At 42.7% G+C, this 72,089-nt stretch overlaps 1 long non-coding RNA gene across 1 annotated transcript; it reads left to right on the top strand.

Annotated features, from left to right (window-relative positions):
- Positions 1 to 8,076: 8,076 nt before the first annotated feature.
- On the top strand, positions 8,077 to 52,367 carry LOC140913938 (uncharacterized). The gene is made up of 3 exons (XR_012159705.1): positions 8,077 to 8,118; positions 51,904 to 52,093; positions 52,268 to 52,367. It is a non-coding gene; the product is annotated as an uncharacterized LOC140913938 (long non-coding RNA).
- Positions 52,368 to 72,089: the final 19,722 nt, after the last annotated feature.

Raw genomic sequence — 72,089 nt, forward strand, 5'->3', positions numbered from 1 at the left:
AATGGCTGAACTGTCAAGTAAATAAGACCTGGCACTATGTTGGCTTAAAAGAAGTTTTCAGCATGGCCTATCACTATGCACCTGATTGTACCGCGCATCATTCCCTTTTCTGCGCTACCCCTAACTGAGAGCCAGTTGGGTGAAGGAGAACACAGACTGATCTTATCCCGAGTTACTTCTAAGAAATGCAAATGCACGCAGAGGCTATTCATTTATATATGGCTGTTTTCAAAATTAGGGATATTTTGTGTCATAAATATTGTCCATCCGGCTTTGGATACAAGGAAAAACCAATCGCGCCATTTGCTATTGTCCTTAAAATGGAGCTCAAAGTGGAGCTTCTTATTGTATTGTGTTGTTCCTTATTTGGCAAGTGCTGACAATGGACCCTGTGCAGTACAAGACAAAATACAGAGAATCCTTGCAAGATATAATAGGATTTTATGGGTTTACTATGAGAAAAACGGACTTTCCAGCCGTAGCGATGGCAGTTCTTCCTGAAAACTAATATTTTTGCTTCTGGGCAGAGACGACTCGCACCTGCCGATGGTGGGGGGAGAGGGGGCAGATTGAGGACAGCAGGGTTACTGAGCACGCTCAGTCCATGTGAGCATGCTCAGTGGAAGACAAACAGCAAATCTGGGGAGACACGTGATCCCTCAGATCTCCCCCCCCACACATGTTGCCTCTGCTTCTGGGCACAATCCAGGTGTTGATATCTGGCTTGAGATTTGAGGTCGCACCGCTCAATCTTCGTTGCAGCATGGCAGTGAAAATCAGCTGGGCCATTTCATTCGCCAAAGCCGGAATGGAACAGCCTTCCAGGGACATCCACTGAGAATTTCCTGCGGTGGGTGGAAAGTGCTGCCAGGCAGCAAGGGCAGTCATTGGACTCACGTAAGATTGGCTGGCGCCGTGCCTCAGAATGACAACTGCAGGGCTCCACGCTGGAGAACGCTTATGCACACGTGTAATGTGACGCATGAGTAGTTGCACTGACTTTAGTGGAACGACTCAGACGCTGAAAATTAAGCCCGTGTGCGCCTGAAGGATTGGGGGGGGGGAAGGGATTTTAAACTCTGAGCGCTACTCAGGAGCGGTGCTAATGGACACCACGTATGTAAAGTTATGTAAATAAAAACACACACACATAAATCTAGTTGGGGGTTTTCAGAACAGACTCAGGGATTTGGGCACACGTCTTCTATTCATTTAAATCTCCCCGCTGTTCCAACTCGGTATAATAGTCTTCATTATTTCCCTTTCGGATTTAAATGAATGGGAGATATGTGTCAAAATCCCCTAGACTGCCTTGAAATCCTCAAGCTCATCCTAGTCTCCATCCAGACAATAGCAGCACAAAACCCCATGTCTGGGCCCTACTAGCCAGCTTTCCCTTCATTTCAACAGTGTCAGTTAGGGCCTTGAAGCTGCCACAAGTCCTCCTTTTCTTTTTGCGAATACAGACTAACACGGCTGTTACTCTGAAACCTGTATATAGTGTATTACAGTGCCACTAAGAGAATAGTTCATGGGCATGTCTGAGGCTCGCCATTTATGACATAGGGCAGACGGTCTCAAATTTTGGTCCATGAACCACTAGCGGCCTGTGGAACACTTGAATGGAGAGCTGACTGGCCACATGGCACCGGCTTTTCCTTATTCCCAGTGTATTGTGTTGGAATTGTAAGCTATCACTGTAACAACTCGGGGCTTGGGAGGGTGGCATTCCTGCTCCTGTTTGCAGGCCAGGAGGTGCTGTAGCAAAGCGTGTGAGATGTGGCCTTGCTGCCTTAAGGAGCAGCCTATTTTCTCTCTTTCTGTGCTTTTGGGGTCTTGGGTTATCAGTCTGAATTCCAGGAAATAGTGTTATGCTGCAACCTTCCAGCAAGACTACGTGTGGGGATCTTCATCTACTTTCTCTCCGTGTAGGCTGTAAAATAACACTGGTAACACATGAAATATGTTCTGAATGTTCCCATTCCAGGTAAACAATTGCTGTAATTACCACAGGGATTTTGTGGGATAATGACTGAAAAAGGTGGGGGGAGTTGTCCACAAGATAGTCCCTCTGTAAAGCAGTGGTTCATCCTATGAAGTTTGTGAACGTCGGATACAGGGAAACGGTGCCTTCAGAGCTACAATGCCAGCTAGCATTCTTACTGCAGAAACCATCTCCACAGCCATGTGTCATTTAAACGGAACCTACTGCAGCCCCAGAAAAGAGTGCTGGGGCACCAGATCTGTTCAGGTTTCACATTAATAACCATGCTTTGTCCTAACAGAGCACTGTGCATCCAAGGGTTTTGAAGCACTTTGCACACATGAATTAAATAAGCAATGAATTAAGCCCCACAGCACCCTTGTTTGGTAGGTAAGAGATGTAGAACGATCACTCATTATTTCCCACTCCAAACATTCAAAAATCATTAGATCAGCCTCTCAAAATGATGAGATTGGCTTAAAAATAATGCTATTTTTAAAATAATACATTTGGGGCTCTTTTAATTTGTCTGCTGGCTTTTGAGCCTTTAGGATGCACGTTCTTCATGTTTCCAAGCTTTTCTCTGCAACCACAAGGGCTAACAAGTTACCTTTTGTCAGGGTTCCCTCCCCACTCTGAACTCTAGGGTACAGTTGTGGGGACCCGCATGAAAGACTCCCTAAGTTTATTTCTACCAGCTTAGGTGAAAACTTCCCCAAGGCACAAATTCTTTGCCCTTGGAAGGCACACTGTCACCACCAAGTGATTTAACAAAGAACCAGGGAAAGGACCACTTGGAGTTCCTATTCCCCCAAAATATCCCCCCAAGCCCTTACACCCGCTTTCCTGGGGAGGCTTGAGAATAATATCCTAGCCAATTGGTTACGAAGTGATCACAGACCCAAACCCCTGGGTCTTAGGACAAATCAGTCAGGTTCTTAAAAGAAGGATTTTATTTAAAAAAAAGGTAAAAATCACCTCTGTAAAATCATGATGGAAAATAACTTTACAGGATAACAAAAGATTCAAAAACACAGCAGAACTTCCTCTAGGCTTAGTTTCAAAATTACAAAAACAGGAATAAACCTCCCTCCAGCAAAGGAAAAATTCACAAGCAGAACAAAAGATAATCTAACACGCCTTGCTTGGCTTTTACTTACAATTTGTGTAATATGAGAGACTTTTAGGATGGTTTATAGGAGAAGGAGTTTTCTGACCTGATGCTTCTCTGCTTCCCAAGAGAACACACAAAACAAAGCCTTCTCACCCCCCGGCAAGATTTGAAAGTATCTTCTTTCCCCATTGGTCCTTTTGGTCAGGTGCCAACCAGGTTATTTGAGCTTCTTAACCCCTTACAGGTAAGGAGGAATTCTAGGCTACCCTTAGCTGTATGGTTATGACACCTTTTATTAAATGAAAATTGAGATTCTTAGGCAATGTAATGATTTCAGTAGCTGGGGCTTTAAGAAAAACACTAAAAAACTCAAGCCTCATAGCAAAATCATCAGCATTGGCAACACTGATTAAACATATTCAGCTCTGGAGGTGAAACACAACTGCTGTTTATCGGTGTATAGCAACACTAGACAAACATTTTCAGAAGGGAAGTAATGAAGAATATCCTATCTCATTGAAACTGCAGGAGAAGTTAGGTAGGTGGGATATAATTACCTATGCAGAATGGCATGTAACCCTTGTTGGAATTCTGCCAGGGCACTAGGGTAAACACCTCGGCTCACATGAAAACGCTTTGGGGATTGTTACTTGCCATAAACGGTCATCTCTGTAGTTTGGTGTCGCACATGCCGCACCTCCAGCAGGGCAATGCCCTCAAACATCAAGCTGGGGCAGTGGGTTCGTATCGAATCACTGGGAAGAGTGCTATCTGGAGAATCACTACCACTATTTTTGCAGAATCTGAGGCACGCTGGCTTTCTCTGGAAGCGTGCCATGCAAGTACTGATCCATTCTGATCCGGGCTTAGCCTTCGAGGACTGACCATATTGCAATACCAGGTGGCAGGGCTGCAGGCCACAACTTTGTGAACTTACCATACTACGAGAGCAGAAAACGATCAGGACAAAAAGAGGATGTATAAGGGCTAGAGCTGGTTGAAAAATTATTTCACAAAAGATTGTGAAATGCTGAAGTTCTTTCCCTGTGGGAGCTTGTAGCGAGGAGGCGTGGCCTCCCTCAGAGAGTGACAGCCGTGCAGCCTACAGACCTGTTTTCCATTTTCCCCCTGCAATCATTTTCAACATTTTCCATTTCCTGAAAACCCAGTTTCAACATGGTTTTCAGCAAATTAAATTTTTTGATAAAACAATTCAGTTTCAAATATTGGAGAAAATTTCATAAGCAAGGAGCATTCTGATCAACGGTGACCATTTCTGTAAAAAGTTTGGGTTTGAAAAAAGGCCATTCACCGCTGAAAAAACCCTGTGTTTCAGGTTAGCTTAGTGTGGAACCACTAGTGTTCTAAGGAAAAAAATCCTAAATCCCACATATTTAAATTCCATGAATTTCAGTGGAAGTTCAGCTTGAGTCAGGCTGTACTTAGGACAAAGCCTTGATCCTTGCACACAGCCTATTTACTGGGGTGCAGGGGTTGTCTGCATGGCTATGAAATTAGCTTTGTCCAGGGAATACATAGACTCACCTGCTACTGGTTACACTATGATCTATGTCTCAAGTCTTCTCCTCTGCTAGGTCGGAGGAAGCTCCCACCAAGCATAGTTCCATAGCTCATAATCCAGAGTCACAATGCCTTTCAGCAACCTGTACTTGATTCTGGAGATTTGGGTCTAAGTGAACAATGCAAATTCAGTTACCTCAGACTCATTATTTCTCCATTCTCACTTGCTCTCTAGCTGGAAGGTATGATGCTGGGGTCAGCAGATACTGTCTATAAAAGACCCACTGATCTAGGATTTTCCATGCACACATTTTCAGTCTGCTCCCTATTTTTCATAAATCATTTCTGAAGCGTGTTTCCTGGCTGACTTGAGAACCTTCATGGGTCATGCTAAAAAAGTATTTAATGCTCAGGAAAGAAAAAAACATGTTCCTAAATGTAGTGTTTTTTGCTTCTTCTTAGCTATCATGGATTGGCCTAACAATTGAACCAAAGTACATTATTAAACAACTTTTTTCAAATGGATGCAATACAGGTCACGTGTAGGTTAGATATGGTAACATTCTAACCACTGAGGATCTGTTTTATCCTATGTGCAAACCTGGTTTATGAAGCTTATCAAGAAGAGAAGCTTGGTACTGCAGTCTAGCACCCATAATTAATCCTGGAGACAGTGTGGATTTAGGATCATTGGGGCTAACTTCAAACTGAAAAGTTACTGTTAGCATGTGAAAGAGACACCATGTGTTAAGTATAAACCCTCTGAATGTTGCAGAATATATATCTATATTTCAGTATCTCTATTTATAGATAAAATTAGGTATAAATGCATCTCTGTCAATACATATCCCTATTTAGTGATCTACATCTATTATTATATCAATAACTGTCACTACATAGACAGATCTATGCCCATATAGTTATCTCAATATTTTAAATCTCTCTATATTTGTGTGTGTGTATATATATATATATATATATGTATCTATACATCTATATACACACACCTCTATGTTATATTTATGTGTGAATAGATAGACTCTTATCTATAGACAGACAGAAATGTTTATATTTTGATATCTATATCTTATTTGTATTTTTATATATACACACACAGAGATAAATGGATCCATGACAACTCAAAATAGCTCTGTTTATATCTATATCCATAAATGTAGATATACAACTTGTAGACAGAGATACTCCCTAACTATTTATCTGGGAGCACTTTGTAAAATACCATTTTTTTAAGGGTTAATACAATTGTCTCAGTCTCTTCAGTCATCTGACATCTGAGTCTAAAATTCTTGTACAATCTTTCACTGTCAACATAAAGTTCAACAGGAAACCAACTTTAGTCAAATCTGTCGATCTAATCCTATTGCAAAATGGAGCTTTTTCATTTTTTCCCCTACCATGAGTAATTTGTGGTTTCCCAAGGTGTTTTCGAATGTCAGGCCCATCAATTATAACCGGGAGAGAAGAAAGACACAAAGAGATTGCCAAAAATAAAACAAGAAAATCACTCCTTTTCCCCCCCGGGGGAAGTGGAGAGGACAAGTTTCCCTACATGTTCAAAATGGCAATAATTACCTTATTTAAGAGAGATTCAGGGTCTGATTCGCCACTGCCCTGCCCCTTGGGGAGTCAATTACAGCGGCGCAGAGTCAACATACCAGCACCAGGTCAGAATGACACCATTTCACACTCACTTTGCATGGCTGAAATTGCACAAGGCTACGAAGAATCAGGCCCTTTCCGGTTTTCACACTGGGGAAGAGGACACTGTTCCACAGCCAATCTGAAAATGTGCAATTTTTCTCCCTCTCTCTTTGTCTTTCCTTCCTCCAACTCTCTTCTTCCATTCACCGAACCGTGGGGATCAATATAACAGCCGCACCTTTCTTCCCAGATCCTTAAGCTGGGGAGGACATTACTGCATGCTGCACACCACTGCAGAGTTGTCTTAAGGTAATTATTTCTAATAGCTGTTACTGTTTTCCCTGCAAAAACTATATTATATCGTATCCTTTTGTATCGTCAGCTGAAGCCTGTTGTTTCTGTAGCAAAAACAATAGGCCCGCGGATTAGGACTGCATATTATGGACCTAGTAGCACAGCAGGCTTTTGGGTTTTGTACCAATCCTATCAATTCCTGGCATCATTCCCCCTTTACTCCTGGTAATTAATCTTTTCATGAACGCTGTCACATTTAGAGCCATTTCATTAAGTTTCTGGTTGCTACATTTTATGTAACTCACTGCATCTCTCATCTGCTCCATCAGCTGGATAGAAGCACAAAGAGGTCATGCTGCAGGGATGGGTTTGCTTTCCTTCTGTGGGGTTTTTCTCTCCACAGCACACAAGTTCAAATAAATTGAACAATCTGACAGCCACAGACAAGAAACTACATGTAAAGAACTGTAATGTGGCAAAGTCAACCACCACCAAGTTACAGCATGTCAAAATTAAGGTAGCCTATGAGACCTTAACTCAGTCCCTTTTGTGCGTTATGATACAGCTTTGTCCAGAGTCAAGGAGAAAAACAAGTCTCTTGGGACATACTGCAATGCCCTTAGCCACAGGACAAATCCTTGCTTTTCTTACAGCTCTGGGCCTCTTTCACTGTCCATACTGTACACTGAATGAGGAAATGGTCCTGTAGAACAAATAGCATGCAATCATTAATGGGAAATGATCCTCACTTGCCTTGCAAGGTCATAGTATTAGGCCTGGCTCAATAATAAAAGCTGTGAAATCCACAAAATCATTAACACCAGGCAGTGAAAAAGCAGAGACTAAAACTCATGGTCTCCTCCTGGCTCCCAGCCCAGTACTCCTTCCCATAGGCCAGAGTTGTGGAACAGCAGCTGCTGGTGATGTCCCATCTGAAGCACAAGCTCAGTGGGGGCCCCAAGTGTGTTCAGTGCAGATAGAGGTTTCAGAGATTTCACAGCATAGCGTCGAGAAAGCTCTACTGAGCTTGTGCAAATGGCAATTTCTGCAAGATTGTAATTTGGCTAAATCACAGGGACAGAAAAAAGCACCTCTCTGACTCCCCTAGCCCTCTGCCAAATTTCATGCTCCTTTTCCAAACCATGGAGACATTATAGCGCTTCCTAAAGCCAGTTGGAAACAATTTTTAGCATTTGAAAAACCACCTCTTTTCATCTAAACTCAGAAATGGTTGAGCCATTTTTGATAAAATGTTACAAACAAATTCAGCCAGACGCAGAGGATGAACAAGGAAAATGTCAGTTCAAACATTCTGAGGCGGGCAAAGTTATAAGCAACTGAAAACAGGGGCTTATAATGGAAAGTGTTATAAAACCTTAACTATAGGCACTGCTGCCAGCTCTGCCTCTAATTAGGGACAATGGTTTTGTTTTAATAGCTCTCTCTTCTTTATAGGCAAATCTTGTCTAGGAGGTGTCTGCCTGAGTGATCTCAGGTTTTGCTTCTGTTATAGTCAGAATGGGTCCGTGGGCATCCTATTAAGGTGAGATTTTAGTTTGTGTGGTGTTAGGCCTGGCTCCCCTTCTTGGATGTTTCCTGCCCATAGTCAAATCACAGTGCTCACAGTCCTTCCTCAGGGCAAAATCCTCCAGCAGAGCACACAGCCCCAGCAGATGAGTTTGTAGGGCGGAGGAAGAGAATTATCTCTACCAATCTAAAATAGGCAGCACAAAGCCACTGACCATGTGCCTGTCCCTCCCCGCAAATCCACAACTACGGTCCTGCACAGACAGCAGCCATGGCGTTTAGCTGCTTGGCATGCAGATTCTCTGTTTCATGGTCCCACCATGCAGTGCAGTTGCAGCATTTCCACTGGGTTTGGGGCCTCGCAGCCAGGTGCGGGGGGGCACTAGAATTTGGCACTTGATCCTCACCCGAGCAAAACTCCCATTGGAATTGCTGGGAGCTTTGCTGGTGCAAGGACTGCCAGGCGGGGTGTAAATATAGACAAACACTTTTCTGCATGAACTGTTTGTGTAACTGCGCTTGGCTGAGATCTTCTCTTCTGACACGGGCATCCTGAAGCAGAATGCAGCCCTCTTTCCATTATCTGTATTGCCTTTTCATCAAGGTATGGTATAGTGAGTGGATTTTTTTTTTATGGCCCACTGACCCTATTGCAATAGAGGAGGTAAAATATTTTCATTACCCTCTCCCCAGAATGTAGAAATCTTCAAAGAGGATGTAGGAGGGAGGTTAGCTTCTTAACCCTAATTTCCCTACCATTGGCTTTGCTTGGCTGCTCATCACAAAATTAGTCCTCATGCTCCTTGCATTGGGGCACTGGGATTGTTGTAGGTTTTTCTTTTTTTAAAACAAGAAATCATTTCATATTGTAAACCCAGCGATTATTTCATGCTGTTTAAACTATATTTGTAGTCTTTGATCATACATAAGCAGCCTGAAGTGAACTGCTGATAGAGGGAGGATATTGTTCTCAACATTTCTCTCTTTGTTCATTGCATTGTGCCTATAAGCTTGCATAAAATTTTCACCATGACAATGTGCCTTTATTAATTCTTTCAGTACTACATATAGTGAAGCACCATAACTCATTCCCAAGTTGGGTGGTTATGTAATTTTGTCTAAGCATGGGGGTACATCTATCTATCAATCTATATTTATATAAATATAGGTATACACACACACACACACGTAATATCCATCCTCACACTTGCATATCTGTACATACATAACCAAGAGGATTCTCTACACCTTGAAGTCTTTAAATCACCATTTGAGGACTTCAATAGCTCAGACTCATGTTACAGGAGTGGGTGAGTGAGATTCTGTGGCCTGCATTGTGCAGGAGGTCGGACTAGACGATCATAATGGTCCCTTCTGACCTTAAAGTCTATGATTCTATGATTCTAAGAGCTCCCACTGAAGGCAGATCTGAACATCGATTAATTAGCCCCCAATTTAGCAAGGTACTTAAGCCCATGCCTTACTTTAAGCAAGTGACTGATCCCTGCTCCTGCAGAAGTTTAAAGTGAGGCACGTGCATTAGGTACCTTGTTGAATGAGGGCTTTACATACGAAGGTCATGGGCACCTTGGGCAGATAGCAACTAAGACATAACATATATAAAGCACTTTCCAGCCAAAGAGTGTTTCAAACAGCAGCATGTTAAGGCTCACAAGACCCCCCATGTGACAGGTCACTATTGTTATCCTCATTTGCAGATAGAGAAGATGAGGTTCAGATAGGATAAGTGGATACCACAAGTCAATAGCAGCTGGGAAGAGAACCTAGAGTGAGCAGTCTTTAGTCCTTTTCTGCTCTCTTTCTTTTACAGATTACAAGTCATTATAATTAGGCCACATGATGTACTAAGTGATTTATTTCTCTTTCAACAAAGAGCCTAAGGACTTGGCTTTCAGTGGGAGTTACGCGCAAGTCCCAGCCTAGAGAGTCCAAAAAATACATTCGAAGATGAAGTATTCCAAAAGCAGGACATGACAAGGCGGCTTGTGCAGCCTTTACTCCGCCCTGTGCGTATGTGCATTGCGTGATCACCTGCTATTTCTCCGACAGTTCAATAGATCACCACCAGACATTTGTTTTTCTACAACCAGGGTTTGTTCTTGTTTTTAAGAAAACAAAAAATGAGAAAGAATGATCGGACTATATGTGGACGGTGGAATGATTTGTGACCAGAATGTCTGATCACATATGGCAGGGGTGGCCAACCTGCAGCTCCAGAGCCCCGTGCGGCTCTTCAGAAGTTAATATGCGGCTCCTTGTCTAGGCACTGACTCCGGGGCTGGAGCTACAGGCCCCAACTTTCCAATGTGGCAGGGGTGCTCACGGCTCAACCCCTGGCTCTGCCACAGGCCCTGTCCCGACTCCACCCCTTCCCACCCCCTCCTCTGAGCCTGCCGTGCCCTCGCTCCTTCCCCTCCTCCCCCAAGAGTCTCCTGCACGCCAGGAAACAGCTGATCGGGAGGTGCAGGGAGGGAGCAGGAGGCGCTGATCTGTGGGGCTGCCGGTGGACGGGAAGCGCTGGGAGCGAGGAGGGATGATGGGGGGCTGCTGACATATTACTGTGGCTCTTTGGCAATGTACCTTGGTAAATTCTGGTTCCTTCTTAGGCTCAGGTTGGCCGCCCCTGACAGATGGTGTAGGAGGGAGTCTCTCTGGTCCTCACATAAGGAAAACCCTTTCCTTCCATTCGTACGAGCCATGCTGCCTTTATGTTACAAGGTACTCACAAATGAGCAGTGTGTTTTGTGTCCTTGTCTGTGCCTCACCCAGAGAGAGTGTGAGTCTGCTACCCCCATCAACTAAAGAAGGCGACTCTTTAGCTGAAGCTGTAAAGTCTCATGCTTTTAGCTCAGGATGTCCCTGGTTCAATCCCCTATGTCAGCCCAAATGGCACTCATCACAAATGTGTCAGTGCCTTTTGTGGGACCCTTGTCTCATTCATTCCCTCTGTATGTAGGTTTATTGCAGTTTTAACTCTAGAGGTAAGTCAGCCACACGCAAATGTACCCCACTTTGCGACAGAGTGCCAAAAGAAGTGCAGCAAATATAATGTGCAGGCATAAAAGTCTCCATGCTCACTCAAATCAAACCAATTCCATGCTGGATTCTATCCTAGACATTTCCATCAATTTTAAGGCCAGAAAGGACAGCTATGATTATCTAGTCTAATTTGCATTACACAGGCCGTGGAAATTCACCCAGTAATTGCTGCATCGAGCCCAGTAGTATGTGACTGAACTTTTTGTAAAGATATTTAATCTTGACTTAAAGACTCCAAACAACAGAGAATCCACCTCATCTCTGGCTAGGTTGTTCCACTGGTTAATTACTAGAGCTGGTCAGAAAATGCATTTTCCATCCCCTGAAAAATGTTGAGATTTCAAATTTTTTTCCTGCCAAAATGGGGCAAAAAGCCAAAATTTTGATTTTTTTTTTTGCAAAACAAAAGTCCGAATAAATAAATAAATACATGTGATTTTCATTTTAGATCGATTGAAATGTTTCATTTAGATGAAAGTGAAATATTTTGTTTCAGTTTTGACTGTTGTAATTGTTTGTATATAAAACCAATAAAGTAACTTTCTAACCACAAAGCCATTTTGTAATGAAAAAGTGAAACTTTTCATTCTGAAGATGTCAAAATGGGACATTGTCAAACCATTTTTTTCCAACTCTTTCTAAACAAAATTTTTGTCAAAAATCAAGACAATGTCACAAAAAAATTCACTTCAGATTAAAATTACATTTTCTGACTGAAAACTGGTTTGATGAAAATTTTCTGACCAACTCTATTAGTTACCTTCTCTGTGCATCTAATTTCCAACTTGACCGTGCCTAACTTCAGCTTTCAGTTACTGGATCTTCTTGTGGCTCTGTCTTAGAGAGCGCTCCTGCGTCAGATATACTCTTCTAGGGCTGTTAAAAAAAATCCTAGGAATTATTTTATAAAGGGGGAAATTGTATTTTTTTCTACACTCATCCTCATACTCCAAGATGCCTCAAACATTTTGCTTATGCTTTCAAAAAAAAAAAATTTGCTTCACGCAGTGCCCAAGCTCAGAAAATTTCAGCTGAAAATAGGGAATTAGAATGGCGATGCTTAGGGAACATTTTCTACACTCACTGTAACATAGATACTAAACAAGGGTTGGATCCAATGCCCCATTTAAGAGAATGGAAAGATGCCCCTATACAGGTGATCTCCATATGACAAAGTGCAGGCCCCTAGGATAAAAAGCATTCATCATACACTTTGTCTTCTTCACCTGCACTCTGCCCACCAGTCCACCTCCACTGGCACTACTTGGAGTATTCCAAACTCTTCAGCAACTTTCAAACAAATCCTACACAGGATTTGAACCCAGTGCCTGGAGAACATAAAGCAGTAGAATCACTCTAACTGATTCCTCCTGGGTGTGTCATGTGCAAAGCATGAAGCTGAATGCAGGTTAAACCAAACAAGGGAAACTTTATTAAACCCTGTTCTTTCTACATGGCTGAGTTGCTTCCAGGCTAGCTCCCCATGTCCCCTGTGTGACAGATATTGCAGTCACACACACAGTATCTATGGGGACCATTTTGTGTGAACTCTGTGGGCCAGGGACTGTCTATAACTCCAAGTGGGAGCTCTGCCAGGAACTCAGAAACAGCGAGGGGTGATTGAGGGGAATCACGCAAGTTCTAAACACCACCAGAGAGCTGCCACCCTTTCCCAGAAACAAACAGACAAAGAAAAGTCTTTTAATAAAGAAAAAAGGGCTGGGTTTAAACTGACTCAGGCCTTCTCTCTGATCCAGCACATGGACCGGCCCTGCTGCCCACTCTTGTGGGCGGGTGGGTTGGAAAGACTTTGGCCTACTAGGGCGCCATCAGACTGATGGTGACCTCTGGTAAGTTGTTTGCATGCATATAGGAACCTTTATTGTTTTATAGGTTTTCTTTGTAATGTTCTACCTTAAGAATAAGTGTGCTTGCTGAGAAAGAGCGGTGTGGTAACTTGTACCTGCTGGCAACACACTGCTCATTGCCTTTAGAGACAAACAAAATGCAGCTGCTGGCTTTTAGGCAGACTAATTTGTTGGAGATAGACTGTATGAGGCAGGAAGCTGTGCAGCCTTAGGCCCCCAGTCAGGGGAGAAGGAGAGAGAGAGAGAGACCCAAGAGAGCTGATGGCTGGGGTGCCCTTGAAAGACCATGGAGCAGGAGCCTGAAACTGTGACTCCCTGTTCTATTGGTGTCCCATCAGTAACAGTTCCTCCTGGGCACATGAGCCATCTGACTACAGTTCCACTGATCATGGTAAGTCTTCCCTATTTCACAAACATTTTAATATACACACAACAAACAAATAATTGATGCCCAGACATCCACCGCTGAGTTGGAGCCTTGTCTTGACCACAGGCCTAACTGGTTACATAGTCTTTGAAATAGTTTGGTCTCCTCAACAGGTGACAATACTGGGAGTGACCTATCTCAGTCTCCCTGTCACCAAGTCTGGCAAACTCTCTCTCTCTCTGTAGTCTCCCTCCCTCCCTGAGGGACTAGCTTCTGAGTGGTTCTCTGTCTCTCCATCCTGTGATGGCCTCCGTATCTCTGTAGGCTGTGTCTGGGTGTTGTGTCTGATGGTTCGTAAGTGTCTCATGTTTCTTTGGATGACTTGTCCCTCTTGCGTAGACACCTCATAGGACTTGGGTGCCACTGTGTCCCACATAACTCCATTAGTTCCCTCTCTCTGGTGTTTCTCTAATTGGCTGGATCCTCACAGATTGCCTGTCTCCAGGGCCAGTATACACTTGACAGACCTGTCATATTCAAAGTGCCTGCTTTCTCTGATTGTTGGCTATCTCCTCTCAGTGGTATCTCCATCCTTCCGGCCACAACAGATTTCCCCTAATTGGTAACAGGGTTTTGGTCCTTTGTCCCATCAGCGCCTCTGATGGACTGTTTTGGCACCCCTGTGATGTGGTAGTCCTGTATTGTTTAGCTGTTTTCACAGCTGATGCCCCCCTTACCAGTACTTTGGGAATGAGGCATGCTGGTCAAACTCCAGGTGGTGTGTAAATTGCTTTAATTGTTCCCAGGCAAATTGGGGTCCATGATCAGTGAGTACAGTGTCCAGAATGCCATATCTTGCAAAGTGGCCCTTCAGTTTAAGAACATGCGAGTGGCCATATTGGGTCAGAACAATGGTGCATTTAGGTCGGTGTCCTGTCTTTCAATTGTGTCCGGTGCCAGACGCTTCAGAGGGAATGAACAGAACAGGGCAATTTATCAAGCGATCCATCTACGATCTTCCAGTGTTAGCTTCTGGCAGCCAAAGATTTAGGGATACCCAGGGCATGGCATTGCACCCCCAACCATCTTGGCTAGTAGCCCTTGATGGACCTGTCCTCCATGATCTTATCTAGTTCTTTTTTGAACCCAGTTATACTTTTGGCCTTCACAATATCCCCTGGCAATGAGTTCCACAGCTTGACTGCGTGTTGTGTGAAGTAGTACTTCCTTTTGTGTGTTTTAAACCTGCTGCCTATTACTTTCATTGGGTGACCCCTGGTTCGTGTGTTATTTTAAGGGGCAAATATTACTTCTTTATGCACTTTCTCCACCCCAGTCATGATTTTATAGCCCTCTATCATATCCCCTCTGAGTCATCTCTTTTCTAAGCTGAACCGTCCGTCTTTTTAATCTCTCCCTGTATAGAAGCTGGTCCATGCTGAAGTGAGCTGTAGCTCACGAAAGCTTATGCTCAAATAAATTTGTTAGTCTCTAAGGTGCCATAAGTACTCCTTTTCTTTTTGCGAATACAGACTAACACGGCTGCTACTCTGAAACCTAATTATTTTTGTTGCCCTTCTCTGTACTTTTCCCAGTTCTTATATATATATTTTGAGATGGGGCAACAAGAAGTGCACACAGTATTCAAGGTGTGGGTGTATGGATTTATATAGTGGCATTATGATATTTTCTGTCTTATTATCTATTCCTTTCCCAGTGGTTCCTAACATTCTGTTAGGTTTTTTTTGGACTGCCGCTGCACATTGCCAATCACTGACTTGCTTGTTGTATCAGGCAGGGCACTGACCTTCCAAAAATGTGAATAGTAGTCCACTGTAATCAAGTACTGCTTTTCCTTGAAGGTAAATAAGTCCACTCCCACCTTTTCCCATTGTATCACCATGAACTTCCCATCTGACAGAGTTGCTTTCTGCTGGTGGTTATCCCATGACCAACAGGTGTCACTCACACCCTTCTATCGAGGAGCAGAGTTATGTATTCATTCCCAGCCAGTAAACACACTCTTGAGCCCATCTAAGACAGCTGTCAGTGCCCAGGTGTGAGTCAGATATATTTTCCATAACTTCCATACACAATGAGACAGGGACAACAACTCTCTGTCCTAAAATGTGATTCCATCTTGCACGCTCAGCTCATCTTTAATTTGAAAATATGCGTCTGCTCCTAACAGCACCTGGCTTTTGTCTTCTGGCCACCCTACTAGGACTGCTCTCTTGAGTGCGTGTAGTTGGATGTCTTTTTCCATTGTTTCTTTGATTTCCACCAGCTTTGCCACTGAAACTGGGAGATTGAATCCATTAATGTCCTGCACTATGTCCTTATCTCCTTCCCCCAACCCCTCACCAATACTGGCTATATATGTTCAGCTCAGGGTGTCAGCTAACACCAGCAATTGGCCTGGACAGTATCTGATGTCTACCTGGTAGCACTGGAGGTGCATCAACACGTGCTGCAATCTCTTTGGAGCGCTAAAAGAGGGCTTTGCCATGATCGTCTGTAGGGGTTTGTGGTCTTATTGCACTGTTACTGGATGGCCATAGATGTACTGATGGAATCACTCCACTCCAGATACCACAGCCAGAAACTCTTTTTCTATTTGGGCTTACCCCTGTTCAGTCTCAGATAGGAGTTTGCGGGCATAGGTGATTGGTGGCTCCTGCAAAAAAATTACACCCAATCCTTTTGCCGATGCCTCACTCTGGAGTCTCGGTGGCTCTTCTGGCTTGTAGTACTTCAGGACAGAGGCATCCGTTGTCATTTGTTTCAGCGTGTCAAATGCTCGCTGTTGGGAACCTGCCAGTCCCACTCAACATCCTGCCTTGGGAGCTGACATATGGGTACCGCTACAGCCAGGTGTGGGCAGAACTTGGACAGAAAATATGTTATTTCTATGAAGCACTGTACCCCTTTCATATCCACTGGAGCTGCCCCTGAGTGCCTTGATCTTGTTGGGATCTGCTTTCAGTCCCTCTGCTGCGAGCAGATGTCCAATGTATGTCACCTCATGCTGTTTGAGCTACATTTTTTGTGGGTTGAATATTATGTTCTTGTCCCTCATCACTATAGAAAAGCTTGTACTTTTCTGTCACAATCTCATTCAGCTTCTGTATAATTGCTCCCCTCACATACAGTGAGGATATCATTTGCAGACCTTCCAGCACTTGGGTTTGTGTTGTCTCTAGAACACCTCTGGTGCTGGGCTTATGTCCATCGGCATGTCCGACCATCTCTAGCATCCACATGGCGGTGTAAGGGTTGTCAGCATGCTGGACTCTTTATCCAGGCTTATGTGCCAAAACCTATTTCTCACATCACAGGCCATAAAGATTCTGGCTTTGGAAATGTCTGGCAAGATGTCATCAACTATGGGCAGTGGATAGCGGCATCTCTTTAATGCTTAGTTCAGTGGCTTTGGCTCTATGCAGATGTGTAATTTGCCTGATGGTTTTGTTGTATTTTTTTTTTATCACCACCATGCTACTTACCCAGGCTGTTCTGGTTTCTATAGGTGCTATGATACTCCTACTCTGCAGGCTTTTGAGCTCCTTATTTACTGGATTACAGAACATAGCTGAATTTTCCTTCATGATAAGTAGAGAGGTTCCACTGTGGAGTCTATGTCTAGCCGCAGCTTTCCTTTAAGGCACCTGTTGCCTTTGAAAACATCCACATATGCTTCTAAAATAGTCTTCATTGTCCATGGGACCCCCCCTTTTGCTTCTTGCATTGCAGCTATAAAATTCTGACTCTACACCCTAATGAGATCTGTGGTTTGTGTGGATGTATTCCCTAAGAGAGGTTTGTGGATCTTACCATCCACCCCCACAAACTTCAGTTGGTACCATCTGTTATTTTTCAGGTTAGTTACCATGAGGTCATATTTTCTGATACTCGGCACGATGCTCTCATTGTACATAATTGCATCGTGCCTGCTCTTTGTAATGGGTGTGTCTGAGTGCAATTCACACTGAGAAATTACATTTCAGGAGGACCCAATATGCAGCTGAAATCGCACCAGGCACTTGCCTAGTCACACTGTTGCATGCACGGAGGTTTATATTGTCCCTTGTTGTTTTCCTGTCCCAACAGCCTGAATCTGATATGCTCTTGGACTCAAGGAGAGAGTCAAGGTCCTCACTGCTGTCTGATGTGCCATCACCCTCTTATACAAGTCGGACTGCAGGAAGGACTCTGCTCTTGCACACACTGCTAAAATGTTCAATTTACCATATTCCTTTCAATGCAGTCCTAGTGCGGGGCACTTATGCTGTCCCCGACAGTAACAACATCTCACTAGGGGCATGGAGCCCTGTCCACCTGCTCTCCTTTGTGGTTGCCCAACGACATGTACTTTGACGGTGTTGCTCCTCCCTAGGACTTTCATTCTCCCTTGCGGCTTCCGCTGCACACCCCAGGTCTAAACATCTGTCTAATGTGAGATCACCTTCTTGGAGCAGCTGCTCTCACAGGTGCTGATCCCAAGTGCTGCAGGCTACCTTGACCTGAACCAGGGAGTCAGTCAAGCCCCCCAAATTGCATGTAATAGCCAGTGTGCATAAGGCTGTGATGTAGAGGTCTATGCCCTCCCCTGCAGACTGGTCTCTAGTAAGCAAGCTGTGTTGCTCCACAGTTTCATTCTGCTTTGGGTAGCAATAGTTCCCCAGGACTCTGAGGGCTGCTTTGAGGCTTAAGACAGTGGGTGAGCTTCAGAACGGTGTGTCTCGCTCTGCCTTGTTCCCCAACCAGGTAAAATAATAGTTTTTACTTTCCTGCTGTTGTCATCCTTCTGAAGGACCAGCTCTGTGTACCGCTCAAACATCTCCTTCCACCAGTGTAGCCCATAGGGCTAGCTTGCGCTGACTACATTCACTGTCTTGCCTTCTTTCTATTTAGCTACTTTGCATGATATTCAGCAGTAATGCAAGGAACCTACAAGCCTCTATCCTGTCAAACGTTAGCTTCAGCAGGTTAGCATAAGGCTTGAGGTCTATGAACTTTGAACAGAGAAATGGCCCAGTGGAAAACTCCAAGTATTGGGGAGCTGAAAATAGAGAATTTAAGAGGAAATTTTGACATAGGTACGTGACCCAATCACAAGAGTGTCATGGCTACGAATTGACGTACATAACAGGTACATGAGCTACATCTGCAGATACCCAACCACAAGAGGGATATGGTAATGAATCGACGTATATGCTAATAAATTGAAATAATTGATATACTAACCTGTAAGAGAAGGACACTCCAGCATTAGTAAGGTGAGGATATACAAATACGGAAACGAGGTAATATCCGTACTGAATATGCATCAAACATAATGGTGTCAGCGTATCATGTTATAAAAGTTGCATCCCAGTCTAGGGGTGGTAGGAGAAGGAGATTTAGTCCTTGGGTGGTGCCAGAGTGATGGCCACTGGTGATGAGGGGGAAGGTGTTGGTGATGAGGAAGATGATGGCTAATATTTCAGGTTGTTCTACAAGGACTGGTGTGAGTATATGGATGTACATGCTGTAGTCTCTCTATCTACCTGACTGAGCTGGGGTGCTAAATTTATTAATAAACTATATTTGTAAATGCAGAAGAGTTCCTACTGTGTGAGTGTTGCAACATCAGGGTTCCCAACTATATAATAATTTGAATAATAGTGGGCCTGATCTTGGGACAAGGACCTGTCAACCCTCTAAGGAATCTCTATCCTTAGAGGTTTTTAAGGCCCAGCTTGACAAAGCCCTGGGATGATTTAGGTGGTGTTGGTCCTGCTTTGAGCAGGGGGTTGGTACGTCGGCAGCTGCCCGGGCTTCAGACCATCTTCTGTAAACATCCTTACATTCCATTCTTCCTCCCTCTCTCTCTGTTTTGCAGTGGTCTTCTGAAATGCACATTTATGCAGCAACACTTTATAAGAGATGTCACACTATAAAAGATGAAAATTCCCCCTTTTGCCACAACCACACAATATATTTTACCAGAGATACCTGCGTGCACCCCCATTGGCTTCAGCGGGGTCGTGTATGTATATAATTGAGAACCTATTTTCATCAGCAGGGTCTAAACCTGCACAGATGGGAGTAAAAACATATAATTTAATTTTGCATTGCCAGACATGGCTCCTGGGAACAAAACTGCCTCTCCCAATAATGCTGAAGTTCTGTAGAGAAGTGCCACAATCTCAGATGGAACATACAGTCACACAGATCTAAGTGTCCACACCAGTCCTGAGCCCCTTTTCCTTCCCCTTCACAAGAAACCAGACTCTCCCATTTAAATCAACAGGAGGCATTCGTATTTATACGGGGCGGGGAGGATGCTGGTTTTTAAAACAAAGTTGCTCATCAGTACAAAAGCAAACATCTTTTTTTTAAAAAAAGTGCACTCGGAAAGCAGTGCTTTGGTGATGTTTCAAAACACATTGGGCCAGAATCTCAATTACGGTTGGACCTCTTTTTACCACGCAGATGAAAGTGTAGGGTGTGGCTCAAAGAAGAGAGGTGTGTCGGGGGCAGGGAGAAGGAAAGTGCAGAATTCTACTATGCTAGGCCAATATGGTCGCTTAGCTTGAGGGGGGGAAGGGCAAGTATGGGAAGGATGAGGGTTACAATTAGAACTGGCTGACTAGCAAGAAAAACATCAGTGACTATTTATATGGTGGAAAAAATACTTCCGTTTGCAACAAATATTTATAAGATTTATCCAATCGACTCTAGTAAAAGACTGTGATGTCTTTGGGGGAGGACCTGCATTTCCTTACACATTATTTTAAACAAGAAAGAACGCCTCATAGGGAAAAAATAACACAATAATGATTTTATTATTAGTAGCAGTAGTATTTAGTGCCTAGGATCCTATTGTAGCAGGTGTGGAATAAACCAAAAGAAAAAACTAGTCCCTGCCCAAAGAGTTTAGAATGTATGCTTTTAGTACATACTCACCTTGTTAACTGCTTTGTGTGTAGATGTAGTTTTTAATAATATATATTATAAATTAATATACTGTAAGCAAAGCCCTGATCCACCAAACCACTTAACCAGATATTTAACTTTTTAAAGATATTTAAGTGCATGAGTAGTTTCATCGATTTCCACGGTACCAGGTTCCCCTCAAGCTTTACCTCAACCAATTTAGTGAATGTTAGAGATGGCGTATCTTGTCTGCGTTAGACTTTTCAAGTGTGTTAGTGAGAACATGCTACTTAACATATGCTAACATCACACCTTTAAATCCTGGTCTAGAAAAGGCTGAAGACACCATGAGCAAAATCCTGCTCCGTTATTCCAAATAAAGAACAACTGAAGTCAATGAGGTCACTTTGGATTTACACTGACAACAGAATTTGACTCCAAGGAACTTTTTGTTTTAAATGTGGCCTTAGAAATTCAAGTTCCGTAGGCAAGGCCACCTCAGGGAGGGATCCGGATTCCTTTGGCCTGAGGGCATTAGTTTAGTGGTAACATAGATGAGCAATGAAGTAGGAGGACAGCATTGGAAAGGGAGATGAAGGTAGTAAGGAGGCAAAAGGACTGGCGGGGATGGAGAATGAGGTGAGATGCGAGCAGAGATATCGGTGAGGGGAAGATAGCCTCAGAGGTGAGAGTAATGAGTTTAAATTTGATGCAGTGAGAGAAGGGGAACCAATGGAGAGATTAGAGGAGGTGAGTACCAGAGCTGAAGCAGAGGAGAGGCAGGGATGCTGGAGAAGGTCACAGTACTCAAGAGAGAAGACTGGTGCCTGGCACTAGCAGTTGGCACAGTGCTGAGCAGAGCAGTGAGAACAGGGAAGAAGGGGTGGATTTTCGTGATATTAAAGAGAAAGAAGCATGAGGATTTAGTGAGAGTCTGGGCATGATGGGGGAAGGAAAGAGGAGCTCACCAAGGCTGCAGGCCTAAGAGACAAGGAGAATGGAATTGTCAATGGAGATGGAGAAGGGAAGTGGGAAAGAGTGATCAGGAGGGAAGAGTTTGTGATGGTGGCTGGCCAGCCAAGAGATGCCGGAGGAGCAGCTAGAAACGTGGGACTGGCCTGGACGAGGAGAGGTTGGGGGACAGAGGAGAGTTCAAAATGGAGAGCTTCCTATTTTGGATTATTTCACTTTTAATTAGGTTTTTAACAATGCAAGGAAAAAACACAAGCTTAAAAACAAATAACAAATACAGGGGATGTAGCTTCCCAAATGAACCTGGTTTCAGACAAAGCTTAGGAAGGAAAGGGGCTGGACTAGCTGGTACATTACAAACCTAAGAAGGGAATCTTGCGCTGCTTACAAGATAGCGAATCGAGCTGGCATGTATACACACTGCCTATTGTTGTTCCCCTTATCCTAATCTGCCTACTTAGCGGCCTGTCCTTAGAACATGAGCTCCTTGGATCATCATTTCTTGAGTGCGTCTGGAAAACACCCAGCACATGCTACTATAAGCAAATAATACATTCATAAATAACTGCACTTAATTCCACTACATATAGGTGCATCTAGCCATAAACACCTGTGCCCTCACACTGCAAATACTTAAGCAATTGCTTAACTTTAAGTCGGGGAGTATTCCCATTGACTTTAGTGGGATTACTCATGTGAGTAAAGTTAAGGATTATTTCTGGGAGAAAAAATTGAATTTCCAAAATTTTCTGTGGAAAAAAAGGGAAAAGATATGAACTTTTCCATGAAAAAAAGTGTCTTTTTTTTTTTAACCTCAACTCTATTAAGCAAATGCATAAAGTGTCAGCAGGACTGGGGCCACTACTTGTAGTGAGGGCGGGGGGGAACCCTGTAGCAATATCTGTTTGGCTGCTGTGGATTCACCTTCCATGTATTTCAAGAAAAGGGGCCCAAGGAACACAGTCATTTGTAGACTGAATGACCTTCCCTGGCCATAAGTTTTGCGAGGTGAAACTATCCCACACCTTAACAAAAAAACGTATTTCTTTATTTGCCACTGGAAGAAAGATAAGCCTGAGTTTTCCTCCTTCCTGAGCCCTGCAAGCTGCAGGTGAGATTTTTTTTTTTTTTTTTTTTTTTGGTAGTTTGGCATTATAGCAACCTGTGCAAATTTCAGTCCAGGCACCAGAACGTGTCTAATGACTTTGCTATATTTTCCTCAACTGACAGGTGCTGAGGGGTGGAAAAGAATCAAACCAAATATGTTACCAGTCTATAAGGAAACCTTCAAAAAATGATTTCAGGCCCTGGTTTTTTTCAGTTACACCAACGTAAATCAGGGGTAACTCCACTGAAGTCAGTGGTGTTACACTGGTGTAAAAGTAGTAGTGGTGAAATCTGGATCAGGCCCTCCCCCCACCCCATCCAAGCTTTAAAGCTACGTCTTTTAGGACCATGGCGCTAATGTCAAGAGTTGAATGGTTGATTCTCTTTCTTTCAGATCCACAAACATATAAAATAGTAACAAGATTAACAGATTAAAGAGCCAAAGCCCAGCCAGTTTATTATACTCTTGTGTCTACAACATTCAAATCTTTTGGGCTCCCTTTCCACACTTTTTTTTTAAAAAAAACCACAATCTGTTTTAATTATATATAAAATGAAAACATATAATTAATTTACGGGCTCTGCCAGATTGCCTACAAATCTCTTACCATTGCATCGTTTGGAAGAAAAAAGAAATCTTTGCATTCTTTCTGTCACTTGCCAAGAAGAAATGTCAGGGAAAGCTAAATGTGTGTAAATGCTGCCTTTCTTCTGAGGGAAAAAAAAATACAACCAAAACACCACCCACTTTGCACTGGTTTAAATTATTTAAAATTAGAAATGGTTTATGTTAAGGGTCTTGAACAGATTGCATAACTGTTGCACAACTAATGTGTACAAGTGTGTCACTAATTTAATTTTAATTTTACTGTATGAGTTTGTATAAGATCCCCCAGCTGTCATGTGCTCATCATCTGTCACAGAACTATCACTAAGCCATGCTGGGCTAAGACAGGATTATAAACGATGAACTGCCATGTGCTCTAAATCTTCTTATTTGCCTAGCCTGGAAGGTATGCCCTGTAAAATTTGATTGGCAGCGTGCTCCATTCTGTCAATTGACTTTGAAGGCCTTTTCTATTGGTTCTTTCAGCGGATCTCAGTAGCTGTATTGACTGTCACCTGCTGATTCCAGCACGTGCCCGACCTTCAACCCCGCTTCTTGTCTTTTTCCCTACTTGGACTGTGACTAGCTCGGGGGCTGCATTGCAGGCCATGTCACTCTGGTGGCACGTGCAGCATCTAGGGCATATGGCTGACTAGTTGTATGCAGAATAGGATAACAGCCAAGCAACCTCGCACTGTTATTACAGCAGATGGGGGAAGCGTGGCATTCAATATTTAGACAGATGCCACCTCCTTATTCCACCTGTCTGGAACTTGGACATTGTACAGAATGAACGGTCTGCCTAATAATTAAGGAAACAAAGGCTGCATTTATGAAGCGCACCAGAGCATCATCTCTGCAAAGCATGCACAGATATAATTGTTGACTATAACAATAAAGAAATGCAGACTACTGCTCGTCAGATGCTTAGATACATACATGCTATTACAGTAGGAAATTGTACTGTTCCCAGCTGCTTTTGTAGTCTTTCATTTAGACTGGTTGTGTATTAAATTAAACGGGAGGAAAGATTTGGCTGCCATTATTACTGTTATAAATAACGTTTTTAAATTACAGTGAAGTTTCTTAAATAACAAAGCCCTACCACTCCGTCTAACAATCACCACCGCTATTGTATTATGCCCTTTCTTGCAAATTTGCTCTTTACCTCGCAGTAGTCAACTGGTTCTGTAACAGCCAGAAAGAACAAAAACATTCTTTTCAGGACTACTATTATTTTCACATATTTTTACACAACAATTTACCCCCTTTCTTTTGCTTTGTTAAAAAAAAAAAAAGAACACACACAAAAAAGGAAGGCATGGAGCATAGAGGCTTGTGCTGTACTAGGATATTAGGTATTTATTGCTGCTTCATTTTGTACTCATTATTTTTAAATCTGCCAAGCGTCTTGCAACCGGAAGAATTCTGTGTGAAGGGGCCTGATCCTGCTTCCATTGATCCGTGGGAGTTTTGCCACTCCCTTCAGTGGGAGTGGGAGCAGGCTGATGATATGGTTTAATACAGATTGCAGCCCCAATTCTGTATTCCTCTGACTGAAATCAATGGTGGTTTAGGGCTGAATTTGGCCACCGTTATGTATGCTGAGTAGCACTTTACTATGGGGCCTGATTCGGATCCCTTTATACACCAAATAACACTTTACTCCACACATGGTCCCGCTGGCTATTCGACCGAAGTAGGGGTATCAAACTCTGGCCCTATTAGAGTAACCCCAGTGACTTCAGTAAGACAACCTGCATAGCTAGGTATTACTCCAGGCGAGTAAAGGTGGCAAAATCAGTTAGGTTCCAATCCTGCAAACCCTTACAGGCTTGCTTAACCTTTTGCACCTGAGCAGTTGCAGAGACTTCAGTGGAACTACTCAGGTGCTTACAGTTAAGCATGTGCCTAAAGTTCAGTGTGTTCACTGGATCAAGGCCTTAGTTGCACAAGGAATGCAGGTTTAATAATAATTATACTGCACAGTTAGAACAATATCAAATCAACACAGCACACAATAGATTAAAAGCTGGCTAACTGATAGGTCTCAACATGTAATTCTAAATGGGGAATCATGACCGAGCAGGTGTGTTTCCAGTGAAGTTCTGAAGGGATAGGTTCTTGGCCCTACGCTATTTAACATTTTTATCAGTGAGCTGGAAGAAAACATAAAATCATCACTGATAAAATTTTCAGATGACACACAAATGAGAAGAGTAGTAAATGACATTGAGGACAGGTCACTAATTCAGAGTGATCTGGGTCGCTTGGTAAACTGGGCGCAAGCAAACAATATGCGGTTTAAGAGTAACAGCCCTGTTAGTCTGTATTCGCAAAAAGAAAAGGAGGACTTGTGGCACCTTAGAGACTAACCAATTTATTTGAGCATAAGCTTTCGTGAGCACATCCGATGAAGTGAGCTGTAGCTCACGAAAGCTCATGCTCAAATAAATTGGTTAGTCTCTAAGGTGCCACAAGTCCTCCTTTTCAATATGCAGTTTAATACAGCTAAATGTAAATGTATAGATCTAGGAACAAAGAATGTTGGCCATGCTTACAGGATGGGAGACTGTGTCCTGGGAAGCAGGGACTCTAAAAAGATTTGGGATCGGGGTGGAAAATGGGCTGAACATCAGCTCCCAGCACGATGCTGTGGCCAAAAGGGCTAATGTGATCCTTGGCTGTATAAACAGGGGAATCCAGGAGAAGGGAGGTTATTTTACCTCTGTATTTGGCACAGGTGGCACCACTGCTGGAGTACTGTGTCCGGGTCTCATGCCCACAATTCAAGAAGGATTGTGGGGAAACTGAGGCACAGAGCAGGGATGTGAATTGCCTAAGGTCACCCAGCAGACCAATAGCTGAGCTAGGAATAGAATCCAGGTGGCCTGATCCCAGTCCAGTGCTCTGTCCAATGACTGAGAACCTAGAAATATTCCAATAGATATTTTTATATAAAATAAAACTGGTCATCCAGATGAGATCTGTTCTGTCCTTGAATGTTTCTAACCAGTTGGTTTTATTCCCTTTCAAATGAATACAATTAATGGCTTTTTAAAACTATATCCGTGTTTCTGGTATGTAATTTATCAGTAAACAGCAACTGGTAATAAATATTAATAAGATGCAAATTGATTATGACATTGTTACAAAATAGCAGATAATGTAAATACAGGAAGAAGAGTTAAGAGTGTGTACGTGTGCTGAGTATGTATGTACTACATATGTTACGCACACACCATGAATATTTTTTCAGCATGTCATGAACTATTGTATCATATATGTATGTGGGTTTATGTATGTGTGTGTATTCATACACACACACACATATATAAATAACCTCTGCCAGCAAAACAGATTAATTGGATTCTCAAAAGCAGAGAAATCACATACAGAAAGTGGCAAAAAGTAATCAAAGCTTGAAATTCAAATACACTGAAAGAGAAAAAACAAATATTTTGACAGTATATAATGGGTTATTAGATCTCATATGTGTATGTATGTATGTGGATATATTTACATATATACACACATACATTTGACATACTGTAAACACATTCATAGACTGTTCCATACGAATTTATTGCAGATACATGTAAATTAGACAACCCTTCCGCAGAAAAAACCACCGTCAGATTACTTGGAGTCTCAAAAGTACAGGAATCACTTGCAACAAATTGCAAAAAGTAATCAAAGCTTGGACTTTTTTTTTAAAGGAGGAAAGATGGCATTTAAAAAGGCACAGCCACATCTCACAAGATGAGGATCAGTTTGAAAAGATTCCACAATATCTGTTACCAAAAGCTTTATTAATCTTTAAAAAGCTAGAATGATTATTTGTAGGGAAGCTGTGACTTAAATATGCTATAATAAATAGCTCCCAGCCATATGTCTGAAGACTGTGCTTTTGGTTTTTGTGACTATTGTCTTTTTAAAAAAAAAAAAAAAAAAGCTATTGTTTGTTCAGTTTTCTGTAACAATTATTTCACATTAAAAACCCATCTGACGAAAGGCATATGGATGGGGGTGGGGGGCTATTCCTAATTGAACAGCCCAGGACTCGTGAGGTTAATTACAGATATTAACGCTGCTGTTCTTCAGCTTCTTGCCCTCGCGAAGGCTCTAGCTTCCAAATGACCTGGCTCCAACAATAAGACTCTCTTTAGCCCATTAACTAATTGATAAAAATGTGAGTGTTTAGAATGAGTCTAATTAAATCACCGAGTCTTACAATTACAAGTCCGTTTGGTAGCTGTTGGGAGATGGGTAACCTCAGCTGGCATTGTAGGTGAATAAAAGATAAAAATAACCAAAGTTTAACCAAAGTTCATTTTGAAAGCTGTTCATTTGAATACAACATACACATTTGCCTGTATACATACACCACTTCAGACTAGCGCAGGATCTTGAAAAGAAATTGTGCATTCAGCAATGATATTCCCCTCCGGTCCCCAAAGTATGCATGAAATTCTCTGTGGTCTGTGTGATGGAATGAACTGAATTTTTAAACTGTTTTCTTGTCACAATAACTAAAAAGACCCCTTGGGAGCTGCAGAATGACGGATGCCTGGTATCGAGGGGCATTAAGATTTTATTTAGTGATCTTCTGTAACCATGAACACACTTGGCACAGCACTTGTCTCTATGGATTTGGTTATATCTGCTCTTTTGTGGACGCTCTGCTGTCCATGAAGACTATCCTTGATTCATTGTGCCGAATTTGTGTAGCTCTGCTGCTTCAAGAGAATAGATTACACCCAGCCACATGAATAGCATGGGATGTCAACCTACATCATGGGTGAAGACTCAACTAAGCATAACTAAAGGGAATGGTTCCGCAATGCTGATTAATGGTACCTTAGTCACTGGTGGAGATTGGAAGAAGGTTACAGTGCCTTCCATTCATTCTTGATAGGCCTCATCCAAAGCTCTTGAAGTCACTGGGAATCCTTACATTGACTTCAATGCACCTTAGTTGTAGTCTCCCTAGCAGTCAAAGAACTGGGCTTTTAGGAAAAGGAACAGTTACAAAGACCTCTGACTGGCTACACCTTACTCCTCAATTAATCCAACCTTGGAAGGCCAGGCTTTGACTTAGAATGATAGAATATCAGGGTTGGAAGGGACCTCAGGAGGTCATCTAGTCCAACCCCCTGCTCAAAGCAGGACCAATCCTCAATTAAATCATCCCAGCCACGGCTTTGTCAAGCCTCACCTTAAAAACCTCAAAGGAAGGAGATTCCACCACCTCCCTAGGTAACGCATTCCAGTGTTTCACCACCCTCCTAGTGAAAAAGTTTTTCCTAATATCCAACCTAAACCTCCCCCCACTGCAACTTGAGACCATTACTCCTTGTTCTGTCATCAGCTTCCACTGAGAACAGTCTAGAGCAATCCTCTTTGGAACCCCCTTTCAGGTAGTTGAAAGCAGCTATCAAATTCCGCCTCATTCTTCTCTTCTGCAGACTAAACAATCCCAGTTCCCTCAGCCTCTCCTCAGAAGTCATGTGTTCCAGTCCCCTAATCATTTTTATTGCCCTCCGTTGGATGCTTTCCAATTTTTTCACATCCTTCTTGTAGTGTGGGGCCCAAAACTGCACACAGTACTCCAGATGAGGCCTCACCAATGTCGAATAGAGGGGAACGATCACGTCCCTCGACCTGCTGGCAGTGCCCCTACTTATACAGTCCAAAATGTTGTTAGCCTTCTTGGTAACAAGGGCACATTGTTGACTCATATCCAGCTTCTCATCCACTGTAACCCCTAGGTCCTTTTCTGCAGAACTGCTGCCTAGCCATTTGTTTCCTAGTCTGTAGCGGTGCATGGGATTCTTCCATCCTAAGTGCAGGACTCTGCACTTGTCCTTGTTGAACCTCATCAGATTTCTTTTGGCCCAATCCTCTAATTTGTCTAGGTCCCTCTGTATCCTATCCCTACCTTCCAGCGTATCTCCCACTCCTCCCAGTTTAGTGTCATCTGCAAACTTGCTGAGGGTGCAATCCACGTCATCCTCCAGATCATTAATGAAGATATTGAACAAAACCGGCCCCAGGACCAACCCTTGGGGCACTCCGCTTGATACCGGCTGCCAACTAGACATGGAGCCATTGATCACTACCTGTTGAGCCCGATGATCTAGCCAGCTTTCTATCCACCTTATAGTCCATTCATCCAGCCCATACTTCTTTAACTTGCTGGCAAGAATACTGTGGGAGACTGTGTCAAAAGCTTCTCTGAAATAAGGTTAGGGAAGGCTGGGTATGGAGTGAAATTTAGTCCTATCAGGTCTCAACTCTCTGTTGTCTACGCTGCAATGAAAAACCCATGGCTTTGAGTCTCAGAGTCTGGGTCAGCTGACTCAGGCTCGCTAGGTTTGGGCTGTGGGACTAAAAATAGCAATGTAGATAATCGGGCTTGGGCTGGAGTCTAGACTCTGAGACCCTCCCTCCTTGCGGGGCTCAGAGTCCAGGTTCTACCCCCAGCTGGAATGTCTACACTGCAATCTTATAGCCCCATGAGCCCAAGTCAGAATACCTGGGCCAGCTGTGGCCAAGCCATAGGTCTTTTTGTCACATTGTATGCATACCCTCTATTGCAAGCACCTATAGACAATCAGTATACGGCTTTGCATTGATTTACTGAGTTTTAATCTCTCATCTAGCGAGGTGTGGGAACTGGATTGGCAACTCTTTGCTTATTCCTACTAGTAGAATTCTGCAGGTAATTTCTCATGAATGAAACCTATATATATATATACCTATATGATGCCAAAAACTAAGCAGTCTTGCATTATGGAACAGCACATAATTTTTCCAAAAAGTTAAAGCACTTAGTTACATTTCTGAAGGGAAGTTATGAGGATTGATGTAGTTAATACTTGCACAGTACTTTGATCACATAGAGGGCTATAAACAGTGCTACTTATTAGTAGTAGTATAATAAACACACTGTATAAGTCACAACACTATCAGGCTCTCCACTGTAAATATTTTGTATGAACAGTCAGGATAGTTCTAGGCTAGGACAGATGTAGAATAAGTCATCTTCCTTGTCCATCTATTTCACCATGTTACCCTCATCTTTGAAATCTTCCACTAGTTTCCCATCCGTTATCCCACCAAAGCTTCTTGTCATCATCTTCAAAAGTTCTACCTAACTCTACTCTCCTCAACCCATCCTCTCTTGTCAAGGTTTCCCCCCCATCCAGTCGTCTCTGCCAATGCGCTCAGCCTTGCCTTTCCACTGAAAGACAGCCACGGACTTCAGTGGGCTTTGAATCAGGCCCCAAATGGCAGGGGTTTGTTAGCAGAAAGCCTGGACTGGGTGATACTCCCTACACAAATGGTTAGGCTCAGACACATTTCAGGTGTTGTGACCATGCATGGATAGAAAGGCAGACTCGGAGATAACCAGTGCCTACCTCGTTTAGGGCTTTATAAATATGTAACCAATGTCTTGAATTTCATCTACAACTGACTTGGCAGCCAGTTCAGAGCATGGAGCACAGGTGTGATATGCTCTTGCCAGTTTGTCTTGCTCAGAAGGTGGCCAGCTATGTGTTGCACTAGATTAAACTTCAAAATGGCCTTCAAGGGTAGCCTAAGGTACAGCCTCTTTCACTAGATTAGCTTTGATATGGTAAAGACAAAGATAACCACGTCATGGTCCACATCTAAGAAAAAAGGATGTGAACTCTTGGGCTCATGACAAGAGCTACTGGTGCAGGAAATGAAACCAGCTATTCTAGGGAGAACGGAAACAGGGTGGAATAGTCGTCGTGACTGGACTTCGGGTGTTGAAGGGCCTGTGCTGTTTAGGAAAGACCGAAATAAAGGTAAAGGCGGTGGAGTAGCGCTGTCTATCAATGATGAGGTAGAATGTAAAGAAATAAGAAGCGATGGAATGGATCAGACAGAGTCCGTCTGGGCAAAAATTACATTGGGGAAGAAAACTATTAGAGCCTCCCCTGGGATCGTGTTCGGGGCGTGCTATAGACCGCCGGGATCTAACTTGGATGTGCATAGAGCCCTCTTTAATGTTTTTAATGAAGTAAATCTAATGGAAACTGCGTGATCATGGGAAACTTTAATTTCCCAGATATAAACTAGAGGACGAGTGCTAGTAATAATAATAGGGCTCAGATTTTCCTAGATGCGATAGCTGATGGATTCCTTCATCAAGTAGTTGCTGAACCGACTAGAGGGGAAGCCATTTTAGATTTGGTTTTGGTGAGTAGTGAGGACCTCATAGAAGAAATGGTTGTAGGGGACAATCTTGGTTCAAGTGAATCATGAGCTAATTCAGTTCAAACTGAACCGAAGGATTAACAAAAAAAAATCTGCAACTAGGGTTTTTGATTTCAAAAGGGCTAACTTTCAAAAATTAAGGAAATTAGTTAGGGAAGTGGATTGGATAGAAGAATTTATGGATCTAAAGGCAGAGGAGGCCTGGGATTACTTTAAATCAAAGCTGCAGAAGCTATCAGAAGCCTGCATCCCAAGAAAGGGGAAAAAATTCATAGGCAGGAGTTGTAAACCAAGCTGGATGAGCAAGCATCTCAGAGAGGTGATTAAGAAAAAGCAGAAAGCATACAGGGAGTGGAAGATGGGAGGGATCAGCAAGGAAAGCTACCTTATTGAGGTCAGAACATGTAGGGATAAAGTGAGACAGGCTAAAAGTCAAGTAGAGTTGGACCTTGCAAAGGGAATTAAAACCAATAGTAAAAGGTTCTATAGCCATATAAATAAGAAGAAAACGAAGAAAGAAGAAGTGGGACTGCTAAACACTGCGGATGGAGTGGAGGTCAAGGATAATCTAGGCATGGCCCAATATCTAAACAAATACTTTGCCTCAGTCTTTAATAAGGCTAAAGACGATCTTAGGGATAATGGTAGCATAACAAATGGGAATGAGGATATGGAGGTAGATATTACCGTATCTGAGGTAGAAGCGAAACTTGAACAGCTTAATAGGACTAAATCGGGGGGCCCAGATAATCTTCATCCAAGAATATTAAAGGAATTGGCACATGAAATTGCAATTCCATTAGCAAGATTTTTTAATGAATCTGTAAACTCAGAGGTTGTACCGTATGATTGGAGAATTGCTAACATAGTTCCTATTTTTAAGAAAGGAAAAAAAAGTGATCTGGGTAACTACAGGCCTGTTAGTTTGACCTTGTAGTATGCAAGGTGTTGGAAAAAATTTTGAAGGAGAAAGTAGTTAAGGACATTGAAGTCAGTGGTAAATGGGACAAAATACAACATGGTTTTACAAAAGGTAGATCATGCCAAACCAATCTGAGCTCCTTCTTTGAGAAAGTAACAGATTTTTTAGACAAAGGAAACGCAGTGGATCTAATTTACCTAGATTTCAGTAAGGCGTTTGATACCGTGCCACATGGAGAATTATTAGTTAAATTGGAAAAGATGGGGATCAATATGAAAATTGAAAGGTGGATAAGGAAATTGTTAACAGGGAGACTACAGCGGGTCCTACTGAAAGGTGAACTGTCAGGCTGGAGGGAGGTTACCAGTGGAGTTCCTCAGGGATCAGTTTGGGGACCAATCTTATTTAATCTTTTTATTACTGACCTCGGCACAAAAAGTGGGAGTGTGCTAATAAAGTCTGCGGATGATACAAAGCTGGGAGGTATTGCCAATTTAGAGAGAGACTGGGATATCATGCAGACAGATTTGGATGACCTTGTAAACTGGACTAATAGTAATAGGATGAAATTTAATAGCGAGAAGTGTAAGGTTATGCATTTAGGGATTAATAACAAGAATTTTAGTTATAAAATGGGGACGCATCAATTAGAAGTAACAGAGGAGGAGAAGGACCTTGGAGTATTGGTTGATCATAGGATGACTATCAGCTGCCAATGTGATATGGCCGTGAAAAAAGCTAATGCGGTCTTGGGATGCATCAGGCGAGGTATTTCCAGTAGAGATAAGGAGGTTTTAGTACCGTTATACAAGGCACTGGTGAGACCTCACCTGGAATCCTGTGTGCAGTTCTGGTCTCCCATGTTTAAGAAGGATGAATTCAAACTGGAACAGGTACAGAGAAGGGCTACTAGGATGATCCGAGGAATGGAAAACCTGTCTTATGAAAGCAGACTCAAGGAACTTGGCTTGTTTAGCCTAAATAAAAGAAGGTTGAGGGGAGATATGATTGCTTTCTATAAATAAATCAGAGGGATAAATACCTGAGAGGGAGAGGCATTATTTAAGCTCAGTACCAATGTGGACACAAGAACAAATGGATATAAACTGGTCATTGGGAAGTTTAGACTTGAAATTAGATGAAGGTTTCTAATCATCAAAGGAGTGAAGTTTTGGAATAGCCTTCCAAGGGAAGCAGTGGGGACAAAAGATCTATCTGGCTTTAAGATTAAACTCGATAAGTTTATGGAGGAGATAGTAAGATGGGATAACATGATTTTGGCAATTAATTGATCTTTAAATATTCATGGTAAATAGGCCCAGTGGCCTGTGATAGGATGTTAGATGGGGTGGGATCTGAGTTACTACAGAAAATTCTTTCCTGGGTATCTGGCTGGTGACTCTTGCCCATATGCTCAGGGTTTAGCTGATCGCCATATTTGGGGTTGGGAAGGAATTTTCCTCCAGGGCAGATTGGAAGAGGCCCTAGAGGTTTTTCGCCTTCCTCTGCAGTATGGGGCACGGGTCACTTGCTGGAGCATTCTCTGCTCCTTGAAGTCTTTAAACCACAATTTGAGGACTTCAATAGCTCAGACATAGGTGAGAGGTTTTTTGCTGGAGTCGGTGAGTGAGATTCTGTGGCCTGCGTTGTGCAGGAGGTCAGACTAGATGATCATAATGGTCCCTTCTGACCTTAATATCTATGAATGCAAAAAAGAAGGTGGGTGCGTTTACAGCTTTTATAGGACCAACCTCTGTTGGTGGAAGGGACAAGCTTTCAAACTTCACAAAGCTCCTCTTCAGGTCTGGGAAAGGTAACCACAGTGTCTAAGTTAAATACAAACTGGGACAGATTATTAAGCATGAGGGGTTCTCATATGCTGTGGAAAATCATTTAAAATGAGGTAGCCCATAAAGGTTTAGCAGTTAGCACACAGTAGGGCGTGTTACAAATTGTTGTAGTGAACCATAAAACCAGCATCTTTGTGAAGTCCATGGGTTTTAGTGTCCAGCAGAGTTACGAATTTATGTTCCCAAGCTCATCTTTTGAAGGTGGTGTGCAGATTTAATTTGAGAATGAGGACTGAGAGGTCAGACACAGAGTGATCAATTTGTGAAAAGTGTTTGCCCACAGGATGTTTAGGTCTTAAATCATTTTTCTGTATGAGTTCATTTGAGAGCATAGTGATTGTCTGGTTTCACTCACAAAGTAGTTGGGGCATCTGATGCACTGGATGAGTTATAACACGTTATGATAGGCACGTGTAGGTCCCAGGGATCTTGAAAGGTGTGTTGTGGGGGATATTGATTATCAAAGAACTAGAGACATGTCTTCAGGTTTTGCATCTGTTGCTTTGGCAATCTGGTGCTGCTTTGAGTTGGTCCTGGTCTGTGGGGCGCTTGAAGAGGAGTTTGGTGAGCGGGGTTATTTGAAGTCCAGCATTTCTGTCACTCCTACTATCAGCATATTAAGGAGTGGAGGTGAATCAGCTTATGAACCATCCTGACAAAATGGGGAAGGCTCTTTTAATTGAGGGAACAGACATAGTGTTTTCCAATTCTTCAAAATCTTTCCCTCTGCCAAGTGGCATCACCACATTAAACTGGAGTTAAGATTGACCACACATCTCAGTAACTTACAGGTTAAAAAAAAAAAAAGATCTGGTTGAAATTTTCTAGATTTCACACCCTCACCAAAATTTTCCATCCAAAATTCAAGTTTCAATAAAAGGGAAAAAAAACACACAAAAATTTTCAGTGAAAGTTGTCATAGATAGTTTTAGGGTGTTTTTTTTTAAATCATCTTCAGAGTTGGTCAAAAATTCTTAACAAATGAAAAAATTCCTCAAAATTCTGACTTTTTTTAAAATTAAAAAACTTGGAAAAATTTTCCATCTTTGTTACTGCTTTTTCAACCAGCTCTATTCAAAACTTAACAAGAAGGTTGTAGATATATTAAAAAAAAGACACTAGAAACCCAGGACATTCAAAGTTAAAGATAAACTGACCAGAACTTGAACCTCTGAACTTTCAGAAATACACTCTAAAGGCACACAAGTAACCTGGGCTTAATAGCAACGCTCTGACCTCTCATCCCCTAAATTAGTACTGAGGTGCACAAAAAGTCACATCTCTGGTCACTGGGGATCTGGCATGGTGCAAGAAAATGAAATGTGTATTATGGCACCTCGGCTCAAGATTAATGCAAGGTCATTGCCAGTTTGTTTGGTTACCGGTGTAGTAGATCAACAGTAAGTGCCTGGGATCAAATGTAGTATTATATCAGAGGTATGAATTGTAAGGTATTAAAACATATAAAGAAATGTAGCGCCAGCTTAACCGCAGATCCAGAGACACCAAGATGGCCCCTTCTGCCTGGTTAAAAGCATGTTACCTTTAGTACTAATCAAACAAGTACGAGCGTATGAGTTTCTGCCCGTATAAGGGAATTGCTGTAGTATGAAAGACCAAAAGAATGTGAAAAGACCATTTAAAAATATTTGTGGTGTTATTTCAATTGAAGTGTTCCCAAGAAACGTGTAAATGACTCACTTCTGAAATATAAAGTGTCAGCACCAGGCACATACTGCATAACTGCGGGTAATAGGGAAATGGCCCATTAAGCAATGAAATGTGTGTTTGGCCACTATCATGCCTGCTTTCTCTCAGGACTTATCCCACTAATTGCTTGGTAACGTACTAAAAATAGTAATATATTTTACCCCAGGCCATGAAGAATAATAAAAAAAACCCCCAACATTTCAATTTAGAATTTAAAGGACCCCTCGTTAAGAACAGCCCATAATTTTTTCTCAGCCGTGGCTGTGAATAGCGATAATGACTTTTAGACGTCTAGAAACAAGATGTACAGGCACAAATCAGGCAGTTACACATTTAAAATATTATCATTTCCACATCCAGTTATGCACCTCGGCAATAATTTGTGCCGGACCTGATTAACAGGAAAAATTCTGAATGAAAAGCTGGAGATTGGACGAAGGCAACTGTAAAAATGCAGCCCTAAAGTTTCTAATCTACCAATTTTTGGTCATCCTCCAAAGAACCATCAAAAATGAAAATGTAGGTTAGGGTTTTGAAAAGCTCTCAACATTGCCCTAATTCTAGTCCCATTAAAGTCAATGGGAGTTTAACAATTGACATAAATGGGTGCAGAATTAGGCCAACATTTTGAAAATCCTACCCATTTTATCTATCACTACCTCCAAAAAATCTACTCCTACCCACTGCCAAAAGATCCATCCTTTCCAACAACAACCACAAAGATCCCCTATAGGCATCTGCCAAGGCCCTAAGAAATGAAGTCCCTTAGTTTTATCTCTTCCCGTGTACAAGGAAAACCCACCTCGATAAAATGTTTTCTGTGTAATGTTTATGAGTCAGTACTTCCCTCCAGGCAGTATCATCTGCCTCCAAGAATCTATGGCAGAACACAAATGTATTTTTAAAACATACCTACATAATTGTGCTTTGATCCATCAACACTGACGTCAATGGGAGTTTTTGCATGGACTTCAATTCCCATGCCATTGTCCGAGAGCCTCTTCTGGTGTTTAAAATAAACACAGTAAACAGCAGTTGCACTGAACCACTAATACCAACTGATAATCACAATCATAATTCATTTCCAAATAATGACTTCATTGTATCATGACCAACAAGCACCCCCAACCCACCCTCATTCCATCCCCTTGTCTGGAAGGTTTACAGATCTGGGGCTATGGCAGAGGTGGGTAGGAATGTGTTCTAGAGTTCAGGAACCCTCATAAAGAAAGTCCTGTTGGTAGTTCTCTGTCACCTATCTCCAGCTCAGTACTTCTGCTGATCCCAGCTGTAGCTGTGCGGAGGGAGAAGGTCTCTCGGGTAACCAGGAACCAAATCACTTAGGGATTTAAAGGTCCAATCCAGCACCAGAATTCCACCCATAAGCCTGCAGTCAGACACTGTAGATTTGCAGGGCTCTCCCTGGAAAGTTCTCTTAAAAAAGGGTTTGACGAATACTGTAATGTCATACAGTAGCCTAATCTCAGGGTGACAAAGGCATGGATTAGTGCAGTAAGGGCCACATCTGAAAGAAAAGGTCACACTTGTCTTCATAGCTGGCAGTGGAAAAAATATGCTCTTCACCACAGCTGCCCCATGAACAGCTAACAGCCACCCCAGGTCTACATTTTGAACCTGATTTAAAAGTAATGGTCAACATCAACACTTTATTACATTTCGAGTGCCACGAGCCAAAATTCCAGCAAAGGCAATACTGAGTTGGTCCCTTGGAGTCATTTCCCTCAACCAGTGGATGCAAAAAACTCCATCTGGATCTGAGTGATTTTATCTGCATAGTAAACATAAATTCCTCACAGGAACCATACTATATTCCTAAGAACCATTAACATGTACATCTCTGTATGATGTCCCTGTATCCCTGATGTCCATGTTGTTTCTCTAGTTCTTTATCCACCCACCACAATCGTTTGCTTCATGTGCTAGATTTCTAATAACTGTAGCTATTTATGGCTGGATGCATATAGGCATCGTGGGTATTAAGCAAATAAAACAGAATTGCAATCATATGCACATGTGTCATCATAGAAAGTACCTGAGACCCATATCTCCAAAAATTCTCTGAAGCATAAAGGGATCCAGCTAGTTTTAAATCTGGGTTCCATGTATGTAGCCGCATGTAATGCTGTTTCTTGTACAAAAGATTTTAAGTGTCGTAAAAATTTCCCAGGCCTCCTTATCTCCTTTGTTTGTCTCCTTTCCTCTAAAGTACTCCACAGTGTCTCCATGACCAATTCAGCACTCAAATATTTTCGTTCACACACCATTCTTTATAAAAGTTAGGTCATCCAGTGAAGGAACAGAAACTACACCATGTAACCTAGATGACAAATCACACAGATTAGAAGCAAAGTTCAGATATGGGCTATTCCAATGAGCATTTGCTATGAACGGCTTGTCAGAATCCAGCCCCAACTACATTTGCAAAAAACGTCTCGAACAATCACGAAGAACCAATGAATGTGTAAAAACCCAACCAGTTTTCAGAAAATTTGCTAACGCACAAAAGGCCCACATCCTACAAATGAACAGCTTGCAAAATAGTCTGACAAAGCTGTGCTTGCAGCCATCAGTGGAAGACAAATGAGATATGAGCTTTCATAGAGATAGGTCTCCCAATCAAACTTCCAGTGAGAGACTCTGGCGGGCTGCAATTCTTTCAAAAAAAAAAAAAAGAAAAAAAACATCTATGAGAATCAAATGCTGGAGAAGTAAAACAAAATAATGGAACATTCTGGAGCAACCAACAGTTGGATTGTGGGTGTTAAAAGGGAACACATTGTTCCAGAGTGGAATAAATTCTCAACAACTAAAACACCTGCTCCTCTGACAAGAACGAAAAATGCCAGAGAAGACAGTAAGTCCCTGATTCTGCAAATGCAAACATTTAAACTTGAGTAACTGTAGCTTGAAATCACTGGGAATGCTCACAGGTGTAAGCTACTCATGTGTTTGTGGGATCAGGGCCTATGGCAGCAAGCAAGAAGGAAAGTATCTGGAGATAATTATTCAAATAAGCCTACAGTAAAGGTTTGTGGGCCAAGCAGCACCATATGTACAGTATACTGATTTGGTAGTAAAAGGGATTACACAAGTGGTCATGTCTATTTTGTATATTATTCAGATACAACAGATGGGAAATTGGCATGCCATGCAACATACAAGATTCAATAGTCACCCAAGTGGGCTGGTAAATTACCATAAACCATTTATGAATATCCCTCAACCATGAAGCTTAATAATAAATAAAATTAAAAAGGGGAACTCTCAGCCCAAATCTATCAAATACCTGGTATGGAGAGATGCTTTGAAATTAAGAGCCTGAGTCTGCTCTCCTAACTCAGATCTTGCTCCATGAATGTTCCTTCTGAAATCAACAAGACTATTCAGAAAGGCCTCAGATTCTGGTGCTATCTACAGGGCCTCAGAATCTGGTGCTAGGAAACAGAGGTATTAAAAATTGGCAGGGTTAATGCAAATTGGGAAGCTTTAAAATAAATGAGTCCAAGGAAATTTTTGATTTTTAAAATTTATTTTCATTGATTATAATGTGTAATGCCTGAAAAACAGCAGAATTTGGAGTTCTCAATTCACTCACATCAGTAAGAGAGAAGGGATAAATTAGTCATGCTAGAAGAAAAACAACACATGATGATTGATATCATGACTGTAGTGTCTATGCAAAGCATTTCACTGAAACAACCAGTATTCCTCCCTGCTAAAAGAGCTAATAAAATATATTTTGAAAACAAATTCTAACAGTCCCTAATGGATCTATGGTGCTATCTTACCCTCAGCCTTCTTTACAAGCAGAGTGCCTATTCTGTATTGGATATTAGTTGAATAATGAGAGACACCTAGGTGCCATGCTGTCGGACACATTCTAAAGTGACAGCCAGATTAGAAATGGATCGCCAGCTCTCAGTGAATTAACAGGCTTGGTGTTTAACTCTTTGGATTCCTCAGGATTGTACAATATCATTGGGTCACTGGAGCCCTGGTCCTTTCCAGTTTTGCAAAATGCCCCTTGCAGAAAGGGATAAGCCACGTAACGGATATATTTGGCTTGTAGAGGTTACAGATCTTTGATACCCTCCCCAAAGATGGCCAATAGGGGCTCTTTATGAATTTGGCAATCCAGCTGAAATAAGATATGCTATAAGTAACTCAGAATGTTAGACCCAAAATTATTTCTGACTGGACAAAGCCCCCTCAAGCCACCAATGGCTTCTTCACTGGTGATAACACAGTGAATCTAATCTAAGGTTCATTCTAATCACTTGAATGGTGCAAAATAAAACAGTTGATGCTCCATTATAAATTAGTTTATTATTAGTTGTATTACTATTGCACCTAGGGGTCTGAGCCAGAGACCAGGACCCCATTGTGCTGCGCTCTGTACTAACACAGAACAAAATGATGGTCCCTGCCCCAAGGGGCTTACAATCTAAATATAAGACAAGAGACAACAGGTGGATACAGACAGATGGGGGCATACAAGGAAATAATGAGACATGATCATGCTAGATAGTGGTCTCTGCACACCAGCAGCCTAACTGTTGTCAGGTTTTGAGGAGGGATTTGAAGGCGGATAATGAGTTAGTTTTGCAGATATTTATGGGGAGAGCTTCCCAAATCCGTGGGGCAACAGGGGAGAACGCATAAAAGTGTTTGTTTGAAAATTTAACAGGTGGGCAGTGGGCTGAACAGACATGAGCATCAACAGCCTGATAGTGAATGAGACATGATAGGTAGGGTGGAGACTGACTTCAAAGGGCCTTGAAAGCATATAGAAGCAGCTTACGTTTGATGTGCTAGAGAAGGGGAAGCCAGTGGGTGGGTGCAAAGAGAGGGGTGATTTGATCAAAGGGATGGGCTAAGAAAACGAGCTTTGCAGCAGCATTCTGCCTGGATTTGAGCAGGGCGAGACTGCATTTGTCAAGACCAGAGAAAAGAATGTGGCAGGAATCAAGACATGAGATGACGAGAGCCTGGACGGGAGCTCTAGCTGGGTAGGAAAGGCTGTATCTTAGAATGTTCTGCAGAAAGAAGCAGCAAGATTTAGGCCTAGTCTGGAGATGAGGAACTAGAGAGAGGTCTGAGTGGAAGATGACTCCCAGGTTATGGACCTGAGTGATTGGCAGGATGGCGGTGTTGTTCACAGTGATCAAGAAAGGAAGTTGTGTCGAGTGCTTTGTGTGTGTGTGTGTGTGGGGGGGTTAAGAGCTCTGTTTTAGCCATGTTTACCTTGAGCTGGGGGATAAACTTCCACATCCTGTACACAAGCTCAATGTGACAAACAAGGCAGTGAGTCCAAGCAGGGGCCCTGTTCTGCAATAAGTACAACAACCTCTACATCCAATGTTCAATTTCTACAAAGAAATCCCCACACAAGTCAGAAATCTGTTGCAGACTGCTACAGATTGGATTATTAGCACAGTCAGCAGAATTCCAAGGCAACAGAAACATCCACAAGTCCAAATCCAAACAACAGGGTTTGGTTCTCACTGGAGAGCCCCTTTGCTTTGACCTGATGTTGACAAGGAGTTTCCAGTGACTGACCAGAAGCATAATCTTTCAAAGGGGAGACACAAGAGGAGAGGGAGGCTTTGTGGGCTATAATGACTTTTCCCCAGGAATTAGACTGATTCATAACAAAGGTCATAAAAGGAATAAGAGGTTCTATAAATACAATAGGAGCAAGAGAAAGATGGAGGAAAATATAGGTCCATTACTTAGCAGGGAACAGAGCTAATAACTGACGACATCAGGAAAGCTCAGGTGTTTAATGTCTGTTTTGCTTCAATCTTGGTGACCACATACTCAACACAATTAATATTAACAACAAGGTGGAAGAAACACAAGCAAAAATAGGGAAAGAACAGGTTAAAGACTGCATTCTCAGAACCATTAGCAATTATCTTCAAGAACTCTTGGAGGATGGATGAGGACCTAGAGGACTGAAGAAGGGAAAACATAATACCTATTTTTAAAAAGGGAAACAAAGTGGACCCAGGGAATTATAGACCAGTCAGCCTAATTTCAATATCTGGAAAGATACTGGAACGAATTATTAAACTATCAATTTGTAAGCACCTAGAGAATAATAGGGTAATAAGTAATAGCCATCATGTATTTGTCAAGAATAAATCAAGCCACATTAACCTAATTTCCTTCTCTGACAGGTTTACTGACCCAGTGGATGGGGGAGGCAGTAGACATGATATCTCTTAATTTAAGTATGGTTTTTGACACAGTCCCATGTGACGTTCTCATAGACAAACTATGGAACTGTGGTCGAGATGAAATTACCATAAGGTGGGTGCACAATTGGTTGAAAGGCTGTACTCAAAGAATAGTTATCAATGGTTCGCTGACAAACTGGGAGGGTGTATCTAGCGGGGTTCCACAGGATTCAGTCCTATGTCCAATGCTATTCAAAATGACCTTGACAAATTGGAGAATTGGTTTGAAATCAATAAGATGAAATTCAAGACAGACAAGTGCAAAGTACTACACTTAGGAAGAAAAGATCAAATGCACAGCTACAAAATGGGGACTATCAGACTAGGTGGTCGTACTGCTGAAAAGGCTCTTGGGGTTATGGAGCATCATAAAGTGAGTATGAGACAACAATGTGATGCAGTTATGAAAAAGGCTAATATCATTCTGGGGTGTAGTAACAGGAGTGTCATACGAAAGACATGGGATGTACTTGTCCCACTCTATTCAGCACTGGTCAGGCCACAGCTGGAGGACTGTGTCCAAGTCTGGGTGCCATGCTTTAGGAAAGATGGGGACAAATTAGAGACAGTCCAGAGGAGAGCTACAAAAAGGATAAAAAGTTTAGAAAATCTGACCTATGAAGACAGGTTTAAAAACCTGGGCATGTTTAGTCTTGAAAAAAGAACATTGAGGTGGCACCTGATAGTCTGCAAATACGTTAAGGACTGTTATAAAGAGGATGGTGATCGATTGTTCTTCATGCCCACTGAAGGTAGGACAAGAAGTGATCAGCTTAATTTGAATCAAAGGAGACTTAGGTTAGATGTTAGAAAAAAGTTTCTAACTATCATGGTAGTTAAGGTCTGGAATAGGCTTCCAAGGGAGTGGAGGAGAATCTCCGTCACTGGAGGTTTTTAAAAACAAGTTAGACAAACAGTTGTCAGGGATGGTCTAGGTTTACTTGGTACTGCCTCAGTGCAGGGGACTGGATTAGATGACCTCTTGAGGCTCCTTCCAGCCCCACATTTCTATAATTCTACAGACTGAAGTAAATCTGTTTCTCACAATTAGGGCTAAGGAGGATATATGATTTCTGTCCCAGATGTACATACTGGTCCATATTCCATATTGAGAGCACAGAGCGGATCAGGGGAAGCCTTTGTGTCTAAAGGGACCAAGCCCTTACAGGAACAAATCACATTGTGCAAAGTTCTAAGAGATGTTGCACAGAGGTCTCTCTATTTGAAATAACATTGAACTTCTAGTCGGATCTGCCCAAAGTTTAAAGGATTTTAGCTGGGCAGCTGAATTGAGAAGTGAAAATTAGGCGAGATTGAACCTTCCCTTCTGTTTTTCAGATGTCTGCTAGATTCTTCTGTCTAGACTGGGTTACTTTAGGCTCCTAATAAACATAGCTAATAAGCTGTTAAGAGTATTGAAGTTAAGTTTCCCACCATAGCACCATCTGGAGCAGATCTAGCATTTGTATAAGCATGTTCATCATGACCACGAGTAGCAAGTCTATCCATTTAAAGAGTGGAGGAGAATGGACAGAACTACCAATTGTGTAGATTTGGGCAACAATGGGACTTGTGATACAGAAGCAACCCCCAACTGAGGAAATTTTAGCCGTGGAAAAAATATTGGAAGTAAAAAAAATAAAACAAAATATTTCATTCTGTTCTTCCCAAAGCCATCAGGTCCCAGAGTCTTACCCTCTGTAAAGCACCCCTAATCCTTAATCCCCCCTCCGCTTAGGAGCGAAGCTGATCAGCATTGATACCAAACACTACACATTCATCCATTTCTTCTACATTGATCCATTTTTATTCTAGCCCTCCTTATCACACCTGAAACATCATCTGGCATGGAGAACATCCTAAAGCAATTGTTACTCATAAAACCTAAAGTGACAAAAAGAGGAAGGATGATCTTGTGCTTAAAGCACTGGGCTGGGACTCAGGAGATATGGGCTCAGTTTCTGTCTCTACCTGAGACTCCCTGTGTTACCTTGGGCAGCCACTTAATGTTTCTGTGCCTCATTTCCCCATATGTAATATAGGGAAGATAATACTCCTTCCTGCCATCCGTTGTCTGCCTTGTCTATTTAGTTTGATAGCTACTGTAATACAAATCATAAGGGATAAGAATAGCAAAAGCAACACTTTTTTATTGTTGGTGAAAAGGGTGAGCGAGTTTCCAGGTGTTATTTAGTCTACACAACAAAGAGGGTGAAAGATCTCAGTCTCTAAAGAAGAACTTCACTGGAACTGGTGAGAGCTTGAGGCCGCAGCTTTTTACCCTCCTAGATCGTATGGTCTCCTGAGTGAGATGTAATATTTTACAATGATATCCCAAAGAAGTGTGAGCAAGCAACAATGTCTACAACTCTGAATAAAGCTGAAGGACGCGTTGGAAAAAAACTTAAGACGGGTGCTTGTAATTTAGGCCAAGATTTTCAGAAATAAGTGCTCAGAGTTAGGCTCTTGTATCCAAAGGCACCTAAATAAATGCCCTCATTTTAAAAATTCCTGGGCACCCAGCAGCTTTCAGAGACTTTCTAGGCACCTTCGAAAATAAGGCCACCTATTTAAGCACCTGGATATGCATTTAGAAACCTAGCGACATGCACCCATATTTAAAAAGATATTGGTCCTGATATTGTTTCCCAATTGTTTGTGCATAGCTTCATTATGTATTTAAACTGACACTGCGATTGGAAACAGATTCCCCTCTAAAAGTATGCTGTGAATCATACATTATTTGGGTAGCCCATTAAACACCATAAACCTCTCTAGGAGACAGTCTGGCCATGTTTCCAATGCCAAGCTTTAGGGTATTATGGGCCAGGCACTGGACTGGTAGCCAGGAGACCTGGGGTCTATTCCCAGTTCGACCACTGATCTGTTGTATGATCTTGTGGAAGTCTCTGCCTCGCTGGTTCCCCTCCCGTGTTTTGTTGGTCCTGTCTATTTAGGCTGTAAGCTCTTCGGGCCAGGGGCTTGCTCTTATGATGTGTTTGTACAGCACCTAACACTATGGGCCCCCGATTTCGGTTCGAACATTAAGTTGCTACTGCAATACAAATAATAAACAATAATAGCATTATAATAGCTCATTATGAATATCTGTGATAACTCCCTCACCTGTGGAGGGCCTAAGGAATCCGGCCCAAAGTTGAATGCACACTTACACTTTTAAATAAATGATCACGTTCCCAGACTTATCACAAAATAATACATGATGGTAATTCAAAGCCTTTCGTGGGCACTCCAAGTGCTTTACAGACATATAGGAAGCCGCACAACACTCTAGGAATGCCAAGACCTGGAAGAGAAATCAGGATTCCTGTCTCCCAAACTCTGCTTTAGCCACTAGATCACACCGCACAACTCCTAGTTGTGTTTTTATTCTTCTCAGACTTTGTACTCTCCCTTCCAATGTATGTACTCTTTGTCCCTCGCCTAGCATTGAATGCCTGTCAGTGCCAAGATTTTCAAAAAGGGGAGCCTAACATTAACCTCCTAAATCCACATTCAGGCACCTGAGTGACCTGATAGCCAAGAACCCTGAGCACCCAATAACAACCATTCACCTCAGACAGCCCAAGATGGCGACCTGGATGAATCCCCTAGGATGTCACTTTATACAAGCTTACTCAACCTTAAGACCACGGACTCAGACGTTTTTAATGAAGAAGTGAAGGGGATGTCTCCTTATTTTCCATCTCAGATATGGTGGTTGGACCTGGTTACACTGCTGTCGGTCCACTGACTCCTGCTTTACACCACTCTCAATGAGATCAGAAACCAGGCCGTTTATCTTTTGCAAGGGATAATCCTTCAAACCATTTAGTGTCTTCCCAAACCCAGCCCCCTGCTACTGGCTTCACCACTTATATTCTGCTGTGTTTCTGTGTGAATAACCATGGCCACAGCGGGCCCAGATCAGCTGACTCAGAGTCACAGGGCTTGGTCTGTGGGGCTATAAAATTGCAGTGTAGATCAGTGGTTGTCAACCTATTTACCATTGTGGGTCGCATCCAATGCTACTTGTATGGCCCTGAGGATGTCACAGGGGCTGCAGCTGTGTGCTGATTGGACCGCAAGTGGCCCGCAGGCCTCAGGTTGGGAACCACTGATGTAGATTTTCAGGCTTGGGCTGGTGCCCGGGGTCTGGGACCCTGCAAGGGTGGAAGGTCTGAGAGCCCAGGCTGCAGCCTGAGTCCAAAGGTCTAAACTGCAGTTTTTAGCCCCAAGCCTGACCCAGGCTTTGAGACTCTGGGCCGCAGGGTTTTTTATTGCAGCATAAATGAACCCTTCGGTTAGGATTTACCAAGGAGCCGAAGGAAAGTTCGGTGCTCAGTTCAATGAGAGTTGGACATGGGCCTTCCTTAGGATCCTGCAAAAACACAATCCTTAACCTTCAGTATCTAGTTTCTATGGCAAAGTCTAACACATCTGACTAATAGTTTAAACATACAGGCTCCTCTTAAAGAAATCCCTATGACACAGAAATTTGCTTTATCCTTGACATATGAGCCATCGCTTTTGCAGGTGAGTAGGTTTTTGTACCCCCAAGGAACCAGAGCACTAAAGCATCATTACCATAATTGAGAAATACAGGGTGATTCAGAAGGAAAAAAAAAAGCCGACTGCAACATAATTGGTCACTGCTATGAATCTTTACTCAGGGGACAGATAGCACGACCAGAGGTAATAGCTTACACACGTATTCTTGAGCTGTGCAATAGATGGAAAAGTGTCCCAGATGGATTGGGCAGGGGCTTAGTTCCGGGATTATGATGAGACAGTGGGTAATTATTGAGTGGCATTGCCTTAGCACTGATTAGTATCTGCAAGCTTGTTCCTTTCCTTCAGAGGAAAGCATTGATAAAGATAAACCATGCTGCTCTATGTCCTTCATGTAGCACAAAACAACACATTTCAATCTAACAGGATCAGGTCTCCTCTTTGATCACAATCTGTTACCTAGATGTCTTTGCAAATTAATCACCCTGCTTGTTTAGCTCCAGTCAGTTTGTACTGCTAAATTAATAAATGTACTAGGAGCAACAGAATACATAATTACATTCTACAGTTTAATCTCTGCATAATAATTTTGACCTTAGTCTGGGGCCTCAGTTGTAGCCAGGAGCATGCAGAAGGGACACGGACCTTCCAATGCAGCTTATGCTAACAATCTACCTTAAATGATTACTTATACTCACTGTAATCAGGGACTACTAAAAATCAGAGAAAGCAAAATATATAATTAAAAATTCCCAAAAGTATAGCCAACACTTCTGGCTCTATCGAAGTGGAAGTGATAAAGCAGCATGGGCATGTGTCTACCTCCCCCCAGAACTGTTGGCACCTTGGTTCAGCTGAATTCCCCCCTAAATAAAACTTGCTTTGCAATTCCAACAGTAGTATGAAATAGAACCACAAACGGCTTGCATTCGGTTTAAAGGGGACACCAGAAAATTAAAAAGCAGCTCTACCCAGATCTCTCACCATTGACCCTCCAAGCTGGAGAGAGAGACACAGATCTTGTTGTGCCACAGATGCAAACGCAAACCACGTCCAATGCAACAACACTAAATTAGTCCAGCTCTTTGAAGCGGAAACATTTGTGTGTATAGGAGACATTTCCCAACTTATACTAAATACATATTCAAATCCAACACCTTGCTTGCAATACTCCAAATAAAACGGACCAAAGGTCAGGTGCTTTACCTCTGTTGAGGCTTAATGTCTTATCTAAGGAAATTACCAAAGGCTTTGATTTATGTACCTACAGTTCTCAATCAACTGTATATTACAAAAAAAAATTACTTCCACTATTGGGGTGGCTGGAAGAAGGATATAGGCATTACATTCACTATTCACAAACAATGGCCTAGAGATTACTTAACATGCATTCCCTCTCTAACTCTAAAAGAAACATAGGGCAGAATCCTCTCTACCATGTGCATTTCTCCTTCCCATCACCTTCACCCCCAGCTCCGTGTGTTGAAAGGGTTGTGGCCACCCTGGTTTATAGTCATATATACGTGGTGATGATGCCATCCTGTACAGGCATTTTGGGCGCAGACCCCGACATTTATACACATACACCGCCATTCAGCTACCTCTGCACACAAGTTCTTTCTATTTGGGGTACTGTTCTTTGTCTTCCAGCTTCCCTCTGATCAGCGCAGTGTGCTTTGGGGCTACTTACTGATGGCAGCTAAAAAGAACACGAGAGTACAAAAAGGATGATTTTTTGGATAATTCACTTCATAGAATATCAGGGTTGGAAGGGACCTCAGGAGGTCATCTAGTCCAACCCCCTGCTCAAAGCAGGACCAATCCCCAATTAAATCATCCCAGACAGGGCTTTGTCAAGCCTGACCTTAAAAACTTCTAAGGAAGGAGATTCCACCACCTCCCTAGGTAACGCATTCCAGTGCTTCACCACCCGCCTAGTGAAAAAGTTTTTCCTAATATCTAACCTAAACCTCCCCCACTGCAACTTGAGACCATTACTCCTTGTTCTGTCATCTGCTACCACTGAGAACAGTCTAGAGCCATCCTCTTTGGAACCCCCTTTCAGGTAGTTGAAAGCAGCTATCAAATCCCCCCTCGTTCTTCTCTTCTGCAGACTAAACAATCCCAGTTCCCTCAGCCTCTCCTCAGAAGTCATGTGTTCCAGTCCCCTAATCATTTTTATTGCCCTCCACTGGACACTTTCCAATTTTTTTCACATCCTTCTTGTAGTGTGGGGCCCAAAACTGGACACAGGACTCCAGATGAGGCCTCACCAATGTCGAATAGAGGGGAACGATCATGTCTCTCGACTTGCTGGCAATGCCCCTACTTATATAGCCCAAAATGTTGTTAGCCTTCTTGGCAACAATGGCACACTGTTGACTCATATCCAGATTCTCGTCCACTCTAACCCCAGGTCCTTTTCTGCAGACTGCTGCCTAGTCATTCAGTCCCTAGTCTGTAGCGGTGCATGGGATTCTTCTGTCCTAAGTGCAGGACTGTGCACTTGTCCCTGTTGAACCTCATCAGATTTCTTTTGGCCCAATCCTCTAATTTGTCTAGGGCCCTCTGTATGCTATCCCTACCCTCCAGCGTATCTACCACTCCTCCCAGTTTAGTGTCATCTGCAAACTTGCTGAGGGTGCAATCCACGTCATCCTCCAGATCATTAATGAAGATATTGAACAAAACCAGCCCCAGGACCGACCCTTGGGGCACTCCACTTGATACCGGCTGCCAACTAGACATGGAGCCATTGATCACTACCCATTGAGCCCAACAATCTAGCCAGCTTTCTATCCACCTTATAGTCCATTCATCCAGCCCACACTTCTTTAACTTGCTGGCAAGAATACTGTGGGAGACCATATCAAAAACTTTGCTAAAGTCAAGTAATAACACGTCCTCTGCTTTCCCCTCATCCACAGGGCCAGTTATCTCGTCATAGAAGGCAATTAGATTGGTCAGGCATGACTTGCCCTTGGTGAATCCATGCTCATTCAGTAAGGGGCCTTCACTTTCCTTGACTTTCTTCTTGTTGCTAACATACCTGAAGAAACCCTTCTTGTTACTCTTAACATCTCTTGCTAGCTGCAGCTCCAGGTGTGATTTGGCCTTCCTGATTTCACTCCTGCATGTCCGAGCAATATTTTTATACTCTTCCCTGGTCATTTGTCCAATCTTCCACTTCTTGTGAGCTTCTTTTTTTGTGTTTAAGATCAGGAAGGATTTCACTGTTAAGCCAAGCTGGTCGCCTGCCATATTTACTATTCTTTCTACACATCGGGATGGTTTGTCCCTGTAACCTCAACAAGGATTCTTTAAAATACAGGCAGCTCTCCTGGACTCCTTTCCCCCTCATGTTATTCTTCCAGGGGATCCTGCCCATCAGTTCCCTGAGGTTGTCAAAGTCTGCTTTTCTGAAGTCCAGGGTCCGTATTCTGCTGCTCTCCTTTCTTCCTTGTGTCAGTATCCTGAACTCGACCATCTCATGGGCACTGCCTCCCTGGTTCTCATCTACTTTTGCTTCCCCTACCAATTCTTCTCAGTTTGTGAGCAGAAGGTCAAGAAGAGCTCTGTCCCTAGCTGGTTCCTCCAGCACTTGCACCAGGAAATTGTCCCTACACTTTCCAAAAACTTCTTGGATTGTCTGTGCACTGCTGTATTGCTCTCCCAGCAGATATCAGGGTGATTGAAGTCTCCCATGAGAACCAGGGCCTGTGATCTAGTAACTTCCGCTAGTTGCCAGAAGAAAGCCTCGTCCACCTTGCCTCAGGTTAATTCACTTGCCTCAATAGATCTGGGCTCAAATCCCAGCTCCGCCACACAGTCCCTGTGCGACCTCAGGCACATTATTTAATATCGCAACACCACTGTTCTCTGTCTGTCACATGGGGATAACGAAGCTTCCTTTACCCCAGCCTTTGTCTGTTTAAGTTGTAAGCTGTTCAGGACATGGACAGTGTCTTTGACTATGTTTGTACAGTGCCAAGCACAATGAGGCCCTGATCTCAACGGGGGCCTCTGTGTGCTACTGCAACGGAAATAAATAATAAATAATAATAATAAGTAATTGGAAGTTTATCCTATTCCCTTCACAGCTGCCTAGAGAGATCCATTATTATGACCATCCTTTCTCATCTCTCCACTTGCTTTTCAAAGGTTTCTTAGCTACACGATCATATCAGATCCAGACAATAGGGGTGGTTTATTGGTGGAATCAGGTCTGGTTTTGCAGTATTGGTTTTTCATTTCTAGCACTTGACTGGAGTACACAAGGTAATCATCCAGAAGATTAACATTGTGCTAACACTAGAACATAATTCCTGGCAATGGATAAAGTTTAGGGCCTGATCTTCTGTCCCCTGGTTGGCTGCTTTTGCACTTGGCTACCTCAAGTGGGCGGCTGGGGATTGGAAAGGCAAAGAAGAATCCCTGGTTGACATGGAGTCAACGTAGCGCGCTCTTTGCCACCTGCTTCTGGCTTCCCCAAGGCAGTGGGGATTTCCAGGTAGGCTGGGGATGTGGTCAGAGACATGAGGGGGCATGGCCAGAGTATTACTGGACCTTGGTGATTCCAGGCCAGTGGAGTTCAAGGGCTCGTGTGTAAGTGCCCTGAGACCTTCAGACGTGAAACACCAACTTTCTATCCTCCAGCCATATTGCTGATGATGAGACCAATGGGAGGACTTGAACTGGAGCCCTCTACATATAAAAAGATGAAAAACGAGAGCTTTGTTAACCTGGATCCATTTGTAAATAAACTGAAGGGCATTTTTTTTCTTTCAAAAATTAAAGATATTTTTAAAAACTTCATGAAAACTTTTCTACAAATGACTGTGTGACAGAATGCACCCAGAATCTGGGAATGGTCAATAGCGGATGGATCACTTGATGATTAGCTGTTCTGTTCATTCCCTCTGGAGCACTTGGCATTGGCCACTGTCAGAAGACAGGATACTGGTCTAGATGGACCTTTGGTCTGACCCAGTATGGCCATTCTTGTGTTCTTATGTCATACCTTATGCCCTATTAATAGTCTTTGTAGAAAATATGCCTTTTGTGTATCCTCAGAAAACTAATAACTTGCTGGTCACTAGTATCATGGTGAAATTTATGTAACAACATTGAGTGTGAAGTTAGGAAATCCCCCCTGCATGATGTTAAGGGCACATGTTCAAACTCACATGGCCCGAGTCAGGTAGAACTGATCAAGCAAGCTTGATTTAAACAAAGATGTGTGTTTACTTCTAATTCCATATAAGCTGTAAACAGTGTCCTCAGAGAGTGAAGAAAGAAGACAAAGAAAATCTGCGTTTCAGCATACACAGGTAAAAAGATACAGCATAACACCCCTTGCCCACCAGACTCCATGTCTCCTTTCTTTCAGCAGGAAAGAACTATATCTAAGGAAAATGCATTTCAAAGGGAGATTGAACTATAAAAATGAGGGGCAAAAACACCCCAGGTTCCCTCTCCCTATCCAACTCTCTTGAACCTAAGAAGCCAAAAGAATCCAGCTATTTGACTTTGGGAGGGATCCTGACCTGAAGATTGTTCAGTAATGCTGTTGGAAGCATGTGGTAAGAATTTTACCTTGAACCAAGCCTCATTTGTAAAGTTTTAGTTCAAGGAAGTGTTTTATCTTTATTTTTCTTGTAACCATTTCTGACTTTAATTGCCTTCATCAAGTGTTGTGAACTGTGTGGATAACTCCATTTAAGGTGGCAAGTTGTTGTCTATTTTTTCCCTTACAGGGACAATGGATCTAAAATATCTCAACTGTCCAGGAGAGCGATGGACAGAGAAGGACACGCATTTTGAGGGCAAAAAATTTAGGACTGGGATTGTGTTGGGGTCACCTGCAAATAGTAACCAAGGCTGGTGGGAGTCAGCGTGTGGCTGGTGTGTTGCCGACAGGCTGCTGGGGTCAGAGTTGCGGCTGTACACAGACACTCAGGGTGTGACCTGCATGCTGTTTGACTATTTGTGAGAAGCCCAGGTTGGTACCTACAGCAGCAAAGCATTGTGAGGCACCCCAAGTTGCAGTTCAAGTGGTGACACTGCCCCTTACTGGTCTGGATTGCACCCCACAATGTCATATCATATAAAATTGTTTTTGTTGTTATTTTAATCAGCTATTGGCTTTTAATTGTATGCCTGTATAAGAGTATCAGAAATTTAATACAATAGCTGATGTTATATCATGAGCCATAGGTAAAATTCCTACTTCTTCTAGGAAAGTTTTACCAAAATCGTGGTTCATACCAATTTGTGTTTGGAATTCCATAAAGAAGTGGTTGGAAAGTTTCTAACTCCTCCATAAGACCATAAATGAATGAAGGAATACAAGGAACAAGGAATACCCAAGGAACTCAAAATAATTTGACACTTGTGGTTAAGCACAAGGAGTAAGAAATATGGCAGAAGTTCCCAAAGGAAAACAAATGACTTTGTGCACTCCTTTTAGATGTGCAGGTTCAATTCTTTCTGATCTGACATTGGTGAAAGACCTATATGAGATCAGAACCAAAAACAATGGGCAAAATCCATTTTCACTTACATTATTTACAGTGCAAAGTCTTTTAATATCAACCTCTCCATGATGTTCCAGTACCCACCAAGGATCAGCTGGGGCACTCGCTGAAGCAAATGTGAGTGGAGGAACTGGGGGATTTTCTGAGACACATGGAGGGTCCTGGAAAGAGGTTCTACGTCTTGCCCCAGGCCCACTCCAGTCTCTAAAGGGAAACACAAGAGATATATCAGAATACATACCTGGCCCACGGTGGGCCAGATGTGTGTGTGTGTGTGGGGGGGGTTCACACAACTACTGATTCTTAACTATGGTATCTGCAGTCATGAAGGACTTGGTCTCTACCCATCGCAATACATGCATGGCTTCTCATTCAGGAGAAACTACTAGCTGCAGGCAATGCAACAAATCAAAATCATGACCAGCTACAAACAGGCTTACAACACATGATATATTCCAGGGAGATGTGCCAGGCATTGCGGGTCAGGTGGAGCAACCCCTAGGCCCTGCAACACTTGCATGGAGCTTTCTGCGTGGCCACAGGGCACTGCACGTGTCCAGAACAGGATCACTAGTGTGGATGCAGTACATCAGCGCCAGCTGCATTGTTGCAATTCACTAGTGCAGCCTCGTTCTGAGGCACAAGACACTGATCAAAGGTCCAATCCTTTTCTGATTGCAGCCATTGGCAAACTACCCTTGGACTTCAGAGGTGCAGCATTAGGTCTCAGAGGTGTCAATACTGGCAACTTCTGTCCTTTAATTGTAAATTTAGAAGCCTTGCTGAGTACGTTTATGGGAGCTTTATCAATTCATTTCCCTTAACTGTTGCCATGAGAGTTTTTAGAAAAAGCGATTGATAGTAAATACTTTGTCCACCCCCAATTTCACTTTTAAAATCACTTTTAGCATACATAACCAAACATAAGGACAGCACCAAAACTAATTGTTTTAATACAAAAAGAAAAGGAGTACTTGTGGCACCTTAGAGACTAAAAAAATTATTTGAGCATAAGCTTTCATAGCTGTAGCTCACAAAAGCTTATGCTCAAATAAATTTTTTAGTCTCTAAGGTGCCATAAGTCCTCCTTTTCTTTTTGCAAATACAGACTAACACGGCTGCTACTCTGAAACCTGTTTTAATACAGAATCTCATTCACACTAAATGCCCTTTACCCTGTTCCGGACACTCCAGCTGCCCTTGCTATTTGGGAGCATTTCAGGTTAGCGCTGTTACTTTCAACAGTCCCTCCTGTAAGCTGGAATCACATGTCCCACAAGCCACCCTGTCTTGAAGTCATGATTCTTTTTTGCCTCCAAAGCTACATAAGGATGCCAGAGTTTTCAGCTCTGTAATGTAAGTAGCTATTCTCTGTTCTGTTTCTTGCTTTCTGGTAAAAATTTCTCTCTCCAGTCTCATTCTGTCTGGGGCCACAGTACTCAAACAACTGGAACAACTGGTCCAGTTTTTTGGGCATTATTCCTGGCAACAGTGTATCATGTTCTTTTTCCCAAACAAGTTAGTAAAATTGCTTAACCTTCATTTTCTTATCTCTCCCCATGGCCAGCTCTGTATACAGAATCAATTCTTGCTTCCACACTTGTGGAAGGTTTTTGTCTGGAAATCCACTTTCCCCCGTGGTCTGAGTCCCTTCGTTTTGGCTGTTGGCTCTGTTTCTGGGATTTGGCTTTGTTTGCCTGTTAATCATAACCCCTTCCTGGCTGTGGGGCTCACTAGATAACTATTGCCACATTTCAGATGCTGCATACTGGGTAATCATGAGAGGACTCCATGCTTGTCAAACTAAACTGGCTGTTATTAAGAGAACTATTTACAGAAGGGCTGCAACAGCAGCTGGCATTCCAGCCATGTGCACACAGACTGACCTACTGGTACCCCCCCCTCTAAGCTCTTCCCTCCTGCAGCCTGTGCTCTTCCCTCCACATTCTGTGCAGGTTGCTACACCGGGAATGTAATGGGACCTTAAAATAGACATAAATTACATTTACACTCATTTTAAGGTCGCTTTGCACTTCAAGAGAAGCATAAAGCAGCCTTAGTGTAAATAAGAGTCAGCTCCTTTGTCAATTACTCAAGATCAAATATCTACATAACACAGACTTACTCATGCATCTTTCTTGCTCCTTATAAGCAATGCAAACTATCTTGCTTTTTGCCACCAGGGTATCCTCACTGTGGACATACTACATTCATTATATTTTTTAAAACAAAATGTACACTCCAGTCCATCTGTATCCATCAGTTGTCTCTTGTCTTATACTTAGATTGTAAGCCCTTTGGGGTCAGGGCGATCTTATTTCTATGTTTGTACAGCACCTACCACAAGGAGTCCTAGGCCACAACCAGGGCTCCTAAGCACTTCAGTAATAGAATCAATCATAATAATTGTAGTTGAGCAATCTACTATACCTTCTTTTAAACCTCAGTCAAAGTTGATAGTAAATAGTCATTTTCAAAAGATGTTAGATCAAATTGTAGAGATACGTAATCAATTTTATTATTTTCAATGGAGTCATGAGAGACTATCAATTACTTCTTGACACATTTATGACAGAATGAAAAAAGAAGAAACCCAGCACCACAGTATTAGGAAATAAACAGAATCATCTTGAAGAACAAGGAGCTGGGTGACTTTTTTACATTGGATTTACAATGCGTGCAATCAATCCTGTCACCGTTTACATCAATTATAAACATAAAGATGAACTGGAATATGAAAATCTCCAGAGGCCAGATGTATTAAAAATATGCACTCTTAATACAGAATTGTCATGCACTGTTCTTTAAAAAATAAACTCAAACACCTGTGCATAATGTTGGAGCAGATAAGCATTTACAGTTAGGTTGTTGATCCAAAGAGCGTAATTAAAGAAGGTGAGGTCTAAACTTGTCAAAGTCATTTTGCCCTACTTTCCTATTTATAGGTTTCAAAATGGAAAAAAGCCTTCAAAAGGATTTGCATCATAGCTTCCCTCTGCAAAATCCTTCTGCAGAGAGATTTGAGAATTAGCTGCTGTGCCTGCAAGTATATTAAAATCCTTGACAGCCATCCACTTGGGGAATCCCTGGGAAAAAAACCAACACCTCACTTTGCTTCAAAAGGTTCATGGTATCACTTTAAAGCAGAGACTAAATCATCATTCTTCATAATTGTTCATATTTTGCCAGTCTGTGGGCTTCTTCAGTGGAAGAAATACGTGGCTTGGCTTATGGTGCAGCATGCTACTACAGGGCATGATTGCCTCTAGCCCTGTGCCCCTCCACAGGACAGCAAGCAAGCAAGCCCCTTAGTCCTCCATGGATGGTACCTGTATCATAGATCGCAGTATGGGGTGGGGAGAGAGTAGCTTCTGTTGAGGCTACTCCCCCCCAGTGGAATGCAGGTGGGCAGGGAATGGGTGGAGGCTTTGACTCCTCCCACCAACACACAGACTCCATCAGAGCCGAGCGGGCGCAGATGGAGAAGTTATTTGCTACCAGTATAGACTAGAACAGGTTGAAGTTTTTTCACTGAAACACTGTTTCCATGATCCCTCTTTTTCAACCAAGATGAAATCTTCCACAGAAAGTATGGTTTGGTCAATTGGCTGGTTTGAAAAAGAGAAAAAGAAATCATAATTAAAAAAAATAGTCAGGGTTTATTTTGTTTTTCAGTTAAAAAAATCAGTTTCTGAAAATTAAAAATCAACATTTTTAGAGGAAAAAACCTGCAAAAACGTTCAGTTTCCAGATTGTCAATTGAAAAACAAAATATTTTAAAAAAAGTTTTTTAATTTCCCACAAAAAACAACTGGCTTTCTTCCCTCAGCTCTGGTCTACACCAGTAACTGACCAGTGCTTCCTGAGAGCAAGGGGGAACCCAGGAATGAACTGTGCCTCTCCGAGTCACCACTGTTCACTCCTCTGCTCCTGGGACAGTGCAACTAACATCACCCCTTAGAAGTGTAGATTGTTATGTCCCATAGGACCCTGAGTTAATATTTGCTCAGCAGACAGACAGGTATGTCCTGTCAGAGACATTGTCTGACAATAGATTTTTCCACTTGAAAACATACTTTCAATGCTCAACTTTCTTGAGCTAGAATCTTGAAAAGGTAACAAGTTAGACGATTCCTTGAAGTGCGTTAATGTTAGGAGATCAGATAAAGGCTAGCAGTAGCATGGAGATGAAAGGCAGCTTAGACTTAATTAGCACTTTTGGGGAAGCAAAAAAAAAAGTGTTTGCTGGATCATTTTACAAATTGATCCTATGGTAACTTGGAAAGATAGTTCCACGGCCAGTTCGGTCTTTCCCAAGAAACCTTCCAGACATCATCAAGAGCATGAAGACAGCTTAACTTCCTGTTACTGTATGAATGCTTTCCATCTCATGACTCAAGCTGAAGAGACAGTGAGTATATTCCTTAACATGCATTGCATCTGCAGTTGTACAGTTCTACCTGACCCTCACCTAGCGGAGAAAGAGATCGTATACAGGGGTGCAAGAGGAGATAACTAGGGGAAATGGGAAGAAATTAAACAAAGCACAATTTAGGCTGTATCTCCGGAAAGAGGTGATTGATGTGGAGATTTATAAAACTTCCCAAGGAGAAATGGTGGAAGTGTCACTACTTTGGTCATTTACAACTAGAGCTGACAAACAGAGGAAGAATATATCTTAGGGAACAGTCCGATACTGGCAAGGAGATGGACTATGTGATGCTTTCCCAGAGCTGATTTCTGGGATTCTACGGATCAGAACTTCAGCAAGTGTCAATTGGTATAACTCCTTCATACTCAACAGAGCTGTGTCACGTTACATCAGTTGAGCATCTGGACCTAGAATTCTAAATTAACCCTTCACTTCTCCCATCACTGTGCTGCTACTCTCTCCCAAGAGCATTTCTATCCAGCAATACCCTACCTGCAACAGACTCCGTTAGAAGAAACAAGCCTGCAGCTCTTTAGACTTTTAACATTTTTATGAGTGTCCTGGAAGAAAACATAAAATCATCCCTAATCACGTTTGCAGATGACACAAAGATTGGGGGTGGGGAAAATAACATGGAGGACAGCTCACTCATACAGAGCGTGACGGGGCTTGACTCACCACTGTAGCGTCTCCTACTTGCCATCCTGGGAATTAGCTCTGGTTCACCGGGGCACCCTCATCTAGTGGCATCTCACTGCCATCGCTTCTGTTGTCTGGACCCATATCGCTCTGAGGACCATGGTGTCCTCTTCTGGACATAGTCCTCCAGCTGTGCCCCACTCGGTTCTCTCCCCCCTTCTGGGAGAGACCAACAGTCCTCAGTCCAACCACTTGCCTCAGTGGCAATCTGCAGTCCAGGTTCTAGCCACTCCTGCAGTCCCAGCACCTCCCCTGCCCTTGTGTCAGGGCCTCAGTTTGTCAGCCATCAGTCCAGAGCTTTCTCATGCTCTACTGACCCTGCCCAGCACTGCTCTGTCCAGGGTGCTACAGCCCTCTAAGGAGCCAGTCCTCCTCCCTCAAACTCCAGGGGGTGACTGCCCTTGCATTGCTCAGCAGCCCCTTCTTATATGGGCCAGCCTGGCCCTGATTGGCTCCTCCAATAAACCTTCCCTTAATTGGTTGGCACTACACGCCTTTTCCTTATTGCTGCCTCCCTAGGGTTGCTTTAACCCCTTAAATACTAGTGAGGGGCAGCTGCCCCACCACACAGAGCTGTCTGGATCACTTAATAAACTGGGCATAAGCAACCAATATGTGTTTTAATATGGCCAAATGTAAATGTACATATCTAGGAACTAAGAATGTAAACCATACATACAGGATGGGGGACTCTATCCTGGGAAGTAGTGACTCTGGAAAAAGATTTGGGGGTCATGGTGGATAATCAACTGAACAGGAGCTCCCAGTGCGATACTGTGACCAAAATGGCTAAGGCAGAGAGGTTATTTCACCTCTGTACTTGGCCTTGTGCACCTGCTGCTAGAACACTATTTTCCAGTTCTGGTGTCCACCATTCAAGAAGAATGTTGATAAATAGGTGAGGTTTCAGAGAAGAGCTACAACAGTGATTCAAGGATTGGAAAACATTCCTTACAGTCAAAGACCCATGGGGCTCAGACTATTTAGGTTAATAAAGACAAGAGTATAGGGTGATTTGATCACAGTCTATAAGTACCTACATGGGAAACATAAATTTGACAGAGAGCTCTTCAATCTATCAAGCAAAAAGGTATAACAAGATCCAATAGCCGGAACCTGAAGCTAGACAAATTCCTACCGGGAATAAGGTGCACATTTTTAACAGGGTAAATTAACCACTGCAACAATTTACCACGCATTGTGGTGGATTCTCTATCACTGGCTATTTTTAAATCAAGATTGGATTTTTTTTTCTAGAAGATCTGCTCTAGTTCAAACAGGAATTAATTCAGGGAAGTCTTTCTGTGGCCTGTGTTATACAGGAGGTCAGATTAGATTATCCCAGTGGTCCCATCTGTCCTTATTATCTATGAATCTAGATGTCCCTGCAGAAGAGGAACGTGGTTGGGATGGATGGTCATTGGTTTGCTATTTTCAAGTCACTTGAGTTATTTTTAATTTCCTTAATTCAAAGGCTAAATATCTGAGAAGTTACCCCAGTGTCTTATGGGAGAAAGATCACTTCCTACTGGAAAAATCTGTTTAAAGACATACTGCATTTTTTTTCAGCGTATTTGCTATGCTCAGAATCAGAACCTCCCATCTTCCACTGACAGCTACATCTGAGGCTGCCATGTCACTCCGACAAGCTACCACCCTGACTTGCAGAAGTGTTGAGTACCCACAATTCCTATTGATTTCAGTTGGTGGTTGCGTGTGCTCAACACCACTGAAAATCAAGCTTCCTTCCACATTTTTGCCATGGATATTACAGGTAACCTGACTCAGAAGCCAAGGTATTATGCTGTATAATGATCTACCAGTGGAAATTAATCTGACCAAGAACCTCTGAGCAGTGTCATAGCAAGTGAGAGTCCCTGGCAGTCTCCAACTTGTCAGTGGAGGCAGGCAGTTTTGACTAATGTGGTTGTGCAATGTCCATGTTTGATGAAAGTCTTCTATGCGATGGAGCTGAGCAATCCCAAGGGAACCACTCTGCTAGTGCCCAGGAATGACACGCCTAAACATTTCTGTATATTTCCCTCCTGAAATGAAAAGATTAATATAACTTTTTACAGCTCCTCAATTAACGGGCTGGCAAATCCATGAGAATACCCAGCCTGCGTTTATCAAGTGAGATACGGCATGAGATGCTCATCGTGCTTACCGTCATTCCCGTTGGCCACCTCCTTTTTAATCATTCCCATGGTAATTTGACGTTAGCGGATGTCTGACCAACGCCGAGAGCCAGCACCTCTGGAAGGGATACGGACATCCAGCGCTGATTCTCTGCTAGTGTAAATGAGCCCAGCTCCATTGACTACAATGGAGTTTTGCCCTTTTGCACTTGCAGGGAATTTGGCCCACATAGGGCAACTGCAAAGTCCATAAGATATTTAATAACAAAGAGGATACTCTGCAAACTGATATGCAAATAAAGCCCTCGGCAATGAAGCACTTACACGTACATACATTGCACACTCTATAAGTTCAGCATATTAGTAACCCAGACTTCCCAGGAGGTCCTATTTGCCCAACAGGTGCTCTATGACTTAGTTGTTGCAAGGTGACAATGTGCTTGAAATAGGAAATTCATATCATTTGTATTCATTTCCTCTGTTATTCTAAGGGTTGAAAGGGCCACCATTTTAAATTTAATTTACAGCGTATACTGTCTATCTGTTGGAAACAGGAGGAAGCAGACCTTGTCCTAGTATTTATCAGACACATGCCGCCCATCTGCTAGAGCTAGGTCGAGAAGGATTTGCTGTTAATCCTTCAGACCCATCTGCAGGGGGTTCAAAATGCTGACCAGAAAGCTAGACAAGATGAGGTTTATTTAATTAAAAAAACTGCTCCGGAGGTTACTGGAAATCACTCTGAAGAAGAAATAGCTTTTGATCAGGTCACTTCTGGGGGGAAGGGGGAGGGTTTTGCACTGAAATAAGATTGTTCCTAAAAAAAAAAAAAATACATATACACCAAACAAACCTGGTCTGGGTGAGCCATTCTATCTACCTGTTACATCAAATGCTGCAAACTGAACACGAGTTACAGCTCTGACATTTAACAACCACGTTGCAGGACTTGGCTTCCAATCTGGACCAAGCCTGAAAGGTAGAAATTGGGTTTTACACACATACGCACGCACACACACACGATCTACCGACCCTACATGCTCCCCTCCCCCTTGGCCCCCAATCTGCAGGTTTGCATGGAGACTAAAAATAAGGTAGACATGACCCAGAGGGCAACTCCAAAACTGCTTCAGGTTAGCATTTTAAAACCTGCCATTTGCAAGAAAGCCGTAACTAGGGGAACACTTACCCTGTGCTTTATTGCTTAAAAATGTAATTGCAGCTTTTCATAGTCAGGGGCTGCTCACCATCCAAGATCCAGTCATGTGGCGGCAAGAAACAATACAATCCCCTCTACATTTTCCCCACTGGAAATTATATCTGTTCATAACAATAGCCTATTCATATATTTACAAAATAAATATGCACACAACTGGTTTCTGCAGCACTGCCATTTAGGAGAATGAGGCATACGTGGGAATATTGCTCCTTTTTCAAGCTTCTGATTGTTATTTCATGGCATTATAGCTATGACATTTTTCAAAGTAACACATACACATAATTTGTCCCCACCTACCCGAGGGCTCTTTGAACTGCAGTCCGTGTTGCTAATCAAATTCCTGGACCTTGGGTTGTACCATGACCAAAACTATTTTTATAATATACGTCCTTAAGCAGAACTGGGCACCACTGAGAGCAAGGGAAATGGAAATAAAACGTTTATTCCAAATGGTAAGGTTTGTATGTGGGGTCTTCCATGCCCAAGTGCATTGCAAATTAGGGCACCATTGAAATGCAGCTACCTCTGGAGAGGAAGGACAGTCATGCTGCACAATGGCAGGGTTTCAAAAAATTAGACTTAAGACATTAGGGACACCCCATCTCCTCTGACAAGTACCTTGCTCTGGTAAGTAAGAGTAAATGCAGGTCTGGGAAGGGATATAAAGCTTTCTGCTCCATGGCTGAAGATAACCTCTAAATAATGGGGGCTAGGAAGAAGATTTCTCTGGGGCAGATCATCCCACAACTGCCTACTGCAGGGTTTCTTGCACCTTCTTCTGTAAGACCTTGCACTGGCCCCTGCCAGATATTGGCCTAGATGGATCACTTGTAAGGACTGAAGGATTTAGAACTAGGACTGTTGGGGCCCTGGGTCTCCAACACTTTCTCCTTGCCACCAAGGAAGACAGATGAAGCAGCACCTTACTGATCCTGGAAGGTCATGCCCCAAAAGAAGTCCTATACGGGCACCCCAGGATTGAGGTTGCCTGACTGGCTCACACCCACTACTTAAACCAGGAAGTGATATGGGTTGGCTATCTGAGCAACCATGCAGACTTTCTGTTGCTGCCCCATTAGACCCATGTAGCAGCAATGGGTGACCCTGTGGGGATTTGAACTTGTGGTTCCAAGATCACTGTCTATCTCAAACCTGATGTTTAGGAGGCTGCTAAGCCCCAATTCCTGTCTCCCAAATGATTCTAACATAAATTTATGGCTTCAGATCTTTCAGGGATTTTTATACCCTTTTTAAGCAAAACTGTATGTATTTCATGTAGCTATTTCTTCTCACTCAGTCACAAATGCCATCTTAACATTTCAGAAGGTGCATGCACAACCATTCATCTTGCCTCTCTCAAATTCCAGTCTCTCTCGCTCTCCCTCCTCTGTTATTTAGGTAACTATAGGACATGTCATATTTGCAGTGCATCATGTTACTTGATTCCATCAAACATCTGGACTATAGAATCTATCAGTACAAACCTGGGCAATGGACATCCTTTGGCTAGCCTGTAGTGAGATCTGAAACAATATGATCACCTGTCTAGAGAACCACATTTAAAACTGGTTCTAACACAGTTTTATATCTCAGTGAGGTCAAGCCCTAAACCTCTATTTCATACATCACACATGAATTATTAGGAAATCTTAATAAAGAGTTGAAAAAATAGTGATGGCCTAATTATTTTCTAATGCAGACACCAAAACTGCACCCAAATCCTTCATTTATACATGCAAATGGGTTGCTTTGCACTTTATTGACATGCAGATTTCTGCACAGTCAAACATTTGCACATGCTACCAACTGAGCTACCTTTATCAATGCCCACCTAAGTGTGCAAATGTAGGCACAGTAGATATACAAGAACATGTTGAGGGCACAACTTAGGCACACTCGTTTGAGAATTTGTCATCACAGGTAACAAGCAGGACACCATGGAAGCAGATGAGGAAGCAATGTCTCCAGCAAAATAGCCTAAGAAATAGTATAATATCTCCACAATAGGCAAAGATCACCTAATATATCATTTTTTTATCATAATTACAGTAGTTGGCAAAGAAAATACGTCAAAATCACAGTAGTGCAGCTTAGTGCTGCTGTTAATAGAGTGAGGCTATTGATCCAATCACTAACGTATTTAGGAGACATAATTTTAAACAGGAATGAGAACACGGTTATCATCAGCTGGATGTCACCCCAGGCAATTAGCATGCTCCTAATGTAGTACCAATTTTAAGCCCAAATTCTTCCCTCAAATGCATACGTGCAGCTCAAGACTGTTGAAGCACATGGTTAAAGCATAGCTGAGCATACGAAAGAAAGAAGACCATTAATGAGGTCCTTAATGAGAAGATGCTGTGAAGTGGTGGAGACCTTTAGACAAACAGCCTTGGCCAGACTGAGAGGAAAGGACTAAGAGACCAAGGCTTCTGTGTGTGCCAGAAACTGAGCAGAAAATCCGAGAAACCCTCACTGCAAATTTGAGTAAGCAGAATTGCACTGGGCAGCCTTCACTCTTATAGCCAAAGCTATATAGGAACATAAGAATGGCCATTCTGGGCCAGATCAATGGTCCATTTAGGCCAGTATCCTGTCTTCCGACAGTGGCCAATGCCAGGTGCTTCAGAGGGATTGAACAGAACAGGTAATCATCAAGTGATCCATACCCTGTTGCCCATTCCCAGCTTCTGGCAAACAGAGGCTAGGGACACTTCAGAGCATGGTTTTGCATCCTTGCCCCATCCTGGCTAGTAGCCATTGATGAACCTGTCTTCCATGAACTTATCTAGTTTTTTTTTAACCTTGTTATAATTTTGACCTTCACAACATCCTCTGGCAAAGAGTTCCACAGGTTGACTGTGCATTGTGTGAAGAAATACTGCCTTTTGTTCATTTAAAACCTGCTGCCTATTAATTTCATGTGGTGACCTCTAGTTTTTGTGTTATGAGAAAGAGTAAATAATACTTCCTTATTTACTTTCTCCATACCAGTCATGATTTTATAGACCTCTATCATATCCCTCCTTAGCTGTCTTTTTTCCAAGCGGATAAGTCCCAATCTTATTATTCTCGCCTCATATGGAAGCTGTTCCACACCCCTAATCATTTTTGTTGCCCTTTTCTGAACCTTTTCCAATTCCAATATATCTTTTTTGAGATGGGATGACCACATCTGCACACAGATTCAAGATGTGGGCGTACCATGGATTTATATAGAGGCAACATGATATTTTCTATCTATCAATTCTAATGATTGCCAACATTGTTTGCTTTTTTGACTGTCGCTGCATGTTCAGTGGATGTTTTCAGAGAACTCCAAGATCTCTTTCTTGAGTGGTAACATCTAATGTAGACCCCATCATTTTATATGTGTAACCCTTCTGCCCGTCAGAGTTGGCAGCAACAAGGGCCGGGTTCAGTATCTAGGGATTCCATTCCAATAACACAATGCAAACCTGGCTCAAGCCCCCACCCAGTGACCTGGGACAAATATATACCACCCCCACTGGCACAAATATATACTACCCCCACTCCAAGAGGCAATACTTCCCCTCTTGCAAGCACCGAGTCTGAATGTAGCAAAAGCCTTTTAATAACAGAGAGAAACAATGTGGCATTATGTTGGGGAAACATCACCAACAGGATTCATAACACAACACACGAGCAAAAACCCCACCCCAAGCAAACTGGGGCATGTCCTTTCCCTTTGGTTCTTGAGTCCAGCAACCCAAAATCACCCAAAGTCCCAAAAGTCCAACAACCCAAAAGTCTCTGTCCCTGGTCAGGGCAGCCCCAGAGTTCAAAAGTTTATCTGCAGAGTTTTACCTCCCAACCTGGGTGGAGATGGGGGAGTGGGTTAAGGCACCTTACGTGGTCCAAAGCTGATTGCCCCATCTCTCCATGGGGGTCCACTCTGCTTCACCAGCCATCCCACGAATCTCTCCGCTCTGCCAGCTGCCACCATGAGCTGCTCCAGGCATCCGACAAACTGCTGTGCTCCACCAGCCGCTCTGCTCTGCCAGCCATCCTGCAAACTGCTCCGCAATAGATCTTCAGGCTCCCCCACTACTTAACACAACACTCAGTGATTTCAGCTCTTAGTAAGTTTAGCTCTTTTGTGATTTCAGCTTGTAGTAGGGGAGCCTCAGTGCTGGTGCACCACTGGCCCAAAGTGAATTCAGCTCAGCAGCCTGTAATTAGACTCCTAATGGAATCAAAATTAGCTCTGATATTCCATGGTGGAGAGAGGAAGAAGTGCAATTAGCATGTAAGGCCCTCACCAGGTAGCCCATACCCCCCAAGTATTAATACCTGTCCCCAGCCTCTCTCCATTCATTGGGTTTTGGAACCCATAACCCTTGCCTAGCGAGTGCTGCTTAGTTGATGGTGAGTTCCTCCATCATAACAAAAGGCCAAGTACAGTTCCACTGTCCTTGATTCACATAATCAGGATAATAACAGTTTATTCCTGCCCCAATAACAGAGAAAATGGGGCTCCTACAGCAGCCAAAGTGACCATCTAGGCAGGGTGGGTGTGCCTATGCAAATGAGATCAGCCCCTGAAGTTCTTTTCCACAACCCACCATGACTCGCCACCAGATGTCAGGGTAGAGCTCATCCTGACTCTGCTTACATATGTATAGTTGTGATTATGTTTTCCAGTGTGCATTACTTTGCATTTATCAACACTGATAAATTGTACAGGAATTGTAAAGACATTTGTAACTACAACAGAGATGTGTTAATACACTCTGGGCCAGATCCTCAGCTGGTGTAAATCTGTGTAACTCAATTGACTTAACTGGTTTACACCAGCTGAGGATCTAGCCCCTTTGCCTATTGTCCATTCACTTTCTGTACTAACCATAACCTATTCTTTGCGTGAAATCATGTCCCCAGTTGCACCAATGTAAAAATGGAGTTCCTTCATTGAAGCCAATTGAGATAACGCTGAACTCATACTACTGGAACTGACAACAGAATTTGGTCCATTGTGCCTATTATTGAAACGAACAATGGAAATCCCAGGTAGAAGAGAAATACGTATGTATGGGTATATATAGGGCTGGTTGAACATTTTCAAACAAACAATTGTCCCATTGGCAAATGGGGTTTCACTGAAATCAAAATGGGAAAAAATAAATAAATTTCAGAGGAATTAAAATGAAATGTTTTGGTCAGTCATAATCCCTGCATCTTCCTGAGCTGCCAGGGTGCATTATGGGACTCCCTAAGGAGGAAATGGTGGTGCCTATTGGGAGATGTAGTCCAGCCAAGGAAAGAGTTCATGAGTTCACAAAACAGAATTCCCACGAGGCAAAGGGGCTGCTCAGGCAGATGCAGAGATTGAGACGCACCTTACTCAAAATGAAACCTTTCGTTTCAGTTGAAAAATAAAACATTCGAATATTTCCAAATAAAATTTTTCCAGAACTTCTCATTCCATACAAAGATTCGATACTTCAACTTTGTGTCCCTATTTGGGATAAAAACAAATGTTGAAATAACAGAATTTCCCACAGGACAGAAATTGCATTTTTCAGTCAGGTCTAATGTATATACTGTGACATCTCCCTTTTATTGCCAAAGAAGGGGTCTCTAAATTTGTCATAGCAAAAACCACACCTTAATAGAGCAATAAGAGCCATGTTCTCAGCTGGCGTAAATTGGTGTAGCTCCTTTGACTTCACTGCAGTTATCCTGACTTACACCAGTGAGAATTTTAGAGGAGCAGCCGTGTTAGTCTGTATCCGCAAAAAGAAAAGGAGTACTTGTGGCACCTTAGAGACTAACTAATTTATTTGAGCATAAGCTTTCGTGAGCTACAGCTCACTTCATCGGATGCATTCAGTGGAAAATACAGTGAGGAGATTTATATACACACAGAACATGAAAAAATGGGTGTTACCATACACAGTGTAACCAGAGTGATCACTTAAGGTGAGCTATTACCAGCAGGCGAGGGAGGGGCAGGAAAACAAAAAAAAACCTTTTGTAGTGATAATCAAGGTGGGCCATTTCCAGCAGTTGAGAAGAAAGTGTGAGGAACAGTTGGGGGTTGGGGTGGGAAATAAACACAGGGAAATAGTTTTACTTTTTGTAATGACACATCCACTCCCAGTCTTTATTCAAGCCTAAGTTAATTGTATCCAGTTTGCAAATTAATTCCAATTCAACAGTCTCTCATTGGTGTCTGTTTTTGAAGTTTTTTTTTGTTGAAGAATTGCCACTTTGGGGTCTGTAATCGAGTGACCAAAGAGATTGAAGTGTTCTCCGACTGGTTTTTGAATGTTATAATTCTTGACGTCTGATTTGTGTCCATTCATGTTCTCTTTGTATATAAAATCTCCCCACTGTATTTTCCACTGCATGCATCCAATGAAGTGAGCTGTAGCTCACAAAAGCTTATGCTCAAATAAATTTGTTAGTCTCTAAGGTGCCACAAGTACTCCTTTTCTTTTTGCAGACACAGACTAACACGGCTGCTACTCTGAAACCTGTCATTATGAAAGGCACTGAATTTAGCCGTATGGAGTGGAAATCTATCAACTTCATGAAAAAACTCATACAGATACAGACAGACATCATCTTCCTTTCCAATGCAAACAGATGGACATCATACCAAAAGGACTGAAGGTAAAAAAATCCATTACAATCTACATACCACACAGACTATGCTGACAGCTTGTGCCATACACTCTCAAAGAAACTGTGGAACCACCTGATCAACATCCTCTACAGCAAAAAGGGAAAGATTAAGAATGAGCTCTCAAAACTGGATACTCGCATAAAAAACCAATCTTCCACACAAACTTCCTTGTGGCTGGACTTTACAAAAACTAGACAAGCCATTTACAACACACACTTTGCTTCTCTACAAAAGAAAAATGACACTAAACTCTCTAAACTACTACATGCCACAAGGGGCCACAACAGTGGTTCCTTTAACCCACCCAGCAATATTGTTAATCTATCCAACTATACTCTTAGCCCAGCAGAAGAATCTGTCCTATCTTGGGGCCTCTCCTTCTGCCCCTCCACCCCCACGAACATGATACAGTTCTGTGGTGACCTAGAATCCTATTTTCGACATCTCCGACTCAAGGAATATTTCCAACACACCTCTGAACAACATACTAATTCACAGAGACCTTCCTACCAAGACTACAAAAAGAAGGATTCTGGGTGGACTCCTCCTGCAGGTCGAAACAACAGACTGGACTTCTACATAGAGTGCTTCCGCTAACGTGCACGGGCTGAAATTGTGGAAAAGCAGCATCACTTGCCCCATAACCTCAGCCGTGCAGAACACAATGCCATCCACAGCCTCAGAAACAACTCTGACATCATAATCAAAAAGGGTGACAAAGGAGGTGCTGTCGTAACATGAATAGGTCGGAAAATGAACAAGAGGCTGCTCGGCAGCTCTCCAACACCACTTTCTACAAGCCATTACCCTCTGATCCCACTGAGAGTTACCAAAAGAAACTACAGCATTTGCTCAAGAAACTCCCTGAAAAAGCACAAGATCAAATCCGCACAGACACACCCCTGGAACCCCGAGCAGGGGTATTCTATCTGCTACCCAATATCCATAAACCTGGAAATCCTGGGCGTCCCATCATCTCAGGCATTGGCACTCTGACAGCAGGATTGTCTGGCTATGTAGACTCCCTCCTCAGGCCCTACGCTACCAGCACTCCCAGCTATCTTCGAGACACCACTGACTTCTTGAGGAAACTACAATCCATCGGTGATCTTCCTGAAAACACCATCCTGGCCACTATGGATGTAGAAGCCCTCTACACCAACATTCCACACAAAGATGGACTACAAGCCATCAGGAACAGTATCCCTGATAATGTCACGGCTCACCTGGTGGCTGAACTTTATGACTTTGTCCTCACCCATAACTATTTCACATTTGGGGACAATGTATACCTTCAAATCAGCGGCACTGCTATGGGAACCCGCATGGCCCCACAGTATGCCAACATTTTTATGGCTGACTTAGAACAACGCTTCCTCAGCTCTCGTCTCCTAATGCCCCTACTCTACTTGCGCTACATTGATGACATCTTCATCATCTGGACCCATGGAAAAGAAGCCCTTGAGGAATTCCACCATGATTTCAACAATTTCCATCCCACCATCAACCTCAGCCTGGACCAGTCCACACAAGAGATCCACTTCCTGGACGCTACGGTGCTAATAAGCGATGATCACATAAACACCACCCTATACCGGAAACCTACTGACCGCTATTCCTACCTGCATGCCTCCAGCTTTCACCCAGAGCACACCACATGATCCACTGTCTACAGCCAAGCTCTACGATACAGCCGCATTTGTTCCAACCCCTCAGACAGAGACAAACACCTACAAGATCTCTATCAAGCATTCTTACAACTACAATATCCACTTGCTGAAGTGAAGAAACAGATTGACAGAGCCAGAAGAGTACCCAGAAGTTACTTGCTAGAGGACAGGCCCAACAAAGAAAATAACAGAACGCCACTAGCCATCACCTTTAGCCCCCAACTAAAACCCCTTCAACGCATTATTAAGGATCTACAACCTATCCTGAAGGACGACCCGTCACTCTCACAGATCTTGGGAGACAGGCCAGTCCTTGCTTACAGACAGCCCCCCAGCCTCAAGCAAATACTCACCAGCAACCACATACCACACAACAAAACCACTAACCCAGGAACCTATTCTTGCAACAAAGCCTGTTGCCAACTGTGTCCACATATCTATTCAGGCGACACCATCATAGGGCCTAATCACATCAGCCACACTATCAGAGGCTCATTCACCTGCACATCTACCAATGTGATATATGCCATCATGTGCCAGCAATGCCCCTCTGCCATGTACATTCGCCAAACTGGACAGTCTCTACGTAAAAGAATAAATGGACACAAATCAGATGTCAAGAATCATAACATTCAAAAACCAGTTGGAGAACACTTCAATCTCTTTGGTCACTCGATTACAGACCCCAAAGTGGCAATTCTTCAACAACAAAACTTCAAAAACAGACTCCAAGGAGAGACTGCTGAATTGGAATTAATTTGCAAACTGGATACAATGGCCCTCTCCATTATGGAGCTATAGACAGGCAGATATATAGATCCCACTTGTAACCCATTTTAAGTAAATCCCATCCATGTTCATACCTAGCAATCCCCTGATTAAATGCGGTCCCTGTAATGAGAAAGACCTTACAGCCCAGTTGCCCAACTGGAAACTCACCAACAAAAAAGCTTTAAAAGAAACACTAACCATTTTTTTTTCTATTTCATACAAAGTTTCCAATTCTGTTGGCATCGCCATGTCGAAGGCAAGGAGATAAAGAGCTGACAGATGGGAAGCCGAGGACATAATTCACCCAGACTTCAAGAAAGCTTACAGTACCCTGCTCTAGATTAATCCACAAGGTCAGTAAATATGGTGGGGGGCAGAAGGGAGGCTAACCATATAAGCAGCTAAAGAACTGACTTCGAGACAAGAGACAAACAGCACAAATATGTGAAATCATTTGGGGATGGAGAGGGGTGACGGGTGGAATGCCACCAGGGTTGCATTAAGTACAATACTGTTTGCTTTATGCATCCGTGACCTAGAGGAAAGAATATGTAATAAGGGAATGAAAGTTGCAGGAGATGTAAAACTGGGTGTCAATCAATAATAAAGAGGACGCACATATATTTAGCATGACACAAACAAATAGGAACAAATGGCTTATACATGTGTATATATTTTGCATATAGATATATAAGATAATGAGACCAGGGACAATAATTTGCCCTAAAATAATCCAGTACTCAAGGAAAAGGGGCCAGGGGAAGGGTTATCACAACAATAGATTAGGAAGTCCCAGAGCAGCTTTCAAAATCTGCCCTTTTCTCACTACCTCCATTGCGAAAACATTTATCTCCATGTTGATCATGGCTCATCTTGGCTATTGTACCCTTCTCAGCTCTGGCTTCCTTTCATCTCACCTCTTCCCACTCCAGTCTGTGCAAAATACCAATGGATCTTCCTTGCCTAACACTCCAGCCACCTCACCCCGCTTTCATCACTTCACTGGCTCCCTGTGTTTTACTGTAGCACATTCAAGCTCCTTCTAATTCCCTTTTAAAAATAACCAATGCAGATTTCCTCCCTACACAGAACAGCCGATATATAAATTGGATTAACAAAGGCAGAATAGATACACCCAGTGTAAATCACTTTTTAAATGGCAGGTATGTTGAGGGGACAATTATTGGGGAGTACAATTAGAAGTCTGTGTAAACTAATGGATGGGGCCCTGGACGAGGAGCTGTAGTAGAAAGAGAGAGCCTGAAGCATGGGCCTGGTGCCAAAGTCAGTAAAAGTTATGCTCTGAGCAACAGTCAGGCCCTGTCAAAAGCAGACGCTTGCCTGCAAGTCAGCGTCCAGTACGTGAACTCAGCACCACTATTGCTGGCATTGCCATAGGCGCCAACGTCCTTTCTCGACGCCCACTCTACCCCAGGCCTCGTCCCCACTCCACCCCTTCCC

The sequence above is a fragment of the Lepidochelys kempii genome, chromosome 6, assembly GCF_965140285.1.
Source record: "Lepidochelys kempii isolate rLepKem1 chromosome 6, rLepKem1.hap1, whole genome shotgun sequence".
NCBI lineage: Eukaryota > Metazoa > Chordata > Testudines > Cheloniidae > Lepidochelys > Lepidochelys kempii.